Raw genomic sequence first — 72,089 nt, 5'->3', positions numbered from 1 at the left:
CTCAAAACGTTCAAGACACCAGACAAACTGTTATGTACCCTCCATATATATTCTAAGCAACACTAGCCCTTTTTGGCTTTGACGCATATGGCAGTGCATTGGCCCAATCTTTTTGCCAGAGCAGTGGCACAGAGAAAAGAGGAAAAAGTCGAAAGAAAGAGAAACGAGCGCAGAATTATTTGGTTGGCAATGCTATGTATTACCTCGCATTGGTTCTATAAAAGGTTGTTTTGTGTGCTCTGCTGCCCATCATACTTTCTTCTGCCAACCTGTTACAGCGTAGGCACAGTTAAGCAATAGAAAATAGCATAGTTCTATAATTTATGGTGTCTGAGTCATAGCCTAATATCCTGTTTTTATTCCTAGTACTCTTCTTCACCCTTATCTGCCTTTCTTTTCCCTGTGCTAGTCAATATTCCACATCCTAGTTCCACTTCTCATTTCCTCCTCTTCTTCCTCATCCTAGTCCTTTTCCTTATTTCATTCCCTAATCCTCTCGCTACTCATAATTCCTCTTCCTCTCCTTTCCTAGTCCTAGCCCCTCTGCCTCGTCCCTCATCAAAATCTCTCTTCCTATTCCTGGTTTTAGTCCTTCTTCTACTTCCTCACCCTAGTACTTCTTTCTCTTCCTCGCCCTAGTTCCTCCTCCTCATCCAAGGCTCACTCCCTATTCCATATACCTCTTAAAATTCTTCTTCCTCTTCCTCATCCTAGTCCTTCTTCCTCTTCCAAATCCTTCTTTCCCATCCAAATCCGTCTTCCTATTGCCCATCCTAATCCATCTTCTTCTTCATAATCTCTCTCCCTCTTCTTCCTGCCTCATACCTCTTCCTCATCCCTACTCCCCTACCTCATGTAGTTCCTTGTCCTCCTCCTTATCCTACTCCCTCTTCCACACATAGTCCCTTACCTTTGTCCCACGCTCTTCATCCTCCTAGTCCTGCTTGTTCTCCCTTCTTAGTCTTCCTAGTCACTCCCCCTCTTCTTTGTCCCAGACTATTCCCAGTTGCCCAATCAAATGCAGGTGCTATGTGAAGTATCTGGGAAGCGCTCAGGAAGAACACAGACTCAGGTAAGTACAAATAGGAAATGTACTGTATTGCTTTAGTTCGCACGTAGGAAGTTACAGGAGAGATAAAGCCATCCTTCCAGTTCAGGTTCTCTCCCGCAACACCCTTTCCAACAGTCTTCCACAGAATGCCCAGCCCCCAGCATTTCACATTCACCAGGATTCCACTGGCGGCTAACAACACACGGGACAAGAGGTGCAGTGACTCTATCATGCAAGCATGCAAGCCAGCACACGATGGTTCCTTTTTGATGTATTCTTTCTCCTTACAAATCCTGCTGGCAATGCATTTTCTCCTTCAAAGCCAGCTGCTATCTGTACGTCAAGCAACACTCTTTTCTAGGTGAGGAACACATTACACACCAAAGAATCACACACAAAACGAATACATGTAGCTGCCATATTCTGAAGAAACTTATTTGATTATTGCATTAAAACATTATAATTGGATTTAATTTTAAAAAAATGGGAACAGGTCTAAGATAACTAGTGGTAGTCCCTTCTTTTCTTTTCTGGCCCTGGCCTGGGGCAACGGAGTATGCCACCCCTACCCCAGGCTGGGGACAACCCCTACAGAACCCCCAACCCACCCTCAGACCAGCTGGATAGTATGGGGCATCGCAACACCTGTCAATAAAATTGATGTTAAAACAGGAGATGGGCTAATCCCTGAGCGCATATCTTCCTCTGTGAAATGGGACACAGACACCAAGGTGGATAAATTTACTGATGCCAGAGGGACCCCTTTTTATTTATAAAACTCAACAGATAATAACTGCCTAAACATTTACCACTAAAACCCCTTCTACTCTGTTGCATTGATGTGAACTCCCTCTGAAGAATCTACCCCGTCAGCCCACCTTGCTTTGGAGGGTCAGCGGTATACCCATAGGGTGGACTTGATGGAACAAACCCCTGTTTCCTAACTGGCACCACCCACTATGAAGAATGGCCAAGAGATTGCCCCAGTGGGTGGTTCCACCCCCTTGGTGGCCTTTGGCAGGCTGCCACTTCCCTTACCTGTCTCATCCAGGATACCTCCTTACATTCCATCTCCACTAAACCCTACAGCTAGATAACCGATAACCTCCCCCATAGGCAACACTAACTATAAACATTAACCTCAACAAACACACATGAATCCAGACATTGAATACACATTTAAATACATTGTGCTCACTAAACCACATTATTATTATGGTTGTGACTGCTGCAGTCCGCCACACCCTGAGGCCCATGACAGTACCTTATATCTTGATGGATGGATGTTATGAGTGTTGGGGCCAGCCCCTATCTGATGGCTCTCATGGACTGAACCACCCCCAGGCACTGTTCCTCACAGGCAGTGTCCCGTTCACCATGTGGGGCACAGCCACACCGGCGTGCGGATCTGCGTTTCTGTGTGTGGGTCTCCCCGCGGAGCCCCATGCTGCATCATCACCATGACCCTCAGCCTTTAGACGCTTTTGGTGTCCCCGTCTGCCATGTTGTGTCAGCTTGATGATTATGACCCAGCCCCCCACTGCACCCCCATGCTCCGAGGGCTGCCACATTCATTGCCATGCATCTGTGACACACTGGCCTTTATCAGCAGCCCCCATGCTCTGTGGGGCCACCCCATCACAGCTGCACCTGCAGCGCATTATATTCTTCTGGGGGCATCCACACTACTGTGGGGACGCCACCTCTGTTCACTTCTCTGCCCATGGCACATAAGCTGTCTCATGGGCTGCACCCCTTCCCTCCCCTGAGCCAGTGTGGTGCAAGAGGGTGGGCCCGCACTCTTCAAATCAGAGCAGCGGCCTGTGCACCAGATCTCCATTCTTCACCCAGGCTGTGAGGACTGAGCAGTCCGGGACTTTCCTTCACCGGGGCCACAAAAGCAGCTGGGACTTTCCTTCACCACCCCACCCAATATGGCAGGGAGGACTTCTGTTGCCTCCTCCCTCTCTTCACCTCCCAGACTGCACCTGGGATATGCAGCCAGGAAGGGCTTATCTTCTGGGCCAGACCTGCATACCCAATGGACAGGCTGACAGGGGGCTCGTCTAGGTCGCCTGGTTTGAGATGCCCCGCTCAAGCAGCCCATGGTGGGTGGCTCATACCTTCACCGGCACTGCCCCCGACAGGCAATCTGGAACTCTAGTGTGGGCCGGCCTGGCCTGGCCCCCGAGCGGTCTGGCAGCACGATTGGCCCTGTGGGTGCCTGGGCTGCACAGGGCACGCAGTCCTGGCCCGGTGTAGATGATGTGCAGCCCTGCACATGCAGCCCAGTTATTCAACGATTTTCTACTCTTCTGACCCGTTTGAGTTCATGGCCCCCCGGAAGGCCACTATCTGCAGCCTCTTCCCCCTTTTTTCAACAGTCTCCCTTCTAACAATTGTTTTAATCCCTAAGCAGGGAAGATTTTTCTTTTCTTTTGTGTTCTCCTTTTTTTCTAATTCCTCTACATTCCATCCAGCCGCAATGGAGGACTAGGGATCTATGTGATTACTGCAACCCCCAGAAGTCCGACGGCCGAAAATGCTGCCTTTTTTTTGTTTGTTTTTCAACCCCCTTTACACTACATACATATGCGTGGGGAGCCCTCCACTGCTCCCCCATACTTGTATTATATCACATAACCCCCCTACATATATATGTGGTCTAAGGTGGGTCAAAAAAAAAAAGTCTGAATTTTCGGCAGTCAGAATTCTGGAGGCAACATGTTGGTATATTTCCGAGGACTGGATGGTACACAGTCTAGGCAAGTGAAGCTGAAACACGCATACACCAATACATTACATTAAATATGTTTCTCTAAACCCTGGTGTCTGTGTCTTTGTATATCTCCCTCAGTGGACACGTATGTAGCTCTGCCTAGCCGGGCTCAGTTTGAGCCACAGTCTACATAATCTCCAAATCAAATATACTTTGGAGAAAACAGAGGATATTTTAGGTACCCACTTTACATTATGTGAGAAACAATAGCCATCTTCGGGTCTAACAATGCTACAGAGAGGAGAGTGAAGGAAACACGTGTTGCAAAGTAGAATATTTGGTTGGCATGGCAATTGGCAATGCTATTGCCAGGCATTGGCTACATTGATAATTTGTTCTTTCCTGCAATTTACCTCATCCTTTTCCATATACTTCTATCTAATCCTCTTGCGCACCCGAGGATCTTTCTCTTTCTAGTGTCTTTATCTAATCCTAGTCCTGCTTCGCCTTCCTTCTTCTTCGTCCTTCTTTCTCGTACTAGTCCTTCTTTCTCTCCCTCATTCTACTCCGATCCTTCTTCTTCATCCTAGTCACTCTTCTTCAATCTAGTCACTTTTCCTTGTTCTATTCCCTCTTCCTCATCCTTGTTCCTCCTCCTCCTTTTCCGTCTTCCTAGTCTTACCCCCTTCTTCTTCCTCATCCTATTCTATGTCCTCGTTCTCGTCCCTCTTACTTGTTTCCCTAGTCCCTCTTCCTTATCCAAGTCCCTCTTATTCTTCCTCTTGCTAGTCCCTTATACTCATTCTATTCTTTGTTCCACATCCCAGTCCCTCATTCTAGTCTCTCGTCCTAGTCTCTTGTGCTGGACTCTCAAACTCCTCTCATTCCAGATTTAATCCCTCATCCTAATCGAGTTTCCATCCTACTCCTAGTCAGCCTCTCAGCCACAGTCTCTTAGTCACTCAGGCACAGATCCTGCCCCAACGACACTCTGTATCGTTACATCTATCTTTCCTTCTGTACCACATCCATTTGTTCCGCTTGGTCTCACTCTCGGTAATTCTTGGTTTCTATCACTTTCTCAATTTCTCTCCCTCTCACTGGGGAATTTTGACAAATTGGATTCCACTTTGCGAGATTACAAGGATGAGTAAGGGTAGAATGGCCCACTCCACCCTCATACGTCTACAAACCAAAATACAATGCAATTTTAAAGGCAAAAGAGGGACAATCAAGAATATACCTCCTTCATCTTTTGTGGGAAGGTGGGCTGAGGAAAGGCTATACACTCAAGAGGGGTGTGAAGGTGAACCAGTAGTGACCCAAACAGCACAGTGTCACTGTCCAAAATAAAGGAAATGTGCAATCAAGGTTCTATAAAAATATACACACTTTAACTAAACAAACCATCTGCACGTAGAACCAAAATAGATTACTATACAAAAACCCACCCCAAAGAAAAGAACACAGAAGATGCAACAGGATGGAGACAGTAGCACTCTGAAAGTAGTTCCAGGCGTCGTAGTTAAGGTACTACCATAAAAAGAATATACTGTCAAAAACAGGAATGATCGTGACCTCATCAGTCAATAGGGTCCTAGTGAACCGTGGGGGCAGTTCAGTGTCAGCAGTACCTCTAGTTAGTTCTTGATGGGCTTACGCATCTGACCCGGTGTCGAACAATGATATGAGCTGTTATGGCTCTGTTTGGGCATTTTGGATGATGGAATCCCTGGCAGCAAGCGGATATCGAGTAGGGGTGAATGTGGATGCTCTGTTAGGTAGAACCGAAGCTCTTCAAAAATGCAGATCGGGGAAGTCCCAGGAATCAGAAATGCTTCACAGTTGGCCTGGCCGAGTTGGGCTATAGCCACTGGGAAGGGTCGGCGAGTGACGCACCAGCGGTTCGAGTTGGCGACGGTCGTCGAAGTGGTGACCGAGGGTGCATCGATGTGCAATCAATGAGGCGGCAGTTCACGGCATGGTTGGGCCGATCCATGGTTGTAACCCCGGTTCGAGTCGCCGAGTGATTCTCTGTTGATTCGATTTGGGTCTCTGCATTGAGCAGTAGCTTAGGCCTAGCAGGGGACATGCTTCTCTAAGACACATTGCAGTGTTGGGCTTGTTTAGACGCAAGCAATAGTTTGGCTAGTTGGAGGAACGCAGACACCAGCACTAGTGCCTTCCCTCTGGTTCAATATGTGGGGAACACGCAGCAACCAGTTTGATGCGGTTGAACAGGGAGCTTTGGCTGTCTGGTCCTCCAGTTGCAGTGAGGTCTCCACAGAGGATACTTCAAATAAGGGGCTGCTGGCCTAGCTTTAGGAGATCTGGTGCAGAGTAGTTGGTCCTGGTCCACAGCACTGGTCACTCCTGATGTGCTCTGGGAGTGTTTAGAGGACAGATCATCCTTCTGGCATGGATGGCTCCTTCTTCACCTCAGGCTGAGGACTTTGGACAGTACAACCGCCCCAAAAGAAGTGTATTGAGAATCTTCAGAACATCTCTTCAGCCTTAAAGGATCCTAGAGGAGCTGAACAAATCTCCTGAAAGGTGAGAGACCCCTTCTTTTAAAGGCACATGTCTCCAGGTGATTGGTCTAAAGCTAGCCTACTTTAGTGGAGCAATCCCTGCTACTGGCAGGAGTGCAGTTGCCCTGCTGACATCACACCCAAAGTGTTTTGTGCCAGAGGAAGTAGATGGGAAAGGGAAGGGAGAGACAGCGAGAATAATTATGGAGGAAGGCTTCTTCCAGTAACCAGAGCCCTCCTATGTATCCTACTCCTGCCCCTTCCCTCCTAACTAACAAAAAAGTCCTTTGGACATGCAGCACCCTGGTTTGACGCTACTCCTCCTGAATGGGTGTGCCGCTTTGATACCTGGGCCCAGGACAGCTGCCTGCTGTGTGTCTGTCTCTGGAGGAGGGAGTTACCGGCCCTCACAAAGGGAAACAAAAAGAGGCTGGGTTCCTGTCCTGCTGTTTGCCTGTATCAGCCCGTCTGACCCGAATACACATTCCCTTCAACAGCAGGAGCTGACACATGTGCGATATTAATTTGGGTGTGGCAGTCATGAAGTATTGCCATGCACTATCCCTAAAGTCAGACATAGCTTATTTTTAGAGATGACCCTGCCACCAGTATGGTGTACTCATGACCATTGTAGTTTTGATACAGGGGGCATATCTTAACTTAAACTTTCCTGTTGTTGCAGCGGTCGAATGGGCATCTTGAAACCTTTGAACCAGCCCTGCGCCACGAGCAGAACAGGTGCTGTGGATCAGGGCAAAAGTACACTATGCTTTTGGCATAGAGTTGGTGACAACGGGCGATCGGTTAGCCATTACCCTTTGCGAGAAGAAATCACCTGCATCATTTTATGGATTAATAGAAATCAAAAAGCCAGGGCTTTGCACCATTGCAAGATGACAATTCCTCACAGGAATGAGGTGCTGGTCGGGTTGAAAATGGTGCAAGAGAAGACAAAGAAAGTAATAAACATTGCATGGAGAATTTGAAAGGGAGCGGAATGCTAAAAGCATAAAGTGTTATGTAACCTCTGAGAACGTCACACTCTTATGTTGTATAAGCCACTACCTAATCCGGTAAGTGGAGCTATGTGTGCAGTTTTCGGACATTTTGCAACTGGGGCAGGGGGGAGACGCTCAGTTGGTTGGAGGGTTATGATATGATATGATAGTTTATTTATATAGCACCTATACACAATGTGTTTCAAAGCGCTTCACCACAAGGGAGGGAACAAGGGAAAATACAAAACATTCTTACAGGCCATGAACAACAAGAATGTGAAAATAACTATCGTACTCGGCCTAGCGACATTTCAGATAGTGCAAGAGCTAAAACACAGATAGGAAGGAAATGGGAACAGACAGGTGACTACCGTACTAGTCCTGACAACATTTCGGGTAGAGCCAGAGAATTCCACGAGGTGAGGGAAAGGGGAGGAGAGAGGAGGGCGAGCAACAAAACAAGCGACTATCGTACTAGGCCTGATGACATTTCGGATAGGGTTGGAGTTATGCATGGAACATAAGCTCTTGTATGAATCCCGAAACGTTCAAGCAAGCATCGAGCAGAGCAGCTACTTCCCTTGTCCTGGTGGTACATGGTAAGACATGAATGCTGCCCAATTGTTTCTCGGCCAGAAATGGGCAAATGGCCTTCATAATATAAAACCTTCCCTACATCAGTTGCAATTCGCACGTACACATGAACTTTAATGCCCTTTGGCCATGGGCTTGGCTGGTAGGCTGGTGTTGTGACTAGGTACCGTACAGTATTCTCCTCTTGCTGCAAAAAAAACAGTTATCAGGCAGTGCATGCCCCCATACACATGTTCTCTTATGTCTATCTATATTCTGTTTCAAAGTGAAAGGACTCTACTTGTTGGCCCAACAGTAAACGGATCATTAAGGCGTGTGGTTATTATGTATGACCGCGATGATGTCACGCCGGTTGGTACAGAGATCACAACCATGTATGGGCCACCTGAGCAAGCGTTATAAGATGCAGGAAGTGTGCCTCGGCTGTGGATGTACAATATCAGCCAGCAGAGGCTTGCTGCTCACATAATAATAACGCGTGATGACTGACCCGTCAGCTTGCATGTTCTCTTCAGCTGGGCCCATTCTTCATGGGGACGACGCACCGTCCTGCCTATGAATGTAAAACACAAAGAACAACGGCAAAAGCCACAACTTTTGGTTTTACCAATGCTTCTAATTCATCTTCACATTTACAACTAACAGGGGTATGCGCTGAGGATAGCGTGTCCAGGCGTCCTGGTTTTGCCGGGACTGTGCCAGTTTTTGGTGCTCTGTCCTCCTTTCTCAAGATTATGTTCCCATTGGAAACTGCAGTGGTCACGGTTTTTGGTAGTAGGTCTTCATAGCTGGCAGGCAGGAATGCACAATCTCACACAGAAGAAATGCTGCATTTTACAACTTAAGATAGTGTTAGTTTGAGATAAATTTATTATAATATGTGTTTACTCCACCAGTAACACTTAAACCCCCTTCTCCTCCAAATGCTACTGAAGTGTAGTGAATGCCTTGACAGCCACTTTCAAGAGTTTGTCCTACTTTTATGTTAGTTGCCATGTCCCGGTTTTTTACTTTGTAAATCTGGTCACCCTATCTGAGGAGCAGTTCCACAGCTGCTTTGAATGAGTGGCATATTTTAATGAGAGAATGCTGAAATACCTAGAACTTTCCCAACAGCTCAAAAGCATGTCAGCTATCAGAAATTGAACTGATCTCCCGTCTTCAGCTATCTGCTAAAAGTGACTTTTACTCTAGCCGCTCCCTCCTGTAACAATTTGTTTTTGCCATAATAGCGTGGAAGATCTCCTGAACAAGCAATAACAAAGCCAGTGGCTGTTGCTTCTGTGAATATCAACAGGTATGTGTTAAGGGTGCATGGCGGTTGGAATAGGGACCAAACAGTACATTGTTTGTGTTTCTAACAGTAAGATGGAAGTAGCAACAAAAACGACTTCCTGAGCAACATTACAATCAATCATTTTTTTGGCCTGCCCACAATAATCACACTGCATCGTATTGGCCCCCTCCTGCACCTGTACACCGATACCAATCAGCTAGCCCAGGCAAACTGGAAATAACCTAAAGTGTTTTTTGTCCAATACATTTGCATGAAATGGAAAGCAGGTGGGGAAGACGAGAGATGGGAGGAGAGTGGATGAAAGGAAATCTATAGAACTGCCCAGTACCCTCGGTTATCATAGTCCTCATCAGCTTTAATTCAGTTTGTTTTCATCATGATTTACAAATCACAAAAAGAGAACATATACAATATTAAACAATATCCGAACAACATAGAATATAATCCCATTTTATAGTTACAGATGTGTGGTAATACCGTCCAGTTGATAATCAATGGTATTGGGCACAATAAAGCGGCAACAATCAATACAAGAATCACATTAATAGACAGTACAGTCCATCCTAGACCAAAAAGGGCAAAGTAATCAAACCCAGCATAAAAGCAATACTATCCCCAATACTGTAAATTACTCCAATTTGATTTGTAAAGTGCCCTGTGGGCTCTCTCGCCCTATGAGAATTACAAGTAATGTTTGTCTTCATCGCTATCACTACCACAACATCATTATTGGCTAGATGTTCATCAGAATCCATTACAATACAAGATAATTAATATTATACATAGAATTCTAAACGATATTGTCAAGAAATACACTAACCATCATTATAGCAACAGGATAGTCAAAACTAGCAAAAGTTAATGCCTTTTTTTCATTTCTTAACTTCTGTGCCTCAATTCTCTAATTAAAATTAGCACCTGGTAGGGGAGCTCAGGGGAGATTTCCAGCCAATTAGGAGGCTCGTAAGGCAGGCTGTACCTGTTGTATTCCCCACGTTCCAGGACTCCTCAAAAGCAGGGGGCGGCCATCTTCCATTGCCTCGCTGTCCCTTGCCCCCACCCACTCACCATTTCCAATTCTCCCACTCACTCCCCTACCCATCGCAACCTTGTCCCCACTTACCTATGGCTGCCTTGTTCTTCACTGGTCCCAGAAAACCCACTGTTCGGTGGGAGGGCATTACCCGTCAGGGCTTCACTCAGCCCCTGACTTGGGCACTGGGCCATGCCATTACCTGACCAGTAATGCCCTGCCACATCAGGGTTTAATGCTTAAATAAATGAATAGCCCAGACCCCAGGTATAGAACCAGTTCATAATGAAAACATTAGAGCTGCTCTATCTTGGCCAAATGCAGGCTGTGTTAAAACAGGCAACATCTTAACTTTCTAAATATCCTTACACAGGGGATACAATATAAGTACATGCATCAAGGTCTCAATCTCTGAGACGCAAAACGGTAAAGGGGTTTTGGTAGCCTTTCCACGTTCTATCAGAGTTAATATTCAAGAAGTTGAAGCACATTCTTGTAATTGCATTTTATTATATTAAAAGGCAAGAGCACTGAAGATCAGTTTTGCAGCATATTATGACTGGAAACCAACTCGGTTTGACGTCTTGGTTGTCTCTTGTGTGTAACTTCTTTTTTTATAGGCGTCCACTAGTGAAAATTAACTATAATTTAGCAGTGAATTTAGTCAAATTTACTGGGTAACTAATGCGTTCAGGACCTGTTCTGATTCCCCTCATACTAGTTGAACCCAGGGTATTTAAGCAGCCCTCTCATTGCTCCCAATTTCTGCCACTATTGCCTTCAGCAGAGACACCTCAGTGTTGAGTCACAAATGTAACAACAGTGGAAATGGGTTTATGTTTAACTACTCCTCAATACATTGCATTAGACCTGAATCTGCTACGTACAGATGTACATAAGATAGCAGTCAAACACTAATTCTATGGATCAGGACTTGGAAAGCCTTAAAAAAACAAAGTAACATCTTTGCTATAAATTACCCAGGACCTGAAAGGGAGAGCGGACGATGCCGAAGGCCACTCACACAGCAAAAACATGCACATTGTGGGAATGCCAGAAGGAGATGAAATGGGCTTAATGGAACTATTCTTGGAAGAATGGCAACAGGCATCATATGGCCCAACCCAAAGGCTTATCAAATTGGTCTGCAGTGGAACGAGCCCACAGTATACCAGTGAAACCTCCCCCCGGCCAACTTCAGGGACTGTAATGCTATACTGCACACGCAATAAATAAAGGCCTGTTAAAGAGGAGTGGTAGCTGCTTTATGGTGTTTCCAGGTTCCACAAAAAAAAAGTACAGGAACATCGAAGAAGAAGTGAGGAGTCTCAACACCTAGGGCATCACGTCACGCTGTGTGCCTCCTGACTCACTAGAAGCCATCCACCCCTCTCCTCCCCGCTAGCCTGTACAGCTGTACTCCTCCTCTGTGCCCCTCTGCATCCTACCCCCGCTGTATATCTGTTCTGTTGTTACCTCTGAAAAGCGCTCTGTTATGCATCTTTACTGTTGAATACCTCTGTTAAGCACTCCATTCTGTATCCATTGTGTATCTGTAATGTTATATACTTCTGTAAAGTGCTCTGTTGCTTTTCAAAGCTAGGTCACCACTCAATAAAAACGATAATAAAAATAATTTAAAAAAAGAAATATAATTCCCAATTCCTTATATGTGGGGGATAAAGCAGTCAGTCCCAATGTTCTCCTACAGAATATATTTTCGGCTATTTAGAGCGCTTTGTTTTTTAATAAAAATCAAATTTTCGACCCATATGAAGCCACAACTTTTGCATCTTAAGCCCTTAACATAGACTGAATTGATTGTGCGTGGCAGTTATTACAAAAGTTAACAATGACCTCCTACTGATTGCACTTGCTAAAAGCCTGTTATTTTCAGTATGAAAATTGCAGTTAACCTGTCTGAGAATGTAACCCTCAAATAATCATACAATTGATTTCTCTGGATAATTTCCTGGTTGGTTTAAAAAAAAAAAACAAAGCATAACAGCGATTATCCTTGTCAAAAACCATACTTGCAGGCTTACAGGTAATCATTTTAAGCCTTAAAGAGAACATAAAAACAGTGTAGACTGTAATCAATTTTTTCGGAAGCCCCCTACAGTGTTTTTTTTAATGCATTAAAAAAGAAAAGGAGCCAGCGCACAGCACTGCAAAGTCCATGATTAATTTTAAAAGGGACACAGCTGCACCACTATGGCCAAATCCAACAACTGCCATGACCACCCTCAATACATTGCTTGCTATACCTACCACACTAATGGGCTTATTTTGATGAGGGGCAAAAGCCTTTTACGCCATTCATTAATGTCGCACCCCATTTCTGTCCATTTGGCAAAGAGGAGGGGTAGAACATAACTTGCATTTTGCCTTCTCCCTTCCTCTCCGCCAAAAATGCTCCAGCGTTTTCATGCCGGCGCACATGATAGTGGTCCCTTTAGGGTCTGCCATCTGTATGTGCCATTGGGATCCATTGTAAATGCTGCCTGTCATGATTACATTTTCACGTCGGAGTGCAAAGGTGCAGGGCAAAAAGCAGTGTGCACCCTTGTATGCCGCCTTTTGCCCTGCACTTATCCACTCTGACATGCAAATGGACAAAATTGGGCAGCAGTGACTCACCTACATGTATGTTTACATGTAATGGGCCTCCGCCGCCGAATAACTTGGATCAATAAAATGAGCCGCTCAGAGTTTCCCAAAGTTTCTGCCAGTTACATAATCAAATCCTGTAGCACGATCCATAAAGGCAGCAAAAACAGGTTTCTGTTTTTATAAAAACAGACTTGGACGAAATTAAATATAGATTAAGAATTTAATGTGAGGTGCCAAGACCAATATAATCTTTTAATCCACCTAATTCTGGAGTTTGGCTAAAAATAAACATTTTGAAAGAACTAGTCAGAAGGGAAATGTGTCTACAGTTCATTGTGAGTGATCCGTCGCCTTTCTTATAAATGGGTACCAACGTGGCCTTCTTCCACTAAATTGGAAATCTCTTGAGGGCGATCAGGTCCTTGACGACATTAAAAAACAACCGTGACCGAATGTCATGTATAAAGGCATTGTAGACTGACCTTTTATGACCTTCTGTGAGTGTGACCTCTTCTATCAATGCTCTTGCCAGGAAGTATACTTCACACATGTACCTCTGCTGTGACTGTCTGCCAACATCCCCTAGTAGCTGTTTTGTAGTGGCGACATGGCAGGTTCAAAGGTTACATTTGAATTTCTAAACACAGCTGTTGGACCCAAATTTTCTAACAGACGGGGGTGGCTTTTTAACTGCGTTCACCTCTGGTTTCAAATGTTTGTGATAACTAAATATAAGTCATGATGGTTTTCACCTGGTGGCTACTAGGATAACACAAATATACAGGAAGTGTCAGATGCTTTTGCCTCCATCTTCATTCCTCCTCCCACCCACTCTCGGGACTCTCCCTCTGACTCTGTCCTTGCTTATCAGCCTCTTGCCATCTCTAATACCCTTGACATCCTTGCCCCTGCCATGAGGATACGCCTAAAACCTGCCACCAAAAACAACAGCTAGTACAACTCCAAACTAGCATCTCTGAAACACAAGTGTAGAGTTGCTGAACAAAAGTGTCAGACCTTGGGCTCATCCTCTGACAAACTGGCCTGCCGCCTACTCCAAAGGCAATATCGCTTCTCTATCCATTCCAAAAAGAATGTCCACATCCAAGCCCAATATCTGGAGCCACTAACATCATGGCCGAACATTTCAAAATCTGCAAGGAACTCGCCAATCCACTTGTAGGCTCTCTGCACAGCCTTGGCCTCCCGCTTCACATCCAAAACTCAGGACATCCTGTCAACACTCTCCTCCACCCCATCTTCTCTCCTACACCTGCTCCTCTGCCTCCCCTTAGCTCTTCCTCCCACCCCTTCATTCTCCTCCGTCCCGCCCATTGCACCGGATGAGTTCTCTAAAGTGGTCCACTCTATGAATGCCTCCTCCAAACAAGTACTCCCCTGCTCCACCAGAACCATTAAGAACAACATCTCCTCTCTCAGCCCGGCTCTTAATGACTTCTGTAATCACTCCTTTGCCATTGACTTTTTCCCTTTATCACTCAAGCACTCCCTTGTGCACCCTATCTTAAAAAAGCCATCTGCTGACCCCTTCTGCCTGGCTAACTATCACCCTATCTCTACTACCCCATTTCTGGGTAAAGTCTGGGAAAAGTTGGTCCTCCCCAACCAAACCTTCACACTGATCTTATTGGTTGCCTTCATGACCATCAATCTGGATTCTGGGCATCCAGAGGCACAGAAATGGCTCTTCTGAACACTTGTGAAACCATGCTCGCAACTCTCGACTCAAACTCTCCTGTCGTTCTCATTTTCCTCAATCTCTCCTCTGCTTTTGACACAGTCAACTATTCCATCCTCATAAAATGACTCTGTGACATCCCCGGCATCACTGACCAGGCTCTGGACTGGCTGACCTCTTTCCTCACTAACTGCCTCTCCCAGTTATAACTGTGCCCTTTCTCCTCCACCACCTCCCTCTCTACCTGTGGCGTCTCCCAGGGATCCATCCTATCGCCATGGCTCTTCAATATCTCACCCCTCTTGCTCGCCTTGTATCCTCCTTCTCTCATTTCCAGTATTATGCCGATAACACGCAGCAACTCCTTCCTCCTCATCCCCAACTGTCTGTCTCATCAGGGCACCTGTGCCCTCTTTTCCTCCTACCTTCTAGCCAGCCTCTTTGGACCCTTTACCTCCACCATCTTGTGAGGCGAAAAACCTCGACTTCGACTCCGCTCTCTCCTTCACACCTCACATCTAGGGTCTTACTCTAAAGTCCCACTTCCTGTTCCCCCTCCTCAGAGACATTCTTCCATTTCTAACCTTCTCCCAGAAGCTCAATGTCTCCAAAGCTCTGGTCCTCTCCAGGCTGGACTACTGCAACAGCCTCCTTCACGATCTCCCTCTATCCTCCCTTCGCCCCCCCGCCAGTTAATCCAGAATAGGGCTGCAAGACTTAACCTTGGCCTCAAACCCAGGCACTGTATCTCTCCAGCCCTAAAATCTCTCCACTGGCTCCCGGTGGCTGCAAGGATCAAATTCAAGATCCTCTGCATCATCCACAAGGTCTTCTGGGGCCGGGGACCACGCTATTTTTAACTTTCCCTCCCTAAATACTCCCCTGCTAGAGCCCTACATTCCACTAATTCAACTGTCTGACTGTCAAACACTTCTCCAAGCAGAGAGTGGGGGGTAGGTCTCTCTCCTCGGTTTGTGCCTCCCTTTGGAACAGCCTCCCTTCCCCCATCAGACTTGAGCCAGACTGCCTTGAGTTCTGGAAACTGCTAAAAACTCTGCTCATCTCATCCCCTTTCCCTCTTTCCCCTCCCTGCTAATCACCCCACTGCTGCTGTGACCGGTAGCCCGATCCTCATAAACCTCACAGGATCGCAAGCCCTTCCTCCCAGTCAATACCAGCACCCCCCATTTCCCCTCTCACTGCACTGGCGCCTCAGTATGAGGTTGGCAGTTTGGCCAAAAATGGTGGGAATGCAGTGGTAACAGATTACTGCCATATTCCCACACCAGCAGAATGCTGGAGGTAATTTCTCTGCCTTACCGTAAAAAAACAGACAAATGGGCAGAATTACTGCCGGCGGTAATTCCACCAAAATCCCCATGGATTCCCATGGGTCCCAATAAATAGGGACTAACACCGCCTACCACCATTTGTAATCTGGCGGTAATTCCACAGGACCAAGTGGCGGTAATCGTAAATCCATTTGGTTGTATTGCAGCGGATTTACTGCTGAAATACTACCAAACTTGTAATGAGACCCAATTTGTCTTTATCAGCAAATTCAAACCTTACATACCTTATTTTAGCAATTAGAGAGAGCCCTTTCCAGTACGAGTGGTACTTGTTCCCCTCACACCACTTTGCGATTGGTGATCAAATCCAGCATACAACTGAATCGCCACTTTCAGTATGTGTAACTATTTTTAAACCCCTTGAATATTTCCAATTGACAAAGTGCATATAAATGTAATCAATTGTGGACTTTTCTTTAGTCCCTGTCTTAGTCACGCACAGGTCCATACTGTGCAATGGTTGCTCGAAGCTTGTCACACCAATGCAGTTAACCAGTCTCTGGCATATCTAGCTCAGATTTCTTACTGCAGTTCTGAGTGCTCTAGTGACTGGGCCTCATTACAAGTATACCGGTCTGGAAATAGCGGTGCCGGTCATGCCGCACCGGCACCTTATTCTGGACTGTCATACTCAGAGTTGCGATGCCGTAAACCCCATCACTGCAAGTGGCCTACCCTATCCGGCAGCACTGTGGACGGAATCTGCGGAATGACGCGTCGGCTGTGCCTGAAACACTGGCACAGCAGTGGTATGGTTACATTTCGAGTACGGACTTCACAGAAACACTGGCATAAAGGTGGCGGTGGCACCGTGATGACCGACATCGCGGACCAGGTATTAAACAGTGTTGAGTGTGCAGGAGCAGGCCACAGGGGGCCAAAATCAGACAAGGTACACACAATGAGCACAGTAAAATCACAAAAGGACCACACTGACACCCATTCCAACACAACGACGCTTGCAGCAGCAGTAGCAGTAATGGATCTGGTGGCTCTGCATGCAGGGATACAACTGGAAGAGGCAGAGAGGTGGTGGAGCAGCAGGAGGAGAAGGAGGATCATCCTGGCCATGCATAATAACAATGGCCAGCAGGTAGCACCCCGCAGACAGCCCCCATACCCTGCATAAGGGCCACACCCTTCAACCTCAGCCAAACACATATCCACATCCTGTACCTGACTCGACAGGAACACCATCGCCTCCATAGTGGACCTGATCCATGATGACCTTGTCAGGATCATCCAGATCCGTACTGCCTTCCCACCCTTGCTCAAGGTAATGTATGTGCTACATTTCCTTGCAACCAGCACCTACCAACACTGTGAGTGAGCTGCATGGGATATCCCATCCCTGTTTTTCGAGGGTCCTTTTTCAGGTTCTGGAGGCCCTCCTTGTGGCACATGTCTGATCACATAGCCCTAGCCAGAACACTTGACCAGGTTAATGCCACCAAAGTTGCATTCAATGCCCTGGCCAGCATGCCCAATGTGATCGGTGCGTTGGACTGCACACATGGTGGCCAGGCGTGCCATTGAGGAAGTCTACAGGAACCATAAACTGTACCACTCCCTCAATGTGCAGATGGTGTGTGATGCACACCACCTCATCACCCATTGCACTATAAGATTCCCGGGATCAACACACGGTTCTATGGTGGTGAGGAACTCCACCTTGCTAGGGTACATGGCATGTCACAGCGGACAGTGGACCTGGCTGCTGGGTGAGTGTAATTACCAAAGCATGTGCACTGTGGAATTGGGGGTGGGGTGATAACTGTCACCAGTACATGTGTGTAATACAATGTCATACACACAAATTGCATGAGTTGAAGGGCATGACTCGCGTGTGTTAAATGGCCAGACGTAGCATGCACAAGAATTATAACAGCAAATCTGGACTGGCACATAAAAATGTACTACATGTAGCAGAATGCATCATGCCAATGGCACATACCCCTGCAAAAACACACTGAGCACAACCCCCACTGCTTGCAGCACAGACAAGTCATACCAATGCAGGCCACCACCCCACCTACCCACCTCTAGCGTACCCCACAGCATGTAGCCAGTTCACCTGCCTGTTACAAGTGCACATACCCATATGCATGTGGCATGAATGGCAACAAAATAGTACGACATATGAATGAATGGGTTATATGAACATCGTACAACATGCAAATGACACCCAAACTGCCACACCCATTGGGCAAAGTTGAAGGTGGCGTAGGCATAGGGGTATGGGGCAAGGTGGGTGTGAATGGGCCCTGGGAAAGTGATAGCAAACCACCCATCCACCTTGCATACGGACCAAGGCTATTGCCTGCATGCCAATCATTATCCTGCCATCTCCCTCTCAATGAAACAAAATCAATTTTTTGTACCTTTCTATGTATACATCAACATTGATCAGTTTGCATGATTCATAGATGATCATCAACCACTCCCATGCCTCATATCATGAAATGTAAAATGCAAGTATGACTGCATGCATGTAGTCGTTCCCTAAATAAATGCAAAGGAAATTTGTGAACGTTAACAAACGTTAGCTCCTGTGACAAGTCTGCCTACAAGGTCTGTGGCGCCCAGCAGGGTCAGACCTGTGGGGGCGGATTCTGGAGTTCTGCGGCAAGCAGAATTGTATTTTGCTGGCACGGAAACAAGGTTCCTGGTAAGCCCACAAGCACACTTTGATCCGGATAAGCAAAATTACCAGTTCTGCCATTTCATTCCATTGACATGTATGTATGCAGACAGCAGATCACTGAATCAACGCCTAACTACCTGTACTATTTAGAAACAACAATTCCCATTGACAATGCAAAGGATACTAGGGTCATCTGTGACATTTGCTATGTCTTGTGCCAATCGCATGTAATAATTCACATGTGCAAACGACCAACATACATACTGTACTAACATAATACTGGCACCACAATGATTGCGCCCCCTTTCTGTCCCTCCCGCGCAGATGATGCTGGATGCCCTTTGATGCCATGGCTGATGATCCCCGTCAGGAAACCACAGAACCAGCATGAGCAGGGCTACAGCCGTGCTCACGTCAGGATACGGTGCACAATCGAGCAGACATTTGGCTTGTTAAAGGCAAGGTTCCGCTGCCTGAGCAGATCAGATGGTGCAATGATGTACAACCCCATAAAGGTGGGCAAGATGGTCCTGACCTGTGCCATGTTGCACAACATGTGTATCAGGCTTAACATCCCACTTCCCCTGTGGACATACACCCAGCAGAGGATGAGAATGACAGTGATGACGAACTGGCATTGCCACATCACACGGATGCCATGGATGGCTGTGATGAATGTGATGCACTTATTAACCACTATTTCTGAGCACATCACACAAGCACATGGCCTACGCCAGCTAATGCACTCTACACTGTACAGGAAATTACACATTCACTCACTCTAAAAATGAATGTCAAGTCATGCTTACTATGCACCATCAAGTGTAATGTAATGAATGAAATGCTAAACAAATATGGAACTAGACCCACCTCCCCAACTATCCCTCCTCACTCCCCTCCCCAACTATCCCTCCACAACGTGTGTCACATCGTCCATGTAGTCCCTGCCAAAGAAACATCCAGGGTACATGATGGTTGTCGGCCTATTTGTGTGCCTGCTTGCCATCTGGCGTGCCACTGTGTGGTGTGGATGACAGGTGCATCAACCTACGCCTTGGGCTGCTGTGCACTGAATTTACGGTCGTAGAGCTCATGGATGGCATGTGTGTTTGCTCAGTGGCCCGTCTATCCAGGGACACCTGAATAGACATTGCCATGGTCTCAGCAATGGAGGACATTATGCTATTCCCCTCGATACCCTCCTGGCCATCAGGACAATGGCAGTTGTGGCGCATCGCAGTCTCCCCTGTGTTGTCTCCAGCATTGTCGGCTTTGTCCTCAGCATTTGATTCCTGCCCACGTGCATATGGCTGCTGTGGTGGTGTTGGTGTGACAACAGCTGGTGGAGCTGCCTGGATGGGCTCAACAGTGGTGACAATGGCAGGTGAGGGGCTGCCTGGATGGGCGTGGCAGTGGTGACAATGGCAGGTGGAGCTGCCTGGATGGGTGCAGCAGTGGTGACAATGGCAGGCGGGGCTGCCTGGATGGGCGCAGCAGTGGTGACAATGGCAGATGGAGCTGCCTGGATGGGTGGGGCAGTTGTGTCAGTGGTTGCAGCGCTGTCCTTGATGGTGGTGGTCCATGCTGTCCTCTGGCGGCGGTGTCTGGTGTCCCTTGAGGTGCTTGCTTGGCATACTTCACTGTGAGATGATGTGCCTGAGGGAGTCAGAAAGGCATGTTGTTAGTGATCAGTGTGGATTCAGTAAGCACAGATACATGCATTCTGTTGGTCGTGGCCGTGCTGTGTCGGGGACATTCCATGGTACATGGCATAGTCCACACATGCTTGTGTTATGCATACTGAGCTGCTGGATGTGTGATATTTGTACATGGTAGACTGCTGCACTGAGGATACTGTTGTGGTGTACTGTCACTTGCTGGGTGCGATGTTAGGGGGGTGGCCGGTCCCTCTGTGGGATGTTGGGGTGGGGAGGGTTGTGCTATGGATGGGGCAAGCATGGGCTTGCTGCCTGACCCAGTTGCAGGGCCAGTATGTGCTTTTGAGATCAGGGATCAGGCTGGCCGATAGGAGGGAGACACATGTCATTGCCATTGTGTGCGAGGGTGGTCATGTGAGGGAGGAGATGGGGGTCAGCATTGCTGTGTTTTGGTGCCAGTGGATGTGTAACAAAAGGGATAGCCCTGGTAATGTGGAAGGAAATAGAACTATAGTGCATAAACTAAAATCCATATTAAACTATTTTACTATGGGATACTGAGCTTACTCATGAATCTTGTAGACATAATGATACTGATACAGCACAGTAGACACCCAAATTGAATGGTAGTGTTAACCAATTACTGACAACCCGTAATCATCTGTTGATTCCGGAACCACTGGTTGCGGAAAATGTGGCACCAGCATGACGGTAACTAAGAAAACTTACCGCCAATCTCGTAATGAGGCCCAGTGTCTTATATTCCCTCATTTAATGAAATGGCGTTGTTGGCATTTATTACACCTACTTTTCCCAGAGTTGCTTTGATGAAGACAGAACATTAAGAAAAACAAGCATTGTCAATGCCAATAGTTTGGTTGTTTTAATATTGCTCATTGCAGGATGCATTCAAAGACATTGGTAGCCGGGGAGAGAGAGCAAAGGTGCAGGGAAGGATGCAAGATGGGATGCAGGCAAGAAGATGAGAGAGACTGTGTGAGCAAGGGAGAATGCCAGCAAGGGTGAACATGAGACGTGAGCATAAATGGCCGATAGCGGGATGGTAATAGCGTGAGGGGTGATGGTGGAAGAATGAGAGAGACAATAGGGGTGCAAGAAAAGGATGAAAGAGGGGGTTCATGTAGGTGTCCCAGAGTGTGAATGTCAAAGAAAGCACTCCAGGGAACTCCTGCCCAATACGCTGCAGTGTTTCCAGATTTACCCCCTGCAGGCTTTTCCATTGCATTGGGTGCAGACTAACCCATGCAGCCGTCTGCATGGCTGTGTCGCAGACTTTCCCCTGCAGTCGAGTCTTGCAATATTCAGTACTTGCACGGTGCGCTTTGCAGGCCTGCACATTGCAGGGTTTACAGATGTACCTCTGCAGCCCTGTTCATTGCAGTGTTTGTAGATGCGGCCCTGTACCAGGCAGTGTTGGAGATGCTGGCTTGTGCTTGTGAATAATTCATGACATAAATGATGTTTCATAGTTGGCAGGAGCACTGCATTCTGCCTATGAACCGCTTCGCCCGACGATGATTGCAGTGTAAGCCCAACCCTGCCACCTGTCGGAGACTGCACACAAGATAAGAAGGCAGAAACAATATGAACTCCACAACAGTTCATGGAAAGCAGAGGAGACACTGCACCATTAATCCTTGCTGTGTTTTCAGCCTGCAGGCTATATTGTTTGTTTGTTTATTCACTTTTTATGCGCACCAGACCCGTAGGTAACAGGGTGCAACAATAGGAAGATGCAAGGCTTACAAGGTTGCGAAATGTACAGAGTATATAAAATAAAGGCTTACATAATTACAAAATATACAAATTATACAATATAAAGGCATAGATAGTTACACCAAATATATAGTGTGCAGATATACAATTTACAGGTGTCACAGCTTATAACTGGGAGAGTAGGGCAAGTGGTAGTAAGCTGGTCTGGTACGGTATGGGCCGAAGGGTAGGAGACTAGGGGTCAGTCGAGATGAGGTGTTTGATAGCATTTTTTCTGAAGTGTAGGTAGGGTTGGTCTGCTCTAGTATCTAGTGGCAGTGAGTTGCATAATTTGGCAGCCTTCACAGGAAAACTATTGCCACCAATTGTGGTAAGCCTATATCTGGGGATGGCCAGGCAGTTGGCATTGCCAGCTGTAGCAGGTCTGAGAGAGATTCTTCTGTGAAGTTTGTCTGTTAGGTAGCTGGGGGGCCGCATTGCTTAGCGCTTTGTGGGTCAGTCATACCGTCTTGAGCTGTATTTTGTTACCAGTAGGCAGCCATTTATGATGGTGTCTAATAGAGGAGATACAGGTTCTTTTATTTATACCAAGTGCTGCTCTTAAGGCATTATTTTGTAATGTTTGCAGCCTTCGGATAGTAATTTTGTTAGCACCACTGTGTAGGGCATTATAGCAGTCAATTTCTTTGCCTTTAACAAGAAATGTTAATGTTTAAGCCAGAGTCATTGTCATCCCAAAGAAAATAAACAGCCGAAATGTACCCAGCGAGGATTACATTTTAATTTCCCACAATTTGCCACATTGACCTCCCTTCTAAGTGTTGTAATAACAGGTTTCACCCTCGGCAAGATGAAAGCCAGGCTCGCCCTGCTGGATTGAATACCATGCATCTCTGAAGCAAACGCTTAACTCACTGAGCTATCTCGCGCAGGGAAATAAGAACTAAAGGTGCACTAGACTCTGTATCGCAGGATGGCATATGGTGCAGAAGAGTATTTTCTATTGTGCATTATATATCTAAGTGCAAGAGCCAAAAGAAAGGTTTTCTGTTCAGAGATGAAAGTGTAGAGGATGCAGACATTATTTTCTATGTGACAGTAATACATGTTGGTAGGGGAGGGATCATGCATCTTAGGGGAACAGAAAATGCCTGCTTCAGGCATGGAAACTGCATGTGTAAATCCGAGGGAAGCACAGTTATGCCTTTCCGTGAGTGACCGATATGCCTTTTCAGTCCTCGGAAAAGATAGGTTCAGGGGACAGACACAGGCATGCCCAGTAATGGATTGGGGAGCATACAGGAGATGGGCATCAGTAGAACGGATGTGACAATGAATGTGCTGGGAACATTACTGAGTGCAAAAAAAAAACGAGGCCAGCTTGTTAAGGGAAATCCTTGGTGTGAACGTTATCCTGTGGGACAGTGTTGGGTTTGTTTTTCTTGGTGGTTCTTCATGTGTACTGAATTAAAAGTATGCACCTTTTATTTTGCTTACACTGTCATTCCAGGTCTCGGGTCGCGTCTTTTCCCATATGTAGTGCACCCAGAGCTGTTTGTTTATGCCCATTAATTCTACGTATGGCTTGATCAGGGTGCATTTCAATGTTTCAAACAAATACTGTGAAATGTGCATGAAATAGTTTCATTTCACAATGCAGCTGTTTGAAATATAATGCTCCGGCCATGCAGAGGAAGCAATTTTGGGATATCCTAGAAACAACTCTCTTGTGATTTGTGAACATTTAGGTGTTATTCCCCCATCAGTGTTGAATTCAGGGAAATGACTGTTTTTTCTGTGTACGCAGCATTGTGTTCGCTGTATATGTCTGCTCACCCTGAAAGTGTTTAAGAGTAATGTCAAATTGGAAATGAATTAGAAATGGTGCTAGGGGTAATGTTTGTCTTCATTGCTGCTTGTGTGAGACGGAAAGGGGCCTTATGCACTGAAATGCAGAACGCCTGTCTATACTGCTCGGCCAAATAAGTGAAAAATACAGCACAGGATGGCCTTAGAAAGATTTGATGCTATGAAAAACCATCATTGTGGTCATAGGCTGCGCAACAGGGGGCACGAAGTTTAGGTGGCTTTAGGTGAATTTCAAGGGTTTCGCTGTGTTAAGTTCTCAGCTTAACGTCCCTGCAACTACAGTTTTTTCCCTTGAATATATATATATATATATTTACTGAAAAAACTTTGTTAAAGGAACATTATAGTTAATTTGCACTAATAAATACCTATGAAATTCAATGAAAAAAGTGTGTTAAAGGGACATTATGGTTACAAGTAAAGCCGAAAACCCCCAGAAAATCACCACTTATAGTAATCTAAGCAACCATAACTTGTGCCACCACCGTGCACAGCTAAGACTAACACCCAGGACATGAAAGATGACATCACACATGTCATTGATGACATCACATATCTGGGCCACTTGTTTTTGTTTACTGACATAGGGCCTCATTACGAGTTTGGAGGCAGCCATGGCGCTATTAGTGCCATGGCTGCCTCCAAACCCGGGTCCGGTCTGGTTGAATGGGGATTTACAGGGACATTCCGACCTGTGCAGACCCGGTAAGTCCCTATTCAACCAACGATTCCCCATTCCCATTTGAGCCTCTATAGGGCTCAATGGGAATGGGGAAATGCTAATTACGGGCCCGCATATAGCGGGCCCGTTATTAGCACCCTTGTCCCTTAGCGGGACCTGTAAAGGACGTGTGGTCAGACTACACGTCCTTCGCGGGTCCCGCTAATGGAACTCGGAATTGGGCGGTAAGCGTTTACCGGCACTGGGTTCCTTACCGGTGACCGTTAACCCTTACCGCCCAACTCGGAATGAGGCCCATAATTAGGCTACTTTTTTGTTTTTACTGACAATGAGAATTTCCAAAATATAAAAGGTGCTACATATCTACACATACTTTCCTTAGAATTTAATCTGAACTCATAGTGCACATACATGGGGCAATAAGCACGCGTCAAACACACAATTTATTTGTGTGCATGATGATTAACTCTAATGTTATTGTCTTTTTTGGTGCTGTTGTTTCTTTCTTCCTTACTTTAGTTTCCCTGTATGTGCCTCTCATTTGTATGCATTGTGGATTTTCTATATGTATTCTTTCTACTAACAATTCTACTTCAATTGTTACCTATATATTCCATGTTAAACATTGCTAAAAACTCTCATAAGGTAGCATTCATGAACTTACTATTGGAAATTACCAGATTATAAATATTGTACTTCTATGGTGCATGCTGCAGCCATTGCTCATATGTATGTATGATTAGGTTCCTCTGCTAACAACACGAGCAACAACAACACTAGAGTATAAGTATTTGTTTACATGAGAATATTAACATTAAGTAGTTCATGATAATTTCCCCAATCACCCCTAACTTCTTGTTTCCAACATTATAAACTCAACCCCTTGTAGGGACTGTCTATTAAAATTAGGATTATAGACCCAACCTTGAATGTTTTGCCAAAGTCCGAATGGGTTTTGTCAAGTGGGGTCTAAGTTATATGACTGTTTTATGTACGTACATTTTGACACTTTTCAGAAAATAAAACATGGGCAGATTTGCAGCAAACTCGTGCAAGGAACATTGGCAAGGACCTGACAGCACGGTTTTGCAAATGTGTCCGTGTTTTAATTTTAGAAAAATGTCATTATGTAGGTAGAACAAATAGTGATATACTTTTGGTGACTGTGATATAGCCTGTGGCCATGGGCAGTGGCCAGATTGTCCGGGTGATGATCCGGACAATCTGGCTACTGGCCATGACCACGAGGGACCATCAATGGGGTTAAAGTGGGCATGGCCATCATGGACCGGCTATGTGGTAAGGTTTTTCAAAATGGGTATAGGTTTGAATGGGGGAAAAATCTTGTGGGTACAGGTTGAAGTGCTGGATGGGATTGCAGAAAATATGCACGATGAGGTTCAGCAAGAACTTGAAAGCATGGTTTTGCAAATATGGCCTGGGTTTTATTTTTTTTAAAGTGTGAAAATGTAAGTACACAACACAGTGATATAATATTGGTGTCTGGGCAACGGGCCTGGCCATCAGCAAGGAGAAATGTGTACTGTCATTTGCTTATTGGGGCATGCAGCATGGGCAAAGACGTAGGTTTGAATGGGAAAAAAGATTCTGCTTTCGGTTACAGCCTGAAGTGGTGGACTAGATTACAACAAACATGCACGTCGAGCATTAGCAAAGACCTGCAGGCATGTTTGGAAAATATGTCTTGTGTTTTATTTTGGCCCGGTGGAACGTGTTTTGCAGTCCAAAGTCACTTTGTGTCGCTCTAAATGTTCAATGAATTAGGCCCTAAGTCTTTTTCCGTTTTCTACAGTTCCAACCGCTTGTGCCTCCTCTTTCCTCCCAGCAGCATCCTTCCAGATGTTGAAGGACTAAGCGATGGTCAATGGGCAGGAACTCCTCTTCCTACCTGCACCGTCTTACCAGGAAGTTGAGGGCACAGTGTGAGCGGGAAGCACTGGAGCCATAGAGCACACTTAAGAGAAGGCCTAAGAGGCTGGAAGAGGAGCACCAGCATTGGAGCCAACCGCCCAATGAGTGTGCCAAGGAGAAAGCTGGCTAAGTGGCCGCAGCATTAGTGGTGCACGATGCATGTTATGTGAAGTAGCCTCACACATGGTTCCTTTGCCTTGCATCCCTATGAAAATGGGGTGGACATTTATTTTATCTTGTATATTTCGTCTATTCAAATGATTAAGCTGAGTCATTTTATTTTGGTTATTTTTGGAGTTTAAATTATGGAACTACTTACTTGTACAATTGCGGTATTACATAAAATATGATGCCAGCACCAGGGATAACCAAATCTTGCACAGGTGGTGTGGGCGGGGGGTGGTCGGGTGGCTGGGGTGTGGGCACATTTGAACTCACTGCTGCAGACCAATCTACTTTAATCTCAGAAATATTTGTTAGCAATGCACCACCCTGTAAGAGTATGATCAGCTGACACAGCCTGCTTATAATTAAATAATGTTCGCTCTTACTACAGTGCCTGACAGAAAGAGAAAGATGGCCGCATCATAGAAACATCTCACATATTTGACTTTGCGTTTGGAGAGCGCGCGTCTTAAAACAGCACACCTGATGTTGTCGATGCGTGGGTCTGTGTGTGATATTGCTAATTCGTGCCTTTCTTGATGGTGTACCTTTTCTATGATTAGAAGGCTGATTGCACTACAAAATGCAGCTATATATCACTGTCTATGATCATGACTTTCTCGACATTCACTACTCCACTTTAAATGAGCATTGGCAAAGCCAATAGTGTTGGCGTTTGTAGGGCATTGCCTTGGACATTTAGCATGGAGGAAAGGAATGAGGAATGACAGCCCAGGGAGGAAGGAGTGACAGTATGGGAGCGAATGAAGGGCAGTAATGGAGGGGTGAGGGGAGCACTTTGGGAGCAATAAGAAATACATGACAAAACGAGGGAGAATATAACATTGTCAGCAATTGCAACATGCTTTGAATGTGGCACATCGTAACTGGATAAACAAGCATTGACAAAGCCAACAATGTTAGCTTGTGTATAAGTATTAGACATTTGCCAGGCACTGCTATTAGATGCAAAGGTACTCACAGCATTTTGCAGCTGCTATCATCAATGGCCAGTTAATACCAGTACAGCAGTGCCGTTCCCATGCCTACACAAAAGCCCAAACTGTTGGCATTGCCAGTGCTTGTTTACAAGTGTGTTTTCTACATGAAAGGTGTCTTGAAATTTTGGTGCAGTGGGCACGCACCTTAATAGTCTAAAAAAACATGGTAAATTGTTGCAACTTGACGCCACCTTTAATGTAGAAAACAACATGATAAAAACGACTCTGGCAGACGGTCAGGTTTGGGACATACATTAAATATTAAGTACGCGAGGGAGCGGGCTCCTCAACATATGAGGCTATGTCTGTGTGCAGCACTTACCTAACCCACCCACGCGTCCATGATGTGGAGAAGTCACTCACTCAATCACATGAAGCTAGGAGGCGACTCAGGCGAGTTAGCCTGGCTAGTGAGTTAAATGCTGTGGGCTGCGACAGGCCCGGCTCAGGATGTATCGGGGATCATTTCAGCATGATGATTGCCACCCCTTACTTAGAGGGGGAAAACAGTCTGAGGCAATTATCACGAGAAGGCCAGACAGTAGATATCAGAAACACCAAATGCCCACTGAAAAGCTATACATCCTTCTTTGTCAGCAAATGGCTGATGTGGAGGAACTGTGTTAAAATGCATTTAGTTGATAAAACTTCGCTATACTACGAGGGAAGTGACAGCTGGAAGGACTACAGCAAACGGAGCTTATAAGGAACACATTTAAAGCCCTGGAACAAAAGTAATACAAAAAGGCATATATTACCATTTTTGAAGGCTGCTGACTGGCAACATGGTGGCAGTTGCTGGAGGCCCCTGAGAATCGAAGCACTTTCAAATGAAAGAGTTGAAAGGCCCTGCCCCTAGCCTGGGCGGCGAGCAGAAAGACTAAGACGAGAACACCACTCTTTTTAACGGCGCAGTGGTCTCTTGTGCTGGAGTGGAGGAGGCAAGGAGCCGCAAGTCTGTGCGTGCACGGAGCACAACGTGATGTGCAGGCTCAGCCACAATGTTAATAATGTGTAATGCACCTAGCCTCAGCCAGAAGCAGCAGGACCTTCTCCCTGCTTCATGAGCTCAATCAAGTACAGCAATGCAATCGGCCGGGGCCTGCTGCCCAATTCTGTAAAATAAAATAGTTATGAATATCAATGGGCGCGGTTCACAAGTGCAAAACGTGTTTCACATGTCGCACCGTGCAAACCGACTATGCTAATGGTAACCCTGGTCCCTGAGCGGGGTGAAATGCCGAGGAGAGCTCCCTTACACACACTGCCACCCACCCGTAGAAACCCTAGCAACACGCAAGGTGTTTCAAAGCAAAGATGAGAAGAAGGCGGAAAAGAACGGTGTGTTACGGAAAGGCAGCAAGTGAGGCGAGGCTGTCAATGGATGCACGAACCTGCGCCCACCTCTGCGTGCCTATGGGAGGGCAGTGAGAACATGCTCACGCATTTACCCATCTTCACATGCACAGTGACTCTCCCAGCCTCAATCATTTAGTATATCTCTGCATGCTATCTCTGCATGCTATCTCTGCATGCTATCTCTACATGCTATCTCTGCATGCTATCTCTGCATGCTATCTCTACATGCTATCTCTGCATGCTTACTCAATTATTCCTTCATCTGTCCCTACATCCTCACACTACCATTTGCCATTAAACTTTCATGAATCCATTTCAAAATCCCTCATTTATCCCCCCAGCAACATGCTCTTACCCATTCATCAATCTGCAATCATTCATTCACACATTGACCCGTGCTCTCATTTATTCATCCATCATAACATTCATAGTCATTCATTAACCAGTCCTGTACACCCTTTCCACTCAGTTTGCTACCACCCGCTACGTATCCCCTTCCCCCACCTACCCAATTTCCCCACACAACAGCCACCATTACTTGGATTTCCAATGCTTGGTCTACTGAGCAGCAATGACTACCTTTTGAGCTGAGGGAACAAGACAAACGAATGCCACAATAATCAATTTTAGATGGGCCTGCATTGAAAGTGTAAAACTTTAGCATAATTGTGAGCGGCCCCTTGGAGGACATCAGACTTCTAAGTATTTTGATTTGCCCAAACAAGGAGCCCTCCAATTAGCTGCTGAGGGGAGAATGAAATAGAAAAAAAGAAAAACCGATGGAAAGGTAAAACAAGAACTATGTATAAAGAAAGAAAGTGAAAGATGGGATGAAAGACACACATGAAAAGGTTCAAAATGAGTATAGCTCATATGGAGAACATATGCAATCTAGTCCTTGTCAGTACTATTTCCTCCTCGGAATACTCAGGCTCGTACTGGTAGGACTGTATTGTTGCCATTATACAACAACTATTTAAATAAAACGCAAGTGACGATTGAAATCAATTCTGCTAGTGTAAGTACCTGTATGCAGGGGCTTTGTACTTGGAAGATAGCTGAACAGAGCAGAAACCAGTCACGGGCGATCTAAACTACATATAGTGAAACGATTGATAAAGCAACTCCAATGTTGTCTGCTCAGAAAGGGTCTGTCTATACTTGTTGAGGAAAGAGGCGTCTCGGCATTTCCATGGAGACACCTCAATAGCTTGCGCACAGAGAACGTTGACACGAGACTTGCATTGGCGTTGTGAAAAGGGGCGTACAGATCAAGTGATGTCAGCTTCAGTGGCGGGCGATCTATATTCATGCTGCGAGCGCACTTGAACTTAGGGCGATGCCTCAACAGATAAGATTAGCACAAGATGGCCGCTCCCAACTCGTTGTTTTCCCATATCTAAAAGTGAGGAATACTAAGGTAAGATGCATAGGAAAACATTTTAAGATTGATTACAGTATGCTTAAAAATACATCCCCCGAACGATCGGGACAATAATATTTTTCAGCCCACTTCCCCTTTAAGAATGTGCTTCCTGCAGTCATCAATAACGTCTATTATCGGAATACTGGAACACGAATCGTGGTCTCATCCCTCTGCACTATTGTTTTGGCAGGAAAAAGAAACTGTAAACTGGCTCTGTACAAAAAATTATATGGGAGTTCTAAGGAGCTAAATAACATATTTTATAGGATAGTCTTACGTTTAACTGTATAAAAGAACAAAAAAAATCAAATTGCAGAATTGATTAAATTTCAGCTGTACCCAAATTTCGTACAGCTGAATATTTTGAACAATTCTAAAATTCGTAACCATTATAGCAAACAGGGGAAGCGGAGGTTGCAGGGGTGTCCCTCGTACCTTTGTTCACTATAATGGCATCGGGGGTGGCAGGCCTGTCCCCGCTTGCAAAACAAGAACAATTCACCAAAAGAAAAAGAGAAAGGACCCTGCAGCGCCGGTTCCCATGCACGTAAGTGAAAGGAACCTGCGTCACAGAGGGATGGAGGAGACGGTGGCTTTTCCTCCCTCTGACATTTCGGATTCGATGAAATCATGGACAATCAGTGTTACATCTTCATCTCAGTGCCTTTCCTGTCTCCCCTGACTGAGTGATGTCAGCGAGAGAATGCTCCTGTGTGGCTGGAATGCTTGTGTGTGAATGTAGGGTCTTTCTGAGGCAGTTGGTGCCAGCCTGCCTGGGCGGTGGGTGCCGGAGAGGTTCTCCCCTGGGGACCAGGTCCCCTTTAGGGCCCAGCCCCTCTACAATGTCACCTGCCTATGTGATTGTAATAAAGAAGAACTTGGAGGAACCTACAAGCTGCCTCCAGTCTTTCCTTGATATAACAGGTAGTTTCAGCTTTCGGTATGTGACACTTCCAACAAATACACTTTGCACCGCTCTGTCAATCAGGATGCTTGTTGGCAGTGCAAGGTCACTTTGCACCGCGCAAAAAATGTCCATGATTCAGGCCCTAAGTGCTTAAGCTTTAATGCATTTGCACTGTGGGTTTCCCATTTCCCTTTAAAGCAAGTGCTCGAGGAATATTTACCATAAAAGCCCACTGAAGTTCCAGTAAGCGCGCAGGGTAATACATTCTGTTTTGCATTTCGGCCCCCTGTGGCGATAACAGTGTTAGCAGCAGTTAAGACTGCAGGATAATGATGCGAGGGGGCTCAAGCACTTTGCGCTTCAGGGAGGCTGCGAATGTGCCGGGGTCTTAATTGTACTATTGTGTGTTATAAAACCTCCAAACATATAATGCCAAAAGAGCAGGGAGCAAATAATTGTTCTTTGTGTTCTTTATTCCATGCTTGGTTAATCTTGACAGTCTGCATCGATACAGTGAAAGGTTCCAAGTGAAGTCACTTAGCAATAATGGAGAAGCGCTTGGGGAACTGGGGGGCCGGTGAGGCACTCAAGCTTCCTCTTGAGGCTTTAAGAGGTACTTTCCACTGAGGATCTTGGTTCCGTTGTGGGCACGAGGGGAATGGAAGTGGGGCTGATCGATGGGGCATGTGGGCGCAGGGGAAGGCAGGAAGGACTGAACGATGGGGTATGTGGGCGCAGGGGAAGGCAGGAGGGGCTGAACGATGGGGTATGTGGATGCAGGTTACAGGTGGGTGAGGCTCATCTATGCTGTATGTGGGTGCAGCAGAAGGCAGGCAGGGATGATCAATGGGGTATGAGGGTGCAGGGGGAGGGCAGGTGGGGCTGATAGATGGGGTATGTGGGTGGGGACGGCAGGTGGGCTGATCGATGGGGTATGTGGGTGCAGGGGAAAGGCAGGTGGGGCTGGTTGATGGGGTATGTGGGTGCAGGGGGAGGGCAGGTGGGGCTGATCGATGGGGTATGTGGGTGGGACGGCAGATGGCGCTGATTCATGGGGTATGTGGGTGGGACGACAGGTGGGGCTGGTTGATGGGGTATGTGGGTGCAAGGGGAGGGCAGGTAGGGCTGATCGATGGGGTATGTGGGTGGGGACGGCAGGTGGGGCTTATCGATGAGGTATGTGGGCACAGGGAAGGCAGGTTGGGCTGATTGATGAGGTAGATTTTTATAAATTCACCTTTCACAAATAAGAGACCACGTAACTCAATGGGCCTCATTACAAATTCAGCGGTAGCCTTGCCGGTAAAACCGGCAGGCTGCCGCCGAACTTGCGAATTTTACCGGCGCCAGGGAATGGGCAATTACCGGGTCAGTACGGCCCCGCCGGACCCAGCAATTGCCCATTCCCGGGCGCCGGTAAAAATTGCTCCCAATTCCCATTGAGCCCAACAGGGCTGAATGGGAATTGGGCCAGTTAGGAGCAGCCATTTAGAAATTATTGCACTCTCAGGTGAAGGCGGTTAAAAAAAAGTTCTCGGTTTCCAAAAGAAAAAAAAAGAGCCATGGAAATGATGCCACCTATAGCAATAAAGGCTTTGAACTAAAGCGTCGACCAATCGATATTATCTTGTGTGCCTGGGCTGCCATGTCCTGCGTTCCTGGGGCTAGTGGGTGTATATGGAGTGCGGAATGCAGGCGTCTGTAGGTTCTAGGATTGAGATCAGACAGGATGGGATCAATTACATGCTGGCTCTCATTAACTTGCTCTCCTGCTTAACTACCTCGTTGTAACTTGCAATATAATAAAGATTAACCCTTTCTACGGTCCAGCCACGCTCATGGTTGCACATGCCTTATTCTGCTGTGCAGGATACCGCACAATCATATTGACACAAAGGGCCTCATTACACGGATGGCGGAGAACCATGGCGCCATTAGCGCCATGGTTCATGCCGGTAAAATACCGGCACCACCTTGGCGGAAAGGGGAATTACCGCCCCATTCCAAGGTTGGCGGGGCGGTAATTCCCCCTTCCGCCATTGCCCTTCCCCATTCCCATTTTTGCCCCATAGGGCATAATGGGAATGGGGAAGGCGCTAATTACGGTACCGCAAATTGCGGTACCGTAATTAGCTCCCTGGGCCCCTTTGCGGGTTGGTTTTTAACGCCTGCAAAAAGCAGGCATTAAATCCCCCAACCCGCAAAGGGACCTCGTAGTAAGGCGGTAAGGATTTACCGGTACCGGTATTTTACCGGTACCGGTAAATCCTTACCGCCATCCGTGTAATGAGGCCCAAAGTCATTTGCTATTTAATTAAGACATGGTGGATAAGGAAAATATTTGTGATAATGAGCACGAAAAAAGAAATTTAAACATATTTGAGGAAGTTCCATGCATGTAAGTCAGACATATTTACAGAGATGTTTAAAATAGGGTGGGGAGATTAGCACACATACCTAGGGCCTATTTTACAAAACAAGCGGAACGTCTGCACAAACTACTTGGCACGAGAAAGAACATTGCACAGACGAAAAAAATAGGACAGGGAGTCAATTCATGACATAAAGAATAACGAGTTGCAATTGGAACACACCCAACATTTGTATTTGTACTTATTGGATTGTATATAGCGCTTTTAGCCAAAGCGCTTTACATGAAACAACAGGAAATACATTACGAGCAAGTTAATACAAATCATGAATCAAGTTACAGAGAACAATATGCGAAAATAATAGAGAACTGTCAGGTTGGGGATTGGAGTAGTTGGGATTTTAGAGAAGTGCATAAGGAGGAGTATGAGGTGATGGAGCGAATAGGGATAGGGAGACAGTTCCAGCGAAGTGGAGCAAGAAGCTGGAAGGAACGGAAACGGGATGGTGCACAAGGTGCGGGTGGACAAGTAAATAAGAAGTGATCAGCAGAATGGAGTGGGCGAGAGGGAGAGTAAAATGAAAGGAGGGAGGAAAGGTAAGGTGGGGCAAGACCATAGAGAGATTTGAAGACAAGACAGAGGAAGTTGAATTTGAGTTGAGAACGAACATGCACCCATTACAACCAGCAATCACATTACTCCATTCCAGCAATCAGCAAGTCCTTGTACCAGCACCCCCCACTAAACTGCGCCTCATCCCTGTAACTTAAAGCAACACCCACGTACCCTAATGAAACTGCACCTCAGCCCCCTAAATTAAAGCAGCACCTGCAAGTATGCCCTCCTCCAGTACCCCCACTGACCTGTGCACCAACCCCAGGCAGCACCCGCAAGTCCACCTTTGTCCTACTACCCCCACTGACTTGTACCCCAAGCCCAGGCAGCACCTGCAAGTACATCCTCATTCCAGTACCCCCACTGACCTGTGATCCAACCCCAGGCAGCACCTGCAAGTCTGCCCTCCTCCCAGTCCAATGTGGAGCAAAAAACCTACCTCAACTCCTCTGGCCTGCCTCCACCATTAACACCTGGGAGCAGTGCATTTTAATCCAGGACCATAGCCTCTTCCATGGCTCTCTGTTGGACCACACTCAGAACCACATTAACAGGAAACCATACTGTCACAGCAGCTACACGTTGGTCCCTCGATGTACATGTGACATAGTGCACATATGATGGTCATAGCCGAGTGATCCAGTGTAAGGCCACATCCCACCTCACCATCCCCAATGCCAGTTAACCATACCCATGAATGGAGTGTGAGCACATCCACATTGGCAAACAAGTGCCAAAGGGACGCCAAAACATCAGTGGATCTCAAAGTAAAACAACGTACAATAATAATTTAGCATTTATATAGCGCTACGAACCCTGAGGCATCTGAGTGCTTCTTATTATTACCCACAGTGTGTGGTGCTCATTTATCGACCTCGGAAGGATGAAAGGCTGAATTTGGCCCTGCCGGGATTCGAACATGCGTCAGCTCTACTCGCTGTGCTATCGGACTTGCTATAGGACAATGAACAGAACCTCGAGCGGTGAATGGGTAGAGGTGAATGAGCTGTCACCAGATACAAGAAACATCTAAACCTTGTTGAACATGTGGCAAGACACATGAAAAAATGAGTACCCATCCCTAATGAGAGACCTGAGAAACCATCATGAAACATCTCACTGATCACCAAATGCATCCGCACATTGACACCATGAGACACACAATCAATACCTAACTTCACCAACTCTGATACACAGACAACAAACATGCAGTGCCCTTGCACAAGAAATGGTGTCAGACAAGCAGCCCTTGTCACCACCAGCTGCTGCCTGATGGTCACTCCCCTAAATGTGAAACACATGTCAAAGTATTGTCACCATGGCAACCACAGACAACCCACAACATCACTCAAAACCCATGAACATATTCACAAAAGAAGTGCTATGTCAACCACAGCACACATGTATCGCACACCATGTACACAATTGGCCAACATGGATGTACTGCAAAACACTGAAGTATGCAAGCAACAGAGGCGCATCTCAAAGCTGTGAAACATATGAATCCCAAAACGTGTCACCTGGCCACATCTCCAATAGACAACGTACATTCATCGTACATGGATGCAACATACTAAACACACACACACATATGACCCCCCAATCAGCACAGTTACAACATGACCCACCGAGTGTGTACCCAACCCACATGACAGCCAAGGACAAGCTGGATTTGCTGAATTTAATAAATGAAGGGCATCAGGATGCAGCATCAATGTGCGTCTTCCACAGGGGTTGCAGTTCAGGTGAAGTATGTACGACCTGATTGCATGTATCCTGTCTCTGTGCCCGTTGGCCTACTAAGGCAATGGGTGGTACCTGGGGATGAGGGCGGTGCCCCTCCTGCAGCTCTACTGCTCTGCCACGACGTGTGACAATATTGTGCAGGACACAACATACCACAATGATCTTGCATACTACCGGGGGTGTATATGGAAATTCACTACCTGAGTGGTCAAGGGAGCGGAGGCGTGACATGAGCCCCCCGAATGTGCACTCCATTATGCCCCTAGTGACTATTTGTGCTATGTTGTAGCTTGCCTCACCTGGGGAGGCTGGGTTCCTGATGGGTGTCCACAGGAATGGTGAGAGCGGGTAGTCACTGTGCCCTGCAAATGGGGTAGTGGTTGTTGTTAGCATTGATTGTCATTCATTGTGTTTCTGCTGGTCACGTGACAGCTTGTATGTGCATGATAGTTGATACCCACCAGCCAGGTGTTGTCAAATGTTCCCAGTGCAAGGGCATAATATATGGGGAAATGGCGGTAGATCTAGCTGTCATGTGTGAATCCTGGACAATTGGCATTGACATGCATGATGTGTCCCTTGGCATCACAGATCACCTGAGCATTAATGGAATGCCAATGTTTCCTGTTGCCATAGTTGTGGTATGTATCTAGGGGAGTTGGAGCGCTACATGTGTGCAGTCAGTGGCTCCCAGGGCCCATTGAAAGTGTGCAATTTTGTAGAACTCCTGGCACACTATCTGCCTTGCCTGCAGTGTGCGTGGCATGTACATGTGCATATGCACAGGTGCCTGGATGCAGCGCAATACCTGTTGGAGGCACCTGGATTGTGTGAGCTGTGATATGCCCCTGATAATGGCTATAGTGTACTGGTAGGATCCAGTTGCCTGGAAGTGCAAGGGTGACAGTACCACCTACCAAAGTGATACTGAATTTCTCTTCTCCTTTGGCTCAATCACCGATTCTTAATATTGTTTCTTGGAACATTGCAGGTCATACATCTAAATTTGTCGAACTCGAAATTGCAGCCAGCTTGGTCAAGTGTTATACTATTCTATTGCAAGAAAAATGGGCCACTTCCGACATTATTCTGGATGGCTATGTTTCCTTTCAAAGATATGCCGTCAGAAAATCAGGAATCAAGATGCTGCTCCTCTGGGGCAGGGTGGGGGGGAGGAACTTTGGTTAAATCTACTTTAGCTTTGTATGCTAATGCTGTTATTTTTACCTCTAACTGTGTCCAATTCCTACTTCTAGGTAACTCTGGATCCACTGATTTCTGTTTTGGCAACTTTTACAATTGTCCCTGTAAAAGTGCTGCTGATCAACCTGTGTGGGATGTATGTATGATTATGGAACTACTTAATGATCCAGCTAGGCCGGGTCTGGATTGGATAATCTTGGGGGGCGATTTCAATGCTAAACTTGGTAATGGCCCCGATCCCAGGATTTTCGACCCTAGTGAGGATGCTTCTCTTAATATTTGTGTTCCTAGAATGACTGATCCTTGTATGTGTCCGTTAGGCCTAAAATTTGCTTTGCACTTTAGTCAATGGGGCTTCAGGTCCGGGAAAGTTTACTTTTCATGGACCCGATGGTAAATCGACTATTGATTATTTTTGAATGTCTATATCTTGGTGGAATTATCAATTGGATATTTACAGTATCTCAGGAACTATACAGTGATAGTTTTGCAATGTCATTGTTGTATGTTGATGTTGTAACTCCTTTTTCTAACTCGAGGACGAGCCGGTCCCCTCCTATGGATGATCCTGTGCAAAATCCATCACAGAACAATATTAGATGGAATGAATCCAAGGGTTTACACATACAGAAATCCATAATCAGTTCTAATTATGAATCTTATGACTATCCCGGATGATTCTGTGCCATTGTGACCCATTTTGAGCCTGTATGCATCTATTATGTCCCAAGATTCTAGTATTTTTCTGAAGGAAGTGAGGGGCTGTGAGAAGACCGTCAAAACTACACAATCCTGTTTTGACACAAAGTGTTGCAAAGCAAGAAGCATTTACTGTCTCTTTTGATATCCCCGATTAGTAATAATACATTAAGGGCCCGACACATGGAAAAGTGTGCAGAGATCCCACAAAGGGCGCGTGCCGAGAACGCCTGTGCACGAGCCTGCGCGCTAACGTTTTCCTGCACGCTTGACATATTCATGTAATTGGTTGCGCAAAGTGACCGTATATGCCCACGCAAAGCAAAAAGAGCCAGATGCAGATAGCTTTTCATGCTCCTTGGGCACAAACTCATGCACACTTGAAACAATGCGTGGGGACCCCCGCAACCAGGTCTGCACCTTGGGGACACTGTGCAGGGTCCCCATAAATATTACCAGCACCCCAACAACATGCATACAAATTTCTGTTACTCTGGCAAAAATCCGGAAAAATGTGCATGCAAACCGTTGTAAACCGTTCATGCACCCCGCTAAACTGCGTACGGGCACCCCTACATTAGTTCTGAATCCCATCTGCGGGCATGCACCCCTAAATCCAACATGCAATCTCAATGTGCAGAGGTGATTCCTATGTGCAAGTGTCTGTACGCCTGCCTTCGGGTGGCGGATAGATTGAGGGCTTTGCATGGGCCTTTCCCCAACGGGAGCTCGAGTGGACAGATCCATAAATACCATTCATTCCACGCATTTGTGGGCGTGTGTTGAACTGCCTGTAACGCTGACATTTTCCCATGTTCTTCCCCATTTTCCATGTTCTGCCCCTACTCTGGCCTCTGCGCAGGCCACGTGCATGCTCTGCAAGGAGTCTAATGCAAGGTTATCAACTGCACGCAGAGATGTGCCGAGCCTGCACAAAGTCCCTGCAAAGTAGGAAAAAGTCCTGTGCCGTCGATTCCATGAATCAACAAACGAGATTTTGCATGCTGGTTTGGCGCGCAAAGTCCCTATTTACAGCGCAGGTAATTCCATGAATCGGGCCCTAAGTGGGTATGTGCGCAGACAATACAAACATGTTATTGATAATAGGAAAGCCACTTTCGAAATGCAGCGATGAAATTAACTGTCCACAGCTGCAAATTCCAATAACTTTAGTTGTTTTGGACTTTGGTCTAGACATTGTGAACTCCTTAGTTCAACTGCTACTAATGTTTCTGATCTGGCTTTAGTGTCTCATTTGAGCAATTTGTATAAGGCACATTCCCTGGGACCATGGAAGTATCACCTATGATGCAGGAAAACTCTATTACAGAGCAGCCCTAATGTCTCAAGCAGTGGCTTGAAGTCTTGGATCAGATGGTATACCTGTCGACCTGTTACAAAATCTTACTGATTTCTGGGAAACTGTTCTCACTATTTTTTAACATATTTTTGACAAGTGGGAAATTTCCGGATAACTGGAAATTGGCTGTCATTTTCCCCATACATAAGGGTCCCAGAGATCTTCCCCATGTCCTGCAGGCCCATTTCCCAGCTCAACCCTCAGTTTAAGATCTTTGACAGGGCTTTAGGGGTGGCATAGTAACTAATCACCAATCTATGAATGTATATCTGGTGGTGGCAAATTCTATCTTTCTGAATAGGGAGAGAAACGACCTCACTTTTATGGACCTGAAGACGGCTGTCAGCAGAGTAAATAGATATCTGCTGTGGCATTGTCTCAGTGAGTATAATTGACTGGTCGATCTCATTAATATACTGAGACTCATTCACCATAATCTTCGAGCCTGTATCAAAAGTGATAAAAGAGGGCACTGCACAGATGGGTTCCCAGTGGTGTTGGGTGTTAGGCAGCTGTAATGGTCTAGATTCTGTTATCTTTATATATTAATAGACTTATGCCACCACTCGAAGCTTGCCAAACTGATGTTCCTCATTTTGGCAATTTGTCTGTCCCCATTGCCTACGTGGATGACACGGGCTTGATAGCAAGGATGTCACGTGCACTGCAAAGGCTAATAGATGCTTACTCTGAATGCATGAGCAGTCTGAAACTAGGAGACAATGTGACCAAATCGATTGTGATGATTTGTGAATCTGCCTATTCCTCCAGGCAGGCTGGATCCTCTCCTTTTTTTGCAAAAGGGATAAAAGTAAATTGTGTTCACTCTTTTGATTTCTTAGGCATGCCTTTTACTACATCATTATCCTGTGAAAACCACTGTACTAAACATGCAAATTGAATTGCACCGCCATTGTTGGTATTCATCAGTTTGCTAAATCCTACAGATCTTCTCCAATTGATATTATATTAAAAATGTACCATTCAAAAGCTACAGCCAAGTACTGTATGGGCCTATGGGGATTTGGTAACTGGTTGCAGCTACAAGTTATCAAAAATAAGTTCCTGAAGCAACTGTTGGGCTTGCCACAGTCGGCTGCCAATTTTGGCGTTCATCAGCAATTACGGCTTAAATATTTGGAGGATGAGTTCAAATTGGAGCCTTTTTGGTTACGGCTACGTATATGAAAAATCCCAACGCTGCTCTGTCTCAACAAATTATTTCTTGGCTGCTGAACTCTGGGAAAATATTTTTGCCATTGCTTGGTTTGCCCATGTCAAGAAACTGACCAACATGATTTATGGCAGTTCTCTGCTTACTGATCCTGTGTTACTAAATAAGACTGAGGTCAAAGTTTACCAAAATAGACTTTGAGCAAGACTGAGTGCCAAGAGGGAAGAAGTGGAACTGAGAACCGTTAATATCTCTTGTTGTCCTCGAACTCCCCTCTCCCCAAATGATTTGCTATGCACTAGCTTTTCAAATGAGCACTGTCTGATCACTAGAGCCTTTCACTAAAATATGTTTTGACCTCTTGGGCTTCAGGCTAATCTCATATGTGAATTGGGTAATAATGATCTGGATGATCATTTGCATTTGTTGTTTTTTTTTTTTCCCCCAATGTATGATCGTGCTTGAAACTGGACTATGGTACCCTTGTTACGCAATGTTAACTTTCACCGATGCAGGCCTGCACTGCATTTTATTCTCCTTGCTGATACTGCTCTGCTTTCTTGGACGTTATTGACTTGCTTGAGGTCAGCATTAGCAACTCGGAAAAGGTATTTAAAGAATGTTTTAAATGACTGTTTCACATGAATGTACATCTTAATTATTTTAGCTTGGAGTTGCTTGATTGGCTAATTTGTAATTCTGTATATATATGATTGTGATATTAATGTTATTATGTATACTGTTGAATTCATGACACTTTTTGTGCAAACATAAATCGTATGATGATGATGATGATGATAGGGGTGTTAGTGCCTGTGAACACATGGTGGGTGATGCCAGGTGCTTCTCCTACTCCCTGATCAGGTTTCGGGTGACATGGAAAGGTAATCGATATCTTCCATACACCTCCTCATCTGGCATCCCAAATAATGTAGTTTGTGGATGGAAGATTCTCGCACTCCTCCTCCTCCTCCTCCTTCTTCCATGTAGAAGAATCAGTGCTAGTAAAACAGGGTCCGGCATTATGGAAGTCCTATGTTCAATGGGGTTGCACTGTGCTTGTATACTTGAGCTTTCATTGTGCTTTGTACTTTGCAACGTGTATCAGGTAGAATTAAGACCGCGAGTTGTGCGTTCTCCTTTAGACTTCAGGCAATTCCGTGATAGCTTCTGTGAACAGGGTCTCCTTAGCACTTGATAGGACGTGTTTGTTGCTTGCATGGTGCCTCCCTCTCCATGCCCATGTTTTTCCTCATTATCCATCCTGAATTGGGATTTTGCATGTTCCGCCCACTATTTAGTTCTTTGCGCTGGCCCTTCCCATGCGTTGCGCTCGGTGTCCTGCAAAATGATCCAGCACAGCACAATTTAGGATGCACCATCGCAAGGTCTGATCCATGAATCAGAAATTAGTTTTTAGCGCGGCTCAACGTGACCTTGCGCTGTGCTTAATATCTTGTAAATTAGGCCCCTACTGCATAGTGGTTCAAAAAATCAAGAGAAAAAAAGTGTGTAATGTGAAGCCTTATTAGTGTCCGGTAAGATGGGCAGTCACACAGAGACAATTTCTTGAAAAAAGGCTTACCACTTAATATGAACTGTGTTATAGGGGGGTCTATCTTGTGAAGTTAAGGAACAGTTTGCCAAAATGCACGATCTAATCAATAAAATAGTGCATTTGCTGTTTGTAGAAAATAAAGGGTAACATTTTAAGGGAGTCTGACCAGAGAAATGTATTAATACAAATATCTGAAGTAATTCAATTTACCAAATGGTGATATCTTCCGCTGCATGCACAAAGGAGCAGTCAGCAGGGAGAGTCCATGTGGTTCAGGCTATGTGCTTGCTCAAAAGAGACTTAAAGATGGATACACCATCCAGGTATTTGAATGGACGGCCACTGTTGTTTTGGTGGCCAAATTATGTAAAAGCAAAGTCTAGTTGTTAAGAACTGTATAGCTTTGTCTTATTGCAGGCACCATCTTAGAAGGGAAGATGGCCACCACACTGCATGAAAAGAAAACAAGGTTGTTCTATCTCTGAGTTTTATATAATGAAAAATGTGCACCCGGGGCAGGCGCCAAGATCGTGGACAGAGCTGTGAGCAGCTGCCTCGCCCTCTTTCCCCCACCTCCTCCTCCTGGTCTACAGTCCTTCCCCCTCCCGCCCCTTCACCCCACTTACATGATTCCTCTGGTGGCAGTGGTGCCGCTCCTGCCTCCCAGACCACCATAGAAATGGAAGAGGGGATCTGCATGGAGCCCTGCCTGCCATCTCGATAGCGGCCATTTTAAGTAAGTATTTGTTTGAGTGAATGGGATGCTTCGAGCAAGTGACCTGTTCATTCTTACAATTAACGTGCCATGACTATAACTTGGGCCCCTGTCCTTTACCACCCGTTCCGTGACCAGCGGCTCGGCTGTTATTGATATATTAGAGACTACTTTTGTCAGAAACAGTCATGAAGTGTATTGCAGGCATAACTATGATGAATAAGGTACAAGTTACTGGGTGTGTTGTAATGGACACCAAATTCAAAGTAAAAGTGCCTCCAAGTAAGAATTATAATCTGAACTCTAGTGGTTGCACACTGAATATTCTCTTTCCTTTCCAACAAAAAACAAACCAGAACACTGTGACTGTTTTTCTGAAGCTACCAACAGATCATCAAAGCTCTCTTGCACTTTTGCCTCTCAATCCCACTTACTAAGCTTTATCAACTCTCCTTCTTTTCAGACTCGCCAGAGCACCTGGACACCATGAAAATGGCAGTGGTACATGGTATAAATCAAAAAAATATAACATAACATAATTAGGTGGCCATCTTGGTAGGAATAGATGGCTGCTAGGATGTGTAAAATAAAATCAAAGTATTTATAGATGAGTTTCGTGTAATGGATAATTGAAAGCTACTGCTGTGAAGATGAAAACTGTTGAGGAACATTCTATGTTGGGCTCCATACTGTGGTAAAATGGCTGACAAGTGAGACCAATAGTCACTTAGAATGGTTGCTTAATGTACTATTATTCCACATAATGTGGATGAATTCTGGTATCACAAAAGTAGAGATGGCCCAGGAGTTTAGGTTAATGGAAACTGAAAGGAAGTTATAAAAATATTAAGGAGCGTTTGGACAAATTCAAAGAGAAAATTAGGGTCCAAATTATGTTAAAAAACACAAAAAGAATTTGGAAAAGAAAGTGTTTAATTACAAATTGCAATTGCTTAGTAACCAATAAAGACATGTATTTCTGAGTCCTCATTGAGTCTTATCTTTGTTGCCTTTAATGTAAGCATTAGTTTAGTCTCTGGTTGTTGAAGATTCAGTGTGCGACTCCCCTCTCTTGATGTTGGAGGTGCATAGGTTTTCGACTGTTGATGGGCACGGAGTCTGTCCTGGTTTCGCCCCTGGACGACCTAGCGATACTCCAAGACCACAGTGGGGTCGGGGTGCTAATTATACTCGACCTCTCTGTGGCTATCAATACAGTGGACAACAACATTGTCCTATGCCGTCTTAAACAGGCAGGGATCGTTGGTACTCCTCTGGCTTGGTTTGTGTACTTTCTAGCAGAGTGCTCACAGACTATCTCCTTCCGCTCTTGCCATTCTGCATGACAGTTGATGAATTGCCAAATGTCCTTCTTACGAACATTCCCATACTTATATTCAGATTTTTTTTATATAGCGGCATAATTGCATTCATTACAATGGGCCTCATTACAAGTTTGCCGGTCCGGTACAGAAAACTACAAGTTCTGCTCGTGGGTGCCTTCCCGCCCGCCAGGACTGGCCCGGCAGGCGTACCGGCACCCGTGAGCAGAGCATGTCGGATGCAACGGCACCATTCACGAATGGTGCCGTTGCATCCGGCTTTGCCATTCCCATTGAGCCCTACAGGATTCAATGGGAATGTGGAAGAATATTTTCCAGCGCCCGCGAATGGGCAATTACCGGGTCCGGCGGGGCCATAATGACCCAGTAATTGCCCATTTTGCGGGTGCTGGAAACATTTGCACGTTTGGCGGCAGCCTGTCGGTTTTACCGGCAAGGTTACCGCCAAACATATAATGAGGCCCGATGTCTATAACTGTGAACATCCAATTCGAATATTTGATAATCAATATATTGGCGTTTTCATTGGTTTGAGAAAGCTGGAACCGAGTATGGTTCGGCGGTTGAGAGCCCTGCTTAATGTTTTAAGAAGGGTAGGTCCCGCTGCTGCCAGTAGTTGTGTGTCAAGAAGGAGAATTGTGTAGTCTTGTTGTACTATCTGAAACATGTACTGGCTCTGCTGATTATAGGTGGCAAAATAGCGAAATTGGGAGTGGCTGTTCAAATATTTAGGTTTTCTCTGTAGTAGATTTTCTCCACATATACAGCAGCGACCCTCTCATATAATATCCCATGCTGCCAACAGAGATTCTGGGAGCAAAGGCATGCCCTGAACCTCTCAAGCTCTGGTCCATCTCCTCGGTGGACCTACAGCCCAACTCAAGCCATTTCAGGCCTGTGAGCTGTAGGACTCCACCATCAGGCCAGGTCTCTGTTGCTTTTGCAGCTGACTACAGTGTGTGCTGCTGTACCTCTTTGGTTGTGGCATCCTCAGAGGAAGACAGGTGAACATGGTGAGTCAAGTTGAGAGTTTGATGTGTTTATGTGTGCTAGTCAGCTTCTAGGCTTTTGGATGTAGGTAGATGTATGTTGTCAGATGAGCACCACACCCCCATGCCCCAACGTAATGACTCAGTCCTTTACTCTGGATCATTTCTGACCTGGCATGGATGAGTAGGGCTTTGTGATGTGGTGTAGTGGCTGAGGTGTGCATTGTGCAGTGTATAACTTCAAAGTGAGGGAACAGGTGTGATGCTGTGATGTTTGGGTGTTCTGTTTGCCTGGGGTTGTTAGTTAGGTCCAAATTGAGAATTATGGTTAGCGGGATAGGTAGAGAGTGAAACATCAGGGAACTGGGTGACCTCGGGACAAAAGAATCTATGGAACAGCTGTCAAGGCACACATTAGACTGTGGTTCTGCCTCCTTCTTTAACAATTCGGAGCACAATCAGGCGCAACTTGTTTCGAGCAGCTTGGGAGAAATATAGCCTGGCGCGTTGTCTGAGTGCATAACCTGAGGAGCTATCCAGGTACATGAAGATTTGAGGGAACTGTGCAACTAAATTAGCCGAGGCACGAGATAGGAGCAGAAGCACAGTCCAAGTAGTTTAGTCCAGGGAACCATCTAGGAAAGAAATGATGTGAGGTACAGTCCAATTAGAATAACCTGGAACCCCACTGAGGAGCGAACCTCTCAGGCACCATCTACGAGCAACCCAATCCAGTGATGGTCTACAAGCAGATTGACTGCGGCCCAATCTAAACGCAGGTAATCGGGGGCACAGTCTAGGAGCAAGTTACTATGGGGCACAGACCAAACAGATTATTCGGGCTCAGGATCCAGAATCGAAATGATCTGAGGCACCACCTAAGCAAAGGAATGAGGGGTGGTATCCAGTGATAATGTTGCCGGGGAAATGGCCGCCATGTGGCGCCAGTTCCCTAAAAATGCACCCTCCAGAAAATCAAACACTTTCCCCAAATATTCTAGGATTGGAGGTAGTACTATATTATACCCCTTCTAGAATATTTAGGGAAATAATTTTAAGGGTTAGGAAAGAAAAGTCGCCTTCTTGGTGACTTTTTACAAGTAATACCATCACATTGAACCTCAGGGGCAGAATGCAAGAATAATTTAGTGGGAGTAAGGTCTAATGACCACCTAATCAGGAGGACAATACACAGGAGAATTGGTTAGGTTGTAGTCCAAGCACATTAAAATGTACTACGGCGTCTCCGGGCGACGTAATTGTGGGGAGGAAAGGGAACGTAATGCAATAGGCTAAACAATGTCCCCACTTTAAAGTATGGTGTGTTTCCACAGAGTGGCATAGTTTTAGTACGAATAGAGCCCATACTGTTCAACACTAGTTAGTTCAACTACTTCTAAAGTGACTTGGTGCCAGGTGTGGCCTACCTCTGGGGTGAAAAGAGAGCACAGCGTGCACACTAAACAAAAAAGAGAATACGTGTTAAGACTAAACAATAACACTGTGTCCGTTTGCAAGAAAGGCCTAGCTCTGGCCCGACAAGCGGTAAACTGTCTGGGTTGTTATTGTAAGCAGTATTAAGCAGAACAATGACTTCTATGTATGGCTTGCCATCTGTGGGCAAAAGGAGCAGAATGTATGTAAACAAAAAGAGCCACTGTTTTAAGTGTGGCCTGATACCTAGTGTGACCTAGCGGCAGTGAGAAAAGAGAAGTTAAACAGCACCACCCCTTCTCTTCTAAGCATGGCCTACCTGAGGAGAGAAAAGAGACTACGGAGTGCACAATTAAACAGTACAACTCATTTTAAGTGTGACTTGCTGCCAATTGTGGCCAGGCTTTGGAGAGAAAGGAGGGTATACTCTGCACACTGAACAGTACAAATACTTTCTGGTGCGGCTGCCTGCAAGTTTGGCATAGTACTGGAGCAGAAGAACTAATGGGTGAAACACGCAGTGTGTACGTCTCTGGATGTTTAAAACTGTGGCCTCTAATACGGGGTATAGGTCGCAGCTTTGTATCATTAAGGGAGAGAGGGAATGTTGTGGGAGTCTTGGATAATCAGGGTCAACTCATATTTCACCTTTGCCTTCCTCCACCATTTGACTCTGATGCTTGGGAGTGAGGGCGCTTTAGGCAGGATGCTCAAGAGGGTGGGGAGGAAACAACAGAGAGAGAGTGGTAAGATGGCAGAGAGAGAAAGTAGGGCATGAAGGGGAGGAGAAAGAATGTGGCATGAGTGGGCTACAGTGAGAGACAATAAGACCAGGGCATGACAGATAGAGAGTTGAAAGAGAGTGTGTGGGAAGAGGGATGGAGGGCAGGGAAAGAGGTAGAATGCGTGGGGCAAGAGGGAGGGTGGGGTGATTTGTCAAGGATTGATGTTGTAGGCGTCTAAGGAGAATGTGAAGGAAGTGTGTTTGAGTCGTCGAGAGAGTAGAGATGGACTAGTGGTGAAGCAGCAGGGTGTGGCGGGGAGAGGTCAAAGTGGGAGTTCGAGAGGTTGGGCAGGGTTGAGGGTGGGCAGGGTTGAGGGTGGTGGAGAGGGTTCATTGGCGGAGAGGGAAGATGTTGGAGAAAGAGGGTTGGTGGAAAGGGAGGGGTAATGGAAAAGGCATTCAGAGGGCAGTTGAGATGAGACTGGAGAGAAGACAATGCTTGGGGGAAGGGAAAGTGAGGAGGCAGACACGAGTTTGTCGACACGCGCCTCTGAAATCAATGCCCCCATAGATCCGCAATAGGAATCTAATCGTCCAAGACATTGAATGGCATCACAAAGTAACCTCCTTTCGTTTTAAAGAACTTAGTTTATTTCCATAATCTTTGCTTGCTAGACACGCAAAAGGTTTATTTTTTTCTAGCACTTCAAATGTTTTGTAGCATCACACACAATAGCAACTACATGCGCTTATTACAAACACGTACCCTTATCACATAGTTTCTTATGTTGTGTGTCTTGGATAGTATAATTGTAAAACTCAGCTGAGATGTTTTTGGGTTCATGTCATTTTGCATTCTGGTACACTAGAAGTCGGATTTTGGTTGAATTGTGCCTTTTAACTCGTTAGGTAATATTATACAATTGCCTTTAAGCTCTAGAAGACTTACCTGGTTTGTGGGGCATGGACAGGAAACCACACTGATCAAATAAATACATCTCCTTTAGTTGTGGCGACCACTGGTCTGAGCCAGCATATGCTCTGGGCAGGCCCACCCTGCCAAGAAATCTTACCTACACCATTGAGGAGTCTGAGGAATGGTAGGCTGGGAGGAGAGCTCAGGGGCAACGTGTTTGTCTTGGAAGCAAGACAACACATAGGAACACAATTTCGAATCCCGGTCTCGCCCTTAGAAACTGGTCTCCGGTATTAAGTGTGTTATTAAAGAACACTTATAATTAGGCTGGTTGGGCTAAGACAGTGGGCGGGCATTCTAGAGGGTGACAAGTAGCAGTGGGTGAGGATTGAGGTGGGGTGTTGGTGAGAGTGTCGTGAGTGGTGGGTGAAAATATGTTAGGGGAAAGGTGGGTAAGAACAAGTTAGTGGTAAGGCGGGAGCAGGTAGGCGCTAAATGGGGGCAAGAAAGGGGATATGTGGGGGTGCATGGAGCTGATTTTGGTTTTGTGAGGCTGAAAGGGGAGATATAGGGTGGTGAGGTTGGGTTGGGTATGAGGTATGTGTGTAGGTGAAATTGGCTGAATTAGTCGAGGTGAGGTATGTAAATGAATGGGATGAAGTAGGGTAGATGAGGGTGGTGGCAGTGGAAAGGGGTGTAGTGTGGTGCGTGTGGGTGTGGGTGAAGCTCAACGATGGATAGACATAGCCCCATTCCAGAACCAAACGTGTGTTACTGGTCTGTTAGCAGCTAGGTGCCCCAGCAGGAATGTCCCACTGGAGAATTATTTATTTATTTGTTTATTTATTGCATTTGTTACACGCCCAAACCCAAGGGTATCACAGTGTTGGTGGCTTAAGAAACTTAGCTTGTTAGGATCTTAGGGTTCTGGTTGCAAACATGCATTCGGTTTCAACATATTGGTAACATTGACAGTCTTAGGGTTCTGGTCACATACATACATTTGGCTTCAGCATATTAATAACATTAGCGGTCTTGATTAAGATTTCAGTCGAATTTGTCAAAGAGCCACGTTTTGAGCATCAGGTTTTGAGTACCAAAATTGTATGGATTTTATGGATTAAAAGGGCCTGCCATGATGGAGCTTGGCATGTATGTAAAATGAACCAGAGGTTAGAACTTCAACACCACAGTGATTTGTCAACCAGCCTCAGTGGCGTTGGTGAAGAACCTCTGCTGGCTCAGCCAGCCACATAATCTCTACCCAGTAAGGGGAAGGTCTGACTTGTAGGAAGCCCACACTCTTCACAACTTGCCATTGGCTCGAGATCCCCAAAGGGTTTCGGGTAGCGCACCATACGTTGCTAAATCCAGTGCCTGTATTGTGCACTGGCGTCAGGCAATTTGCCACCAACATTTGCAATGACGAACATGTGCAATGTCATCTTTGCACGGGGCACATGGGTGTATGTCATTTTTGCCCCGGTTTGTCAGTGCAATTGCTGTAATATTTCTCTGCACCTATGAAAAATTGACTGAACTCCTTGCTCTTTAAGTTATCTGGCCCAATATCCTTTGATGATAATGGGCAATTTGCAAAATGCTATGTGTCCTGAGAAGGAAGAGGGTTCTCGCTGGCCTTTACCCTAAAATTCTCACTAACATCTGACTGAAATAAGGACAGGAAAGACTTTCTGAACGTTCGTTTAAAATTCTCATCCAGGCATAGGTAAAAGACAGGTGTGAAGAAACTGCATATTAAGGAAAAGCTAAATACCCTGACGGCTCCTGGGATGTGTACCTTGTACATGCTCAAACCATAATTTACATAAAAGTGAATCCAGCAGATGAAGAAAGACAAAATGGCCGCCTGGACCACCTTTACAAGTGTTCTTGGCTTGCTCTCTTCTTCCCTCTTTGTCTTGATCGCGTAGCAAAAGGTGATCATTAGTACCGTTAGGAGGAACCCCAGAACCAAATCCATCACAAACATTGACCACTTAAGAACTTCTCTGCGCTTTTGGGTCTCACGGTGTTGCCAGTCGGCAAAAGGTGCATAATTGGAGTAGCAGATGGACTGGTAACAGATTACCCAGTGGTAAGTGTTTCTCTGAAAGCAAGCTGGGGTGCACTGAGCAACAGGCATAGGGCCCAGAGGGACATGCTGGAGGCAGAGGCACAACCGCTGGTCCTGCGACACCGGTACCACAGCGGAAGGAAGATAAGCAGGTAACGGTCAATGCTGATGACTGTGAGAAGGAAGCCAGGTGTGAACACCCTACAGCCGAACAAGAGCACTCACCAGCTTGCACGTGTCCAAGCCGGGGGCACAATGTTCCATGAGAAAAGCAATGCCTAGGAAAGGCGCAAGTGCGGTGACCACAGTGTTGACCAAAATGAGATGGAAGAACCAAATAACGTTCGCGCCTCTTTTCAACTTGAAACAAAGCACCCAGATTACAAGACTGTTCACCGCAACTCCAGACCCAAACGGCAGAAGGTGCAAGCCGCCAATGACCAGGTTGGCAGTTTTCTCCGCTTCCGGTCAGGTTAATCAGGTTAGCGAAATAGAGGCTCATGTATTTATCAGCCAGTATATCCTAAAAAACACAAAAGAGTTAGAAACTTTCTTTGGTTGTAAATGTTTCATTTTGAAGGCTTGCTAATGCTTGCAGGTGTTAAGAGTATGCAAAAAGCCCTACAGAAGTTCCCAATTCGACACATGGCTAAGGAGTAAAAAGGGATTTGGTTATGAACGTTCTCTCATTATTGTTAAGCCCCCCACACCCTCCTGTGCCCGCTTTTTGTTTCTTGATTCCAGGTTAGGTGCTCTTAGGGTGGCAAGTTTCACAAAATTCTAGGGTGTTACTGTTATGGGTATTTGTGCCCTCTGTGAACTGGAGGAGGAGACAGTCATGCACTTTCTTTTTATTTGCCCTCAGGGCACTGAGCGGACTATACTGGAAACCATTGCTAAGATCAGCAGGTATTAACACCTTCGTAGACGCATTAGTGTTATGCAAAGAAACAGATGATCTAAACATTGTTTATTGGGGAGCCCACTGTATTCATTGAGCCTGGCTCTTAAGACCACGGGAACTGGGAGAGAGCCATTGGATTACCATCGTTGTGTCATGCTTATAGATGAGATGCGTGTTTGTTATTGATTAATGTGATGGGGGCTGCGAGCATCTTCTCCCCCCAGGATTTTATGATCATCCTATGCTTTTGATCTATTTGAATTATGTAATAATGAATTGTATGCTCTTTGTAAATGTTTCCATCCATTAGTTTAAAATGTAAACGATTGTCTTGGTTTCTATTGTAGTGTTGTAAATATTCTTGCGACTTTTATGGCCTAGGGCTGAATAAAAGCAAATGAATGAAAACAAAATGATTGCATGAAATAGCTTGGCTTAGCATAGGATATCTCACTAGAGTAAGAAACCGCAGTGTAGCAAAACAACGCAGCATGCTGTAGACCTCGACATATAGGGCCTGATCTACAGAACGATTTCCTATGGGACTGGGCCATTATACAATGCTTCTGTGAATCAGGCCCATAGATGAATAACATGGCTCCTAATAAGATAACAACTAAGCATAGCATGGCATCATGGCAAACACTGCCATGGCAGCATAGCAGGAAGACATGACATACATCCCTGGAACATCATGGCGATGCTGCACACGGGTGCATGCTACCCGCGGCCTCTCGCGGTGAAGACCCTGTGAAACCAGCCCTACTGTGACAAGTCCACACAGACCAAGAAGAATCCTAACCCATGACTACACACTCAACCCGAGAAGATGGAGTAATGAGGCTCAAGCCTCGGTATCCAAAAATCACAGCTGATGGATACAATCTGTCAGCAAGAAGACGAAAAAGCGGCCGGTTGCGTGTGTGATGGAAGTGCTACTGGAGCACTGTGTGTAATCAATAAGTGTCACTGAATAGGTAGTACTTTTCTTGCACAGCATTTCACGCCACCTTCAAGTCGCTTAAAAGGGCTGCAGGCGAAGTACAAAAGCCCCCTCCCCGCACACACTTCACTCCACTCAGGACTCTAGAGTGCGGCGGCTCTCTCGCCATTCCACATCCCTGATAGCCCACTCATTACAGGTCACCCTGACAAGACTTTAACCAGAAAAAGAGCCTTTTGACCACTGTATTAGGGCACTCTGACATTTCCTACTGATGAGTGGTTACTCAGAAAAAACAATAACTGTGTTTATTTTACGAGGACTCCATGGTTTGGTACCTGTGGAGTGTGTCACACCTCCAAGTCACTGATTCAAGTACATGTCAGCAGTGACTGAAAGGCCTTCCTGCTTATTGTGTCGAAGGTGCCAGAAACATGAGATTTGCACACATTCCAGCTCTATAACAGGCATGCACCACAGGCGTAGAAGACTGCACTTGATCCCATGCACCACTTTCTTCTGTGACCTCTGCACCTCACTCTCCCTCTCCATTCTCCCCTCTGGTCCTACCCATTCGGCTGCACACACTCTCAATGCCAACATCCACACTGATCTTTTGCTCTCCTCACTCACCACCCCACTCTCACACCATTCTCTCCTCTCCTCTCAGCTGGGTCCTCTTTGCCATCTGACTGCACCTCCCCCAGCCCTGCCAACCTCATTCACAAACATCCGTCTGATGAAACGAGTGTCAGCTGCTGCCCTCGGATCCATATTCATCCCCCTCTCCTCCCACCGCAGACTCTACCTCTGACTCCGCTCTCAACATCCTCCATTTTCCATCACTAAGACTCTTGACATTTCTTGCCCCAGTAATCAGGATCGGCCTGAAACATGCCTTCAAGCGTAACACCTGGTACGACTGTGAATTTGCAGCCCTGAAATGCATGTGCAGAGCTGCGTAACGGAAGTGGCAGACCTCAGGCTCACCATCTGACAAACTGGCCTATCGCCTGCACCAAAGGCAATACCAACATTCCATTTGCTCCTAGAAAAGGACCCACATTCAGGCTTGCGTCTCTGGTGCATCCAACAACATGGCTGAAGTCTTTAAAATCTGCAAGGAACTAGCAAACTCTTCCGCAGTCTCCACCTCACCTCTTCCTTCCCAGATCCTATGCAATGCGCTGGCCACACAGTTCACTGCAAAAACTCAGGAAATCCTGGGCACTCTCGCTTACCTTTCCCCCTCTGCTTTCCCCACCCACCTGCCACCTATTGTGCCCCGTCCCCCCTCTGACTTTCTCTCTTCCTTCTCTCCTATCACATCTGATGAGGTCACTAGAGTCAGCTGCTCTGTGAAGGTCTCCTCCAAACAGGTCTCACCCTGTTCTTCCAACAACTTCTGGACAGATACCAAAGACTTGGACTTCTGGGTCACAACTTGTGTTGCATGTTTCCTTATGAGAGATCGTTTTTCTGGTTTATTGACAAAGAATTGTTTCGCATCTTGGTCAAGTCAAACTTCATCAGGTGCCATGTTACTCCTCAGTGCAGCGTAACTATCTGACCAAAGGCAATTTTTCCCGTATTGCAGACACTGATGCTCGCTCCTGGATTGCACCTTTTGGCTCCAAGGAACATAAACATTGCTAGCACCAGTACTGCCAATTTGCCCTGTGACTAATCCCTAAGCTGAGTTGTTCCTCACCCAGGTCTAGCCAATTGGATCACTCATACATATCTTGCTCCTAGGCTGGTATAACCCCAGGTCGGAGCCATGTATAACCCTGCTTTTCACTAATGCCAGATCCATCCCACAGTCATCATGCTTGTTGCCATATAATTGTTTCACTCAACAGATTCTTGCTTGTGTCACATGTTCCTGGATTTGGACTGAGCCTTGTGCTGTATAGCACCGCACTGCCGCATAGTTACCTTGAAGGAAGCCAACGTTGTTAAACTCCTGGATTGCAGACATTTATGTTTCCCTATGGATAGTTCATTTGTGTTGCATAGCTACTTAAAGTGCAAAATAGCAACCATGAACACCGACAGTGATCTTTGGCCCTGCAATCTTTTTCTATGCTGACACGTTCTACACCAAAGCTCAACTATTTGCACCACTCAAAAAGAGCTTAGTCCTGGTAGCTGTGTTACTCCAGGTGCTCATCATTCATGCCGGCTCCATTCCATGAACTTTTACTAGTGACATTGTACCTTTGTCGGAGACTCAGGTATCTAAACTGTACCAGGATAATGCCTTGAACAGTTCCACTCCACAATGAAGCTTGACACCACAGCTGGATGCAAATTCCTTTCACACCATTTCGAGCCAATTCTCCATAGTAGTGCCCAGTATTGTCCTTCTCACCACTAACTCCTTTGGCTGCGCCAGTGACCCATTCTTTGTCTACACCCGGAGGCCATTGGCTAGTGATTGATATGTGATTCCACAATGTGAGACTGACCTATGCTTGCACGCTGCTTTACAGAGTACCCTGTTGAGACCTGCTCCCTAGGATGCATCTGGTCTTATGGCCCCAGGTTAGCACACTATCCTCCCATTGTTGGCCACTCCACTAGCCTGGCACTTATGGAGTCAGGAGTACCCTTTTGATAAGCATTTGTGGAGTGGAGCTGCAAGGCCCCAGATGGGGACGGTGTCACAATTCCTGAGGAGGACACTGCTCTGCCTTCTTCACTGGACTTTCTATTTCTGGATAGGCATGTTGGTGCTTTGTCCTGTCTCACCATGCCTTTCACACTTGCTGCGCACTTACCTGCTTTGCAATATTTTGGCGTCTCGACTGTCGGTACCCCTCACTAACCTGCTCAATAGTCTATATTACATCTTATACTACACACATCAGCTTAGCCATTCACGAACACCATGTGAATGACAGCTAGCAGCCACCACCTTAGTATACACAGTAATACCATCTGAACTCTGCACCTCTCCCGCTCTCCTTGTATAACACAGCCCCATTCCAACCCTTCCTCATTCTAGGAGCACATGAAGATCCCTACAGGACACACATACCTCAAACACCCTTGGCACCACTCACCTCCAAACATACTAACAGACAGATCCACACACTTCATCATAACAGCAAAGCAACCCGGCACTGTTCCCTCTGTCCCAATTAACCAAATCGTTTTGTTGTTTTGTTGCATATCCCGAAGTACCAAGAGACCATGCAAATGGCAGCAACATGCTACATATCAAAGCAAATCCCATATATAGCTATAGATGACAGACGTTCAATCCCTATAACTGTACCAGAGGCGTCGCTAGGGGAGGGCTGGAGGGGCTATACCCCCAGGTATTTTGGTTGTAGCCCGGATAGAAGCTTGAGGGGCAGCAACTAAACAGCTAGCTAGCCCCGAGTCCTGACAGTATGGACATTAGCGTAGCCCCGGATCTTTTCCAGACCTAGCAACACCCCTGAATTGTTACACACTTTATTGTAAGAATTCTATGTCACTCCTGCTCCTCGCCGCCTCCCTGTGTTGATTGGCGGCCATTCCTCGCTCCTGCCTCGCGGGTGTGTGAACTCTTGTTCTTATTCCAGTCACACCTGCACACCATATTAGAAGGCGATCCGCTGTAGGCCCTGGATAGGCCCTGGATTAGGCCCCAGCATGCCACTGTTTACAGAAGATTTTGTGCTGCTCATTGCGCGAATGCCTCTTCCAGTGAAGCAACTATCCAGTGAGAGTGAGAGTACAGACAGTACTACTGGCCTGAAATCTTTCCAATGTTATCGGTTCTGGTGAGTAGATAAAGGATGCCTGTACCCAAACAACATGAGCAGTTTCCTGTGTAAAGAAGGGCAACCTTACAGCACACGGTCCTAGTGAACAATCCAGAACAGGCAACACCCTGAACACACTGCGATTTAGTCATTCACTTTTGCACTTCATCATGTTGAAAGTCACTGCGAGGAGCTGTTTCTGCATAGGGTGAATCTGTGGTCATTCCACGGTTCTGCAACCTGTTTTAATGTACCACTGAGGGCTGGACACTCTGTTTTTGCTTCAAAGCTCATGTGTGTCAGATAAAAAGAAAGAACCAAACTCTTCTCTGTAGTGACAAGTAAAAATCTTCGAAAATACTAAGTATTTATTAGACCCGGCCTTTCTAGCTTAAAAACTGTTTTAACAATGTATTAAAGACGCAAATGCACGCAAACGCCTGTCTTGGGAGTAGCTAGGAGATGCTTCCATAAGTTATTTTCAACAGCAATGTGGCGTTCATCCCCCATTCCAGGATCTGGAATGGTGGATAATAGCCTGGCAGCTCAAGTCATCGGCCCGAGCGAAGCGATGGCGGATAACGAGGGCTCTGGGCCGTTATCCCACGTTCCAGCACCTATAATAATAATAATGATAAATAATAAAAGCCCTGCCTCGCTGGCTATTTGACCCGTACACCTAGAGGTGTGCCCCTGCAAAGCCTTGGAAGCCCTGGAGGACAGAGGAAGCTTTGGGTCAAACCACAGTGGTCTGTGGCCCAGTAATGGATGTTGTCTTCTCAGAAGCATGTGTCCTCGGCCATGTGGCCATGTGTTCGGGATGAGGATTGAAACCCTGTGTGACCTCATTTGGAGGCAAGCAGGAACAGCAGAAGTGGACCAGACTCCCGGTCTGCACACGCAGATCTGCAAGCGACTGAATCTACATTATTTCTTTATTTGTTCCTAAACTTCTTGAAGTCTGTAGAATATCTGTCAAACAAAATCCAAGTTTTGACACATTTGCTTGGGCTAACTGAAAATATTATGCTGAGATGGTAGATGCATAAGCTTTAAAAGTCCCATAGACGTCTTCATCAGATGGTGGGCACACGATAAATGAGCAAGAAAGCAAATCACTCACAGAGCTTTTAGAAAGAAAAGAATAACAGGTTGTCCACTTTAAACTGCATTGGCTGCAGAGAGAAGCATGCAAGACCTTCAGTCCTGCACAGTCCCTTTATCTACAGGGCCATAACCTTAGAAAGAAATTGACACACACTTGAACATTCGGAATCAATTATCATAGCCAGAGCACGGAAATTACATTTCAAGCGGGGCCAAGTTACTTACCCAATGTTTTGCATGTAATTAATGTCTTGACATACTTTATGACTAAAGCACAACACAGAGGGTGCAAAAACATGCACTAGCCTTTGACAATCTTTCATCTCAACACACTGGCGCATGACTATTCCGTATCTGGTTGTGCAGTAACAATCCCTGCAGGCAATTATTTGGATGGGCCTGCCAGTAAGATGCTAATACATATGTTAGTTGGAAAAACTGGAGACTCGTTGAAACATAAGAAATGCAAGTCCACTGTATGTGTCAAAACCCTTAGACTGTGCATTGAAGGTGTGAAAAAGCATAATATTGTTTCTCAAACTGTGTGCTTTTCAATCTTGCATATTTGAAAATCTCTACAATAGCATCACTGTTTATTTCTTACTGGGTTCCACTTTTTAGAGTTTTTGTGTGTAACTCTTTGGAAACATTAAAAATTACATGCACAACATTGGGTGAATACTGTGGCCCTTATATCCACTTAAGAATAAGTAATACACCCGTATAGCCACTACAGATGCCTTTCTTTATTCAGGAGTCAGTAAACCTGTCCTGTGATAATCTGCAACTACTCGCCCCCTCCATTCATTGCTTTATCAAGATTTTGCCACAGAATGAAGACTCAAGGGTGGGCTATTTGTATGCACATAGTCGCTAACAAAGCATCCGTCTTCACAAACTATAGGTTGTATCACCTTAAATGCAGGATCAGATTGAGCTGTCGACCATTCAACCCGTAGCCAGGCCGAAATCATGAGGCGGGCGAGGCCCTGGGGGCCGGTTGTTGAAAGCCCACGCCTGGGCCGGTTTGGTAAGGAAGGGTTTAATGTAATGTACCTTACTTTAAGAAACGTACATTACATTGATTTCCTTTTCCACCATGCTCAGGGTGCCTGCTGCAGCCTTCAGGCGAGCCAACTGCTGAGACACCCTGGTGCCAGCAGTGTTACTATTTAGTAACAACGTGACACGAGTCCCGGGTCGGCCGGGATGGGCCCGTGCGTATTTGCAACAAATTGCAAATTGCTTCTTCCTTCCCTCCAGGAAAGCGTGCACTAACGTTCTGGGGTGGGGTCCGGGGGTAGGGTTGGACTGGGTGGGCCGATGAGACTGCAACACAGTGGCACAGGCCACCTGCCCAATTGAACAGAGGAATCCAGCCCCCAGCTGAGGCTCCTCCTCACATGCCAACATATTGGAACAATAAAGTAGGCAACTCTAGGACAGACAGCGCGCAATCCTATTTGCCTATTGACTTAGAGAGACCGACAAGCCTCTTCCGCCTGGGCAGTGCCTGCTAAGCCCCACCTTCAAGGGCGTGGCCCCCTGAGATTCCTGCTGACCCCCGCTGCAGGATGTGCAGAGGTGACTTGCCCGAGCGCCCAGACACTGAGATCCCCCTCTGGGATAATAGTAGATCTACAGGCTCAACAGTGTCCCGCCCCTTCCAAGAGCCCCCACTTCACGGGCACGAACATGGCTTTTGGCAATGGCAGCAAGGCATTCTGGCAACTTCCAGGTAACTTTCCACTGGGCTGAGAGAAGTGTGTGTAAGTGGGGTGGGAGCCGGAGGGCGCCTGTGATATGGGATGGGCTGGGCCCGGTGGAGAATACTCCGGGACCCTGAGCTATGTACAGAGTTGTTCTGGATGCCTTGCCTTACCCTTTAATAACTGTTCTCGTGTATGGTGTGTGTCTGCGCGCGCGAACACTGCTGGACTCCAGCCAGGGTGCATGCTAGACAGATGTCAGTAATGGAAGGTGGCTGCAGGTGATGCCTGCACCTGTGTTGTATGCAGACCATGCACCCCATGCTTTGCCCCTGAAGTGCCTGGTGTGTTGTTCTTTTGTGCATGCATCAGTGAGGTGGGGGTGTGCGCAGCTCTGGACTCGGGGCTGCAGGCTGGAAAGCTGTTAGTAATTATGGGAGGTGGCTGCATGTGATGCGTGCACCTGTCCTGTGCTGTAGTCAGAGTCGTCATGCGCCCCATGCATTCCCTGCACAAGTGCCTGTTTCTTTCCCGTGCAAAAACCTAATAGTACTGATAATTATAATTATGTGTACGTGGTGGGGGTGCACATCTGGACTGCAGGGTTCAGCAAGGGGTGACACCTGCACTGGTGCTGTATTCAGGCTTCTGGGTGTCGTGCTTCTCCCACCCTGGTGCATTTTGTGTTCTTATGTGTATCGGTGCAGCGGGTGTGTGCGCTACTGGATGCCGGCGAGCAGGCAGGTATCTGTAGAGGGAGCTCGATGCAGGTGCTGCGTGTACGTGTGCCTTGCACACAGCTGCCCTGGCTTACTTTCTCCCTTCCCAGTCATCTCCTGCCCACAGGGTCGGATTGAGCCTTGTGCATTTCAGTTTTGTGCATTTCTTGTGCATTTCAGTTTTGTCTGGCCTTGCTTTATTGTGCAACGAAATGTCGCTGCAAATGTTAGGGTACACTTGGGGACAATCACTGGCGTTGGGTGCGGGTGTTTTGTTGGCATCCTGTTTGCATGAAGTGATGTTGGCTTCAGATATAGCCCGGTGCCCGCGAAGCTGGTCATGCGCTTTGTGTTTCTAAACAGATGCGAAGTGGGTTTGTGTAGGTTAGTTTAGTAGTTGTTTCATGCTGTTGGCAGTGAATACATCATGTTCGTAGCGTTGCGCAGAAAGCCAAGCTGCTTGCATTGTTCAGTGATGTTTTGGTACTGAATTTGTTCTCGTAAACAGTAATTCATCTTCAACTCTGATTTCCACCATCCCAAACAGTGTTTTTATGCGTGGGTGGCGCCTTCAAAAACACGCTTCCGTGGCCATGTTGGGCCCAGGGTCGGACTGGGGCATACAATGGTCTTGGGCACAAATTACAAAGTGACTCACAGTTGCAAAGCACAATTTATCCAGGTGTGAGTTTTTGGGATAGCATTTTCTGTCAAATTGTGAATTAACGCGATTCACGAGTGATGGTTTGAGGGCCACTTTTTTTGAGGCGAGGGGTGGGCCACTTTTTTGGGGTGTCCGGGCCTATTTCTTGTCCCAGTCCGACCCTGCTTAAATGTGCAATTACCAGCCAAAGACAGGCCTCTTTAAAAGGCGTTCTCTTATCAGAGAGAGGTTTCGCCCACCTTTCAGCTGTTTGACGTGGGGCAGTGAAAAAGCCTGTCATGCCACCGCAATGAAAAGAATCAAGGAAATCCCCATTGGATTTTGCATTAGGAAACACCTCCATTATAATCTGTGCACCAGACAGATGCCTTAGGCACGTCTGCCCAGCTATAGGCAAGGAGGCCCCTTAACATCCTTTGGAAATGGGCCTCCAAGAGCCGCTTCACATCTGCTACAGGAGGGGGGGAATAGGTAGGGTGTGTGTCTGTGTGTGTGTGTTTTTTTCGGAGGCTGGCTTTGAAGCTGTTTTGCGGGAGAGGGAGGCTGCCATTGTTGTTGTTCTGGCTAGACTAGGTGTGGGTAGGTATATAAGATGGCCGCCTGCTCTCCTGTTGCTTGTTGCAGTAAGCCGGCCTACTCCTTTTCACAGAACTGCGCTTTAGATTGTTTGGATCCTTCATAAGACCTCACCTTATGGCATGGACCATTCCTCATATTTGCACATATTTTTGGTAATATCTTCTTTGCCAAGCCATCCCCAGTCCTGCCGCGACGTAATGAGCAAAGTGGGGCCAGCTGCCCTTCATCGTGTCTAGATCACCATGTTCATGGTCCTGCGTACTGAGATGCCCCTGAGAGGCGTGCCATAGTTATTTCCTTTCGGCACAAGGCTGCCCCACTGACCAAATGCTACAGACACCCATGTGTGAAAAGCCCTGCCCGCCACAGCCTTGCCAGCTAGCATACTTCCTCGCATCTCTGCTGCATCGTCGGGGCAGCCAGATATCCATGCCCTCACCATGGGTAGAAAAGAATTATCCGAGTGATGGCTTTGAGTGGTAAACGGAGTGAGATTTATATTCAGAAGATTCACTCCCATTACATCCAGAGCAGCAAGGATTTGCATCAACCTACATGGAAAATGCCTTCCAAAGGGTTAGCGTCTGGCATGAGTATGAGGCCAAGATGTTGCCTTATAGTCATTCCTGAAGATCTGGACCTCCCACATTGAGGTGGCAGGTGAGTACCTGCAATGGAAGGTTCACCCCTTATCTGAAGGTCACCTATCAGGAGTCCAGCTAGTATCCAATGGACCCTGCAGCCATTTTGGTTAGAGATGAACTTGCCCCTGGGACTTGGGCGGCCTGTAACCAACTTTCAACACACCGTGTGAAAGCTTATACTGCAATTTAAAGGTGTCACACTGTACCTAGGCATTGACAAGATTAGAGACTGTATTGCTGTGAAGGTCCAAGTGCCTCAAAGCCTTCTTAGGGAGCCCTAGATGACCATTGGCATGTGGGAAGAACAGGAGCTATCTGGGCCACGAGAGTGGCCTCTCTAGGGAGTGAGCGGCAGAGAATGGCTACATGCAGGTGAACCAAAGTCCTTGAGATGCGCTTGTTAGCCCATGAAGAACAGGAAAAGCATAACCTCGCTGGCGCTAGTCCCTGTCATCTGATTGGAAGACTGATCATTTGGTGGCATTCACAAAGGAGTTCCCAGGCCTCTTGGTGCATCGGCCAAGGAGAACCGCAACACTGCTTTTCCACCCACTTCCAACATCTTCACTCACCGTGCCTGAATGGTACTCCTGAGAAATCTTGACCATCGACCCTTGGACCACCCGCCAATCCCTTTTGAGATCCTAACAAACTCGAGGAACAATAAGGGGGATACATTTTTTCAGACCTGGAAACAGAAATGCAAAGATATACTACTGCATAATAACATTCAAATAGACACGCTCAAAGATAACCTGGACAAGGCAAAGAAACTGTTAAGGGTAAAGGACTGGATTGAAACGGATTCTCTAAAAACCCAAAATATCTATTTTTACAACATCATTTGGGAAAGGAAAAAATGTAACCACCGCACCCCCTCATACCTGACGAGATTTCCATCATACCACTACAGGGACATACAGATGCGTTGCAGACTGAATCTTCTGCCGTCAAGGGAAGTGCACTTCCTGAAAAGAATGATTACAATGCAGGACGCCAGTTGCCGCTTCTGTAGAAACCCTGAATGCCTTGAAACCACTAGGCACTTGACAGTCTCCTGCCCGAACGTCCTAGGACTAAGGAGTAAGTATTTGAATGGTGCTACAGCTCCGTTAGATAAAACTATAGAGGAGGAGTGGTGGGAACGTCTAATGACGGTAGATAAAATCGGTCAGACATTGGATGCCCTTACATTGGTGGAACAGTTTTTCACATCGTTAAACGAGGGCAATGATGTGAGTAATGAGGAACTTTGTTCCGAGGAGGACAATTAAAGATGCCCAAGAATGAGAACGGACTAACACATCTTTGTATGTTAAAGGTTAAAAATTCTTTGTTTAACCAATAAAACAAATAAAAATGTTTAAAAAATAGACCCTTGGAGAGACATCCAGGGGCCACTCAATCTTGTATCTAAATCTGCAAATGGGTAGAAATAAGGGGCATGTGTTCTGAAAACACTGCTGAAAGCTGGCCATGATCTTCTTAACAAAAAAGAGAACTGCTTTGTGCATGTCAGCATTTGATCACTAGTGATTGCTAAGACAATCGTGCCACTCGCAACCACCAGTGCAGCATTAGAGAGCCCCTGCTGGCTTAGACCCCGTGGCAGTGTATCCTGATTTAGCACCCAACTCTCATCACCAGAACCCTTAAAAGTGTTGTTCCTGGAATCCCTTGTAACCCACTATAGGTCCTAGGAACCCTCAGAGCTGCTGGCCTGAGTGCCCCAACCCTCCAGACATGGGATCTGCTCCTGACTAAGTGGCACATTGAGGGACCTTATCACGGCCAGGCGAGACGTAGCATACCTCATGGCTCTGGTTCTGTCTTCCTTCCCAATGGACAACCACTATGATGTGTGCCCACTTGGCAGTGCTACATGGCCTGGATCGTAAGGTAGACCATATTATTTATTTTTTCTCTCCCTCTTTGCTTTAAATTATAATGCAGTAAATTCCCAATATTTTTTACAAATGTTCTCCCCGGGATCTTGAAGTCCTTAAATGTTAAACAGTTTTTCATGTATGCCTGTTAATGTATACCCACCCAACATATCTGCCAGAGTTAAGCTTTTGTGGTTGGCCAACACCATTATACAGTGAGTCAAAGGGTGTTTCAGCAAGACTTCTGGCTGCAAGCAATTGGATAGGTCACAGTGGGAGCTCCATTCAAGCAAGTTCAGCTTTACACCCTGTGGTGTTCCCCAGGGGTCTAACCTCTCTCCCTGGCTGTTTAACCAATACCTGGCACTTCTTTCCCACTGCATTGCTGCTTTCTGCCCCAACTTTCAGTGCTATGCGGACGACACTCAGCTCATTTTCAGGCCCCCTTCCGCCACCACTTCTTCTTCTCACATCTCTGATTGCCTGTCCACTATCCAGGAGTGGTGTGCTGCCAACGATCTCTGCCTTAATGCCAGTAAGACTGAGATTCTCCTCATAAGCAAACCTGCTCCCTCCTTTCCTGTCGCACTCTGGACGGCCTCTCTTGGCCTTCTTCCTTCTCCCACCTGTGAGGCCAAAAACCTTTGGGTCATCTTCGACCCCACTCTCTCCTTCTCTCCTCACATCTCTGACATCTCTAAGAAGTCCCACTGCCAGCTGCACCTCCTCGGAGGTATTCTTACTTTCCTCTCCTTCCCTGAAAAGCTCACTGTCTCCAGAGCTATGGTTCTCTCTAGACTGGACTACTGCAAAAGCCTCTTTCTAAATCTACCTGCTTTTACTCTCCGCCCTCTGCAACTCATCCAGAACAGGACTGCAAGAATTGTCCTTGGCCTCAAGCCCAGGGATTGTATCTGTCCAGGACTGAAATCTCTGCACTGGCTCCCACTGGCTGCAAAGATTAAGTTAAAAACCCTCTGCATTGTCCACAAGGCCTTCTGGGGTCTGGGGCCTCAATACCTCCAACTCTCTCTTGCTAAATATTTTCCTTCTCGATCTCTTCGCTCACCTGCCTCCAACTCCCTCAGGGTCAGTCGCTTCTCCAAGCAACGAGTTGTTGGTAGATCTCTTCCTTCGGCTGGGGCCTCCCTCTGGAACAGCCTCCCTGCCTCCCTGAAACTAGAGAAGAACCATCTCCAGTTCCGGAAGCACCTCAAGACCTTACTCTTTACTTCTGCTTTCTCTCCTCCTCTCCCATGCTGAACTCCTGACTGAAACTGCACTGGTCACCTGGCTACCCTCTGATGTCGGGCCCAGGTCCCTTCCCCCACCAGTTGCACACCTGCACTGCCTCCCGGGCAACCCCTGCACTTGGGGGCTGTTTCTGTATCGCCACAGTCTCCACCAGCACTTGACACTTAATGTCTGCACTTGCCACTAGTTGGCCGCACTTTTACCTACTGTTTTATTTGTTCTTTACTGTTGATCCTATGTATTGCACTGCCCACTCTCCCTAGCCCCCGCACTTAACCTCTCCCACATCCCCTGCACTTGCGTGATCTCAATGTCACCTGGCCTAGTAAGATCGCTGTCTTTGTCTTCCCTCTGTTCCCCCTCCCTTGCCTCGTCGCGCCTTGAAACAGTTGTGTATAGGCACGTTATAAATGCCATATCATATCATATAATATCATACGGTTCATAGTCAAAACCTCGAAAATCAAAATGTCGAAAGTCAAAATATCGAAAAAAAAGTTGAAAAATAAAGTCGCATTTTTTTAATAACGTTTTTTATTCGAAATGGGGGGTTCTCCCCAAAGCCCCCTTTTTTGTTTTTTATTTTACCTTTTTTTTTACATACGACAGCCAAAAAATAACTATAAATAAAAAAATTAATTATTCGACTTTTATTTTTTCGACTTTTTTTGTGGACATTTTTGTCATTCAACATTTTTTTTTCTCGATATTTTCACTGCACACCATATCATACTCCACTTCGCCATTACTGCACTCCAGGGCGAGTGCCTCACACATGTGCAGCATATATTCCGCACACAAAGCAAGCTTGCAATGTTGCTGCCCCTGCTGTACCTGTCCTGTATGCACGAGGCACATTCTGTTTGTGGCAGGAGCTTGCATTGCATCTGCATGAATGATGCAAGCCGCTGCCCTTAACGCATATACTGCACTTGTTACTTTAAGGGAAGCATGCACTTTTTATCTGCAGTACCTGTAATGTGTGTGAGGGAAGCTTGATTTGTGTGTGAGGATTAAGAATGCATTGTTGCTTGCTGGACCTATTATATATGTGTCATCGCAGCTTGCACTGCTGAGAAGAGCGGCTCCTGCTGTGTGCATAATGGAAGTTTACATTGCCCCCACCTCCCTCTTCCTCGCCTCAGTACTTACTTGTGAGGTACCAACCTCCATGACATTTTAGTTTGGCTATTAGGTGGTGCTTGCGCCACCTATAAGCTGAACCTATTGCATTAGAGTACAGCTAGGGGGGAAATGGCATGTGAGGAGGGACACAAAGCTTGTAGGCGTGGTTTGGTTATTTGCCCACCCATTGACTGCCCATGGCCGTGCTAATCCCTATGACCTTTCCCACCCAAATGCTGCCCCTCCCCACCCAAATTACCTCCTCTTGGAAACTCATTGAGCTCCATTTAATATGCCTTACCATCAAACTGTGTACTCGAAGTGTGCACCAGTGTTTTTTTCAAAGCTGTCTTTTGAGAGTTAACTTAATTGGAGCTGTAAACATGCTACTGGTGTAGTAAACCACGTCTGCCTTCAGCAACTCAATTTAGAAGCTCTATGTGTGTCCTTTACTGGAGAACCACTGTTGTGGCTTGTGTATAAGTATTAGGCATTTGCCAGGCACTGCTGGATGTGCCATGTTGCACCTGCTACCCTCAATGGCCAGTTAATGCCACTACTGCAGTGGCTGACAAGCACCTTTCACATGCCTGCACAAAATCCCAATCTTTTGACGTTGTCAATGCTTGTCCCGAGAGGATAGATCAGCAGCAACATGCTTGCCTTGGAACCAAGACAACATGGAGCAACACAGGTTCGATCCCCGGGTCTGCGCTTAGAAACCTCTGGGTATTAAGCGCTTTATAAATAACCTATCATATCATATCATTGTTTGCCTATTCTCTGTCCCTTCCCTTTCCACCAAGAGCATAAACCCCCAAGGTTCCATAAGGCCTCCAGTTTTCTTTCCCAGGTGTGCGGTTGGGCCACATGCTACCACATAAACAGCTTGCTGTAGACCTTTGAGGGGAAATTGTGTTGGCCTTCTTCTCCCAAAAATCCCTCTATGGCAAGTGAGTGTCCTGGTAAAGTGAGGGGCGCCTCCCGAGGTCCCTGCTTAGAAGGGGGCCTCGGTGCAGAGGGGAAAGTTATCCTGAGATGACTCTCTGCTGTGCAGACACTGCAGGAATATTTGAGGTATGGTCTCAGGACAAAGGATCGCTCCACACCCGGGAATATATGAGATAACATGGAGAGTTTGCACAGAACAATTCTGTTGATCAGAAAAGCGGATTTTTTGGCATGCCTGGATTTTCAGGAGACCTACCCCCATGTGCCTACCATTTGGACACATCAGAAATGCCTGAGCTTCCCCATTGAGGGATACGTTTTCAGGGCAGGCCTTCCGATTTGGCCTCAAAACAACCCCGGGGTGTGCTTACGACAAATGGCGGTTGTCCTAGTCGAACTATTCAACCATTTCATCGTGTGTCATTTTAAATAAATCAAAAGACAATTAATACCTTATTACTGCGACAATCAAGTAGAATCTAGAGTGAACAAGCAATGGAACATTTTTGCTATTTTTCATGAGTACATGAAATAAATGACGCTGGATATTTGTTAGCACCAGGATGTGCCGCAAGGTTCTGAGAGCCGCAGTGGCTTTTCTAGGGAGAAAGATGCGCAGACGTTTCCGTACCTGGACGACTGGCTGTTCAGGCCTTCATCACCGACGCAGCTGTAGGTTCACATGAAGACGATGTAAAAGACTTTCTGCCTCATCACGAGTTTAGCGGTAACCCCTAAATGCGGCGGTAACGCTATTACTGCCGCATTTAAGGGTCCGACAAATCACGGGTTTGGTAGGATTTACCCCCAGCTATGAGCTGGGGGTAAATCTACCACAAATTTGCCGATTTGTGGGGCAATTACCATGCGGTAATACCGCATTGGGCCCACTGGGGAGTGGGGAATTCCCGAATGAGCCCAATGGGGAAGGGAGAATTCCGATTCAGTCAAACCAATGGTCCGGCAGTAACGCTATTAGCGTGGGTGGTATTGCAGCAGGAATACCGCCGGGATACTGCCCAAGTCAAGATGAGGCCGTTGAGTTCATTGGGGCTTCTGTAGAACTGGAAGAAATCACATCGAGGGCCTTTCCAGGATCTGCAGGTCATGGGGGATGGATTTGTGACTGCCAAGAGTCTGCAACTGCTGCCAAAAGACTGAGCAGAGAGGCTGCAGGTCTAGTTTAGGACGCTTCTGGCATCAGAGTCAGTGTTGGTCATGGAGATGCTGCAGGTGCAGGGACACATGGCAGCCTGTATTGTTTGTCATCCTGTGGGCAAGGCGAGGCTCCACGTGCGCTCACTGATCCCCCCACCTTCCCAGGAACTGTAGAGCAGACTCACAGGATTTCAAGCCTTTAATCCAATTTCACCAGAGTTAAGAATCAAAATACAGTGGTGGTTGGTGAGAGATAATCTCTTCAGAGGGTTTCCTTTGTAACAGTTCTGCCTAACCATAATTACTACCATTGCTAGTTGTCTAGGGTGGGGGGGAGCAATGTTGGGAGACTTGCAACACCATGAGAAATTGGGTCTAGTGGAAGCAAGTCTACCCTCCAGTTGGAGGGAGTCCGCTTTTAAACTCATGACACTGCAAGTCTGCGTTAAGGATGGAGAACCTGCCAGCTACGGCTTATAGGAGCAGGCAAAGAGGGAAACAGACCTGACCCAGGCAGAGCTCAGTCTTCTGTCTCTCCAGGCAGTTCACATCAGCAAGATGGACAGCGTGATGGCAGACTGTCTAAGCAGGGTGTCTCCTTCCGCGTCATGGGAACTTTAGCCAGAGATGTGCCCGAGTGAATGCTTGATATGCCTCCCTCCAGAATTCTCAGCTTCCCGGCATCTTAGAGTGTGGGGGGGGGGGGGCAGTGGGGGCGGGGCAGTGGATGCCATGGCGGTACAATGGCCACTGGGCCTCCTTTATGCCTTTCCATCCCTGCCCATGATTCCCAATGTTATTGTAAAGATCCTCCTTCTAATGAGAGTGGGGGTCAGGTGGTCGTGGTTCGCTCTATTAGCGGTCGCTCTAATGGGCCTCCTTCTTGTCTCTCCTTGTCGTTAAATGGATTTCCATAGGCTCAGAGGTCCAACATTCTGCAGTGGAGGGCACCAAAGTTGAAAGGCGGGGCCTACAAATATGAGAATTATTGACGCCGCTGTCATTGTCAATTCAAATCTCAGAGAGCCATGCAATCACGAAATACGATAGGCCTGGGGGGAAAATGCCACTCTGGTCTCATAAGAATTCTTGGCCGGCTCTCCAGGGTTCCGTTCTGCTTATCCTGCAGTCCTTTCCGGGAGGGATTGTTATAGGGTTGGTGGACTCATTCCGAGACTCCAGTGGGCGGACATTAGGATGTCTGGAGATACGGCATCTGGGCATTTGGTTGCAGTGGGGTTGATTGCTAGATTACACAGGGGCGTTTCATGCCTAAACTCCAGGTCTACACAGCGGTCCTGCCAAGGAATCTCCCATTGGTGCTACGGACTCTACATGTCTGCCCCTTCCAGCCTCTAGTGTCCATTGACCTTCAACATCTGACGTGCAAGTGCGTGTTTTTGGTAGCCACCACAGCGGCTCATAGGCTCGGGGAAATCAGAGCATTGTTATGCTCCGCCCCCTTACTCAGAGGTCAGGCAGATGCTCGGATTCTCAGGTTCGATTGATTCCTCCTTTTTGGCCAAAAATGATGTCTTGTTTTCATTAAGCTCATGATATTCTGGTTGCAGCTTTCTTCCCAATTCCCACACCACCGGGAGAGGAGTGTTGGCACAAGTTGGATTTAAAAAGAACGGTGTTGACTTATCTGCACATACTATGCTACCAGTTTCTCAAACAGTGGTTTTATAACTTTTGGGAGGGCTGGGCCTGGTGAAAAAATGGGTCATTTCCTATAATCAGTAGATGGAGTAGACAGACCCTCACACTGGCATGCAAGTCTGCAGAGGTTCCCATTCTGGGGATCATTCAAGTGAAGTTGAGGAGGGGCGACGGCAACATTGTGGGCAGGAGCAAAAGGGGTGCAAATGCAGGGCATTTGCAGAGTGGCAACCTGGGCTGACCCGAAGTATTGTCATTAAGCATTACAGCATTGACTTGCCCCACCAAGGGTCAAACTCACAGGGTACTGTGGTACTGAGTCCTAGCAAGAACAGGCAGGTGTTAACTTGTTTGATGCTGGAAATAAAATGGTGGTGGGGTGTGCAAGCAGCGCCCATGGGGGTCTGATTATGCTTCTCCATAGGCCTATTCATCACCATCTTTGGTGGACAATGGGATGAGGAAGAGGGTCATGGAGATAGGTTCTTGGTTACTTACTGGCAATGCTCATTACTATTGTCCTAGTCCAACCAGAGGTGGAATGAAATAGGGCTGAGTGTTGTAGTAAGTTAGCTGCGGTGTTATGGGACACGGGGGTGTTACAAAGGGGCGGGACCAATAGACGGGAAAAGATGGGTTCCTGTTGTGGTAGATGGTACCTGGCAAGACAGTACTGTTATGAGTAAGAGTAGGCCTTCGAGTAATGAAGAATGCTTGTAATCGAGACATTTCTACTGACCATGCTGTATCTGTGCTATCCAGTGATTCCCTCGAATACAAACTATCGAATACAAAAGCCTTGAAAAAAAATGCACCAAAAAAATGCATTATTTTGTAAAGTTTTCTTTTATTAAAATGGGTTTTAAGGGGTAAAAAACGGGGGTTGGGGAGACCCCCCCCCATTTAAAAAAAATGGAAAAAAATGCAATTTTTCGATGCATTTTTTTCGAGGCTTTTGCATTCGATGCTTTGGATGTCGAGGCTATCACTAGGAACCGTATCTGTCCTGTATGACAGAGAACGTCACGTTATTGTTCACTGGAGTGTATCTTGTCGGTTCGCAAGGAAGGTTTGCAGTTTTGCTGACCGATTAAATGTGTATGTGAGGGAGAGTGTGTTTTGCTAGTGTCTGTGTGAAGATGGCTTGCTCTACAGCTGTGCGTGCTGTGTGTGAGAGTAGCGGGCACACCGGTGACCAGTGATGCGGGTGGTGGTGTGTATGAGGAGTGCTTACATTGCTTCTGCCATTCCTTGAGTGGTTCTGTGTATGACAGAAGGTTTCCCTGCTCTTATATCTTGTGTGTGTGTTTGTGTGTGTGTGTGTGTGTGTGTGGGTGTGTCTATGTACCGATATAATAGTATGGGCCTCATTACACGGTAGGCGGTAAGGGTTTACCGGTACCGGTAAGGGCACCGGTACCGGTAAACCCTTACCGCCTTACTACGAGGTCCCTTTGCGGGTCCTCCCTTAACGCCTGGTTTTTCCAGGCGTTAAGGACGGGACCCGCAAAGGGACCTCAGAGCTAATTACGGTAGCGCAATTTGCGGTACCGTAATTAGCACCTTCCCCATTCCCATTATGCCCTATGGGGCAAAAATGGGAATGGGGAAGGGTAAATGGGGATTGGGGAATTACTGCCCCCGCTCACCTTGGAGTAGGGCGGTAATTCCGCCATCCACCAAGGCGGACTCGGTACGGTACCAGCGGCAACCATGGCGCTAATAGCGCCATGGTTACCGCCTACCGTGTAATGAGGCCCTATGTCTTTGTGTGAGGGGCACTTCCACTTGGCGTGCTGTACTTGTTCCGGTTCTAGGGCAATGGCTCACTGCGGCTGTCTATGCTGTACCGGAGACTGAACACAAGAGCAACCAGAAATTTGAAACATTCCTAAATATGCAGCCCGGATATCAGTCTCATTTCTCTTTCCTTTTCTCTATTTGACCCCTGCCTGCCCTGTTCCCGGGGTGGACTGGGAAACAAAAGTGGCCCTGGAAATGTTTTGCGCAGGGGCCCCATATTACAATGCGCGAGCGCAGATAGTGAGCAAGACCATCAGAGTTTATTTTGGGGCTGTTCTTCAAAAAATTAGAACGAAATGGGTCCACATGTTGAATTCTAAAGCACATTTGCCCCTATATAAAGTTTCAAAATGTGTTAAACTTAACATAAAACTGACATACGTTTGTTAAGAGTGACGAATAACATACTTGATGCTTCCAAACAAATTCTTAACTTCAAATGCATGTGCTGGAGGAGGAGAGATGGAGGGAGGGGCGGTGTGATTGGGAGATGGGGTTAAGAGGAGCAGAAAACCATACAAAAGGGGGCGACACCAAAGACTGAAATGCACCCATATAAAAGAGGGAGATACCTAGTGGGAAATGTCCAGGGAAAAAGTCCACCACTCCCCCCATAACTCAGCACTTAGACCCCAGGGACTCAGGGACATCATTTGGGGGTTGCTAGGGCATCGCAGCTCCCTGCGGCCTCCCTTGAGACCTTTATTTATTTATTTATTTATGTTGACACGTGTAAAGCGCACCGAACCCTGAGGCATCTGGGCACTGGTTCTTGGCAGTAGAGCAACGGTACATGTATACATAGAAGAGTACAATACATCATGCATATTGGGTTAGAGTTTTCTGTTCAGAATCATACATACAGAGTTGCTGTGATAGAGATCTTGTGTGAAGAGCCAAGTTTTCAAATGTTTGCAGAAAGACTAAAAGGAGAATTCTGATCTTAATGAGGGCGGCAGGGCGTTCCAGTGTTTGGCAGCTACCACTTTATAAAATGTACTATGTAAAATAAAAGCTAAAAAAATATATAT

The 72,089-nt window shown here is 46.4% G+C and overlaps 1 pseudogene; it reads right to left on the bottom strand.

Annotated features, from left to right (window-relative positions):
• Positions 1-49,718: 49,718 nt before the first annotated feature.
• Positions 49,719-62,119, bottom strand: LOC138556601 (probable G-protein coupled receptor 33; annotated as a pseudogene).
• Between the last annotated feature and the right edge of the window lie 9,970 nt (positions 62,120-72,089).

Source organism: Ambystoma mexicanum, chromosome 1q, assembly GCF_040938575.1.
Source record: "Ambystoma mexicanum isolate Mex_15411 chromosome 1q, UKY_AmexF1_1, whole genome shotgun sequence".
NCBI classification, from domain to species: Eukaryota; Metazoa; Chordata; class Amphibia; order Caudata; family Ambystomatidae; genus Ambystoma; species Ambystoma mexicanum.
Note: the sequence above shows the minus strand (reverse complement) of the source record. Positions and strands in the feature narration are given on the sequence as shown.